Source organism: Theropithecus gelada, chromosome 3, assembly GCF_003255815.1.
Source record: "Theropithecus gelada isolate Dixy chromosome 3, Tgel_1.0, whole genome shotgun sequence".
NCBI classification, from domain to species: domain Eukaryota; kingdom Metazoa; phylum Chordata; class Mammalia; order Primates; family Cercopithecidae; genus Theropithecus; species Theropithecus gelada.
Window position 1 is genome coordinate 54,851,461 of NC_037670.1, and position 72,089 is coordinate 54,923,549.

Sequence of the window (72,089 nt, forward strand, 5' to 3'; positions counted from 1 at the left end):
AAGAGAAAAAGCATAAGTAACAAGAAAATTATAGGTGTAGCATGAGTATCAGGCAAGTATAAACAAAAACTTTGCATGGGGAGATTCTAAATCATAAGCCAGATTTTACAGAAATGAATTCAATGCAAAGCAGAGGATACAGATTTGCTTCCAGCATTTTTGAGGTTTTCAGTTGTCTAGTAAATTAGTCATCTTTTAAAAATTATTAGTTCGGGCCTGTAATCCCAGCACTTTGGGTGGCCGAGGCATGCGGATCACGAGACCAGGAGATTGAGACCATCCTGGCTAACGCGGTGAAACCCCGTCTCTACTAAAAATACAAAAAAATTAGCTGGGCGTGGTGCCAGGCGCCTGTAGTCCCAGCTACTAGGGAGGCTAAGGCAGGAGAATGGCCTGAACCTGGGAAGCGGAGCTTGCAGTGAGCCGAGATCACGCCACTACACTCCAGTCTGGGCAACAGAGCAAGACTCCAGCTCAAAAAAAAAAAAAAAAAAATTATTAGTTTTGTTCCAATATTGCTCTTTTCTTCTGAAAATAGGTACAAGCTAATACACAAACACACTCTTGCTCCATAATTTTCTCATACCTAAGGTTTTAGAGTAATATATGTGTATAGTTAAGTGTATGTAAATCAAAACTAAAATCCTGTATGTTTGCAGGCAGAGAGGTCACATGTTCAAAGAAAAATATATAACATTTTTAAATGTTTATTCAGAACTCAGAATTTCCTCATGATTTATTTATACTTGTATGTAATTTTATTACAACCATAAAATGACTCTGTAGTCAGTAACAATTGTACATTCTAAAGTATCTGAAAGTGTAGAATTGGTTTGTAATACAAAGGAGAAATACTGGAGTTGATCGTCTTTTGCCCTGAAGTGATTAATACATAAAATTATATGCCTGTATCAAAATATGCCATACATGGCATAAAGATATACATACACTATGTATCCACAAAAATTAAGAGAAATAAGTTTAAATTTTAAAAACAATAAAAATATAAACTATGGGAACAATATTCTTTATTAGCAATTTAAAGCCATTAGCAAAAATAATTACTAGAGATGTTAGCCCATTATGTTATCAAGTAGTATATTGTTACCCTCTTTTACCTAAACCCTTGAGTAATGCAGGACAGGTAAAGTCAGTGGCATGAAAACACTTCATTGAATGCACAATAGTTTTAACATGTTAAAAAAAAAAAAAGTTTAATTAAAAAACTAAGTTCATGCATAATCCAAAAATTTTTCACACACAATTTTATCACATAAAAGTGGTTAGTAAAATGATGTACTACTAATTAACTTTAACATTAAAAAATTTTTACCATAATGCAGAAGAATATTGCTCTGAACACCTACTTCATGGATCACTCAGTATTATAAGTTAAACACAAAAAGCTTCTTCACTCAGGTTTTCATCACGCATCTTACATTTTAATGTCCTTATTCTTTCATAGAAAGTGTCGTAAATAATACCCACCTAACAGAAATGATTTCTCATATCTTTGATGCATGAAAAATTAATCACATGCTTTCATGTGTGAATAGGAATGAAGAGCATGAAGTAATTTGAGAGTTGAATTACATCATTTGCTTTTCAAAAACTAATTTTTCAAGAAAAAATATAATTTGAATGTAATAATAAATCTACAAAAAAATTCTACTTTTAAAGTTATATACAAATTATTTACCAACTTTAGCTTTAAATTATTTTCTATACTCAGCATTCTGATTTAGTGCAATGTCTGAAGTGTCAATACCTTAGATATTTCTACTGTGAATTCTCTGATATTTACATAGACTTAATTTTGGATTATTTTTATATTTACTGCACTTGCAAAAATATATTTTAGTATGAGGCCTCTGGTATTTTCTAAGTTGCAGTTTTTTAAAAACGTTTTTCCAAATGCATTACATTTACAGTGTTTTTCTCCAACATAAATTTTCTGGTGAACAAAGTTTGAGCAACTGCTTCAGGGTTTTCCTCTAGTACAAAATGGGTACAACAGTATCTGTGATACAAGTAAAGGTACTAAAACCCTCTCGTATTTGTAACGCTTGTCTTCAAAATGAATACTAATGAATACTTTTGTTTTGTTTTTGAGACGAAGTTTTTGCTCGTGTTGCCTTGGCTGGAGTGTAGTGGTGTGACTTCAGCTCACTGCAACCTTTGCCTCCCAGGTTTGAGCAATTCTGCTTCAGCCTCCCAAGTAGCTGGGATTACAGGGGCGTGCCACCATATGCAGCTAATTTTTGTAAAATTTTTAATGGAGATGGGGTTTTGCTATGTTGGCCAGGCTGGTCTCAAACTCCTGCCCTCGTGATCCACCCACCTCAGCCTCCCAAAGTGCTGGCATTACAGATGTGAGCCAGCATACCTGGCTCCTCTTCTTCACTTTAAAGGCTTGTATTTTCTGAAAGATCTCTTGACAAAAATTGCATTTGTAATGTTTTTATTAAGTACTCTCTAATGTTGAGTAAAATGTGAGCAGATAATAATGGCTTTTCCACATTCCTTGTATTTGTACAATCTTTCAGAAGCATAAATGATGTCCTGTGCAATAAGGGGTGAGCATTTATTAAAAGTGTCACCACATTCTTCACACTTCTGGGAGTTTTCTTCAGTATGGATTATCTTACCTACAATCAAGTGTGACAACCATTTAAAGGCTTTGTGACATTTTTCACATTTCTAGGATTTTTCACCAGTATGATTTATGTTAGGAAGTTTGAGGTGTTGTCAAAATTATTGTCACATCATTCAGGTTTGTAAAGTTTTCAGTATTATGTTTAGTGAGGTTTGAGGATTGGTTTAAAGTGTTGCCACATTATTCACATTTGCAGGGTTTCTCTCAAAGTATAAATTGTCTTATGTGTAGCAAGGTGTGAGGACCAGTTAAGGCATTGCCACATTTTTTACATTTGTAGGATTTCTCTCCAGTATAAATACTCTTACATGTAGTTAAGAGTTGAGAATCAGTTAAAAGCTTTGCCACAGACTTCACATTTGTAGGGTTTCTTTCTAGTATGAATTTTCTTATCTGCAGTAAGGGTTAAGGAAGGTTAAAAGCTTTGCAACATTCTTCACAATTGTAGACTTTCTCTCCAGTATGAATTTCTGTACGGTAAGGTATGAGGATTGGTTAAAAGCTTTGCCACATTCTTCCCAATTATAGAGTGCCTCTCCAGTATAAATTTTCTTAAGTGTAGAAAGGTGTGAGGACTGATTAAAGGCATTGTCACATTCTTCTCATTTGTATGGCTTCTCTCCAGTATGAATTACCTTATGTTTAGTAAAAGTGAGGACCAGTTAAAGGCTTTGCCACATTTTACACATTTGCAGGATTCTCTCTAGTACAAATTTTCTCACGTTCAGTAAGGTTTGAAGATTAGTTAAAAGCTTTTCCACATTCTTTACATTTGTAGGATTTCTCACCAGTATAAAATATCTTCTGTGTGTAGAAAAGGTTGAAGACTTGTTAAAGGCTTTAACACATTCTTCACATTTGTGGAGATTCTCTCCAGTATGAATTTTCTTATGTGTAGTAAGTTTTTAGGATCAATTAAGTTTTGCCACATTCTTCACATTTGTAGGGCTTCTCTCCAGTATGAATTTTCTTATGTGTAGTAAGATTTGAGGATAGGTTGAAAGCTTTGCCATAATCTCCACATTTGTAGGGTTTCTCTCCAGTATGAATTATCTTATGTATATTAAGAGATGAGAACTGGTTAAAGGATTTGCCACATTCTTCACATTTGTAGGGTTTCTCTGAAGTATGAATTTTCTTATGTGTAGTAAGGTTTGAGGATTGGTTAAAAGCTTTGCCACATTCTTCACATTTATAGGGTTTCTCTCCAGTATGAATTTTCTTATGTGCAGTAAGGGTTGAGGATAGGTTAAAAGCTTTGCCACATTCTTTACATTTGTAAGGTTTCTCTCCAGTATGAATTATCTTATGTCTATTAAGGGTTGAGGAGCAGTTAAAGGCTTTGCCACATTCTGCACATTGGTAAGGTTTCTCTCCCGTATGAATTCTCTTATGTATAGTTAGGTTTGAGAATCGGTTATAAGCTTTTCCACATTCTTCACATTTGTGGGGTTTCTCTCCAGTATAAATTATCTTATGGTTAGTAATGTTTGAGAATAGGTTAAAAGCTTTTCCATGTTCTTCAAATTTGTAGAGGTTCTCTCCAGTATGAATTATCTTTTGTGTAGTAAGGTGTGAGGACTGGTTAAAAACTTTGCCATGTTCTTCACATCTGTAGGGTTTCTCTCCAGTATGAATAATTTTATGGATAGTAAGGTGTGAGGACTGTTTAAAGGGCTTGCCAAATTCTTCACATTTGTTGAGTTTCTCTTTAGTATGAATTACCTTATGTCTAGTAAGTTGATAGGACTGATTAAAGGCTTTTCCACATTCTTCACATTTATAGGGTTTTTCTCCAGTATGAATCCTCTTATGTTTAGTAAGGGTTGAGAATCGGTTAAAAGCTTTGCCACATTCTTCACATTTGTAGGGTTTCTCTCCTGTATGAATTTTCTTATGTTCAGTAAGGTTTGAAGACTGGCTAAAAGCTCTGCCACATTCTTCACATTTGTAGGGTTTCTCTCCAGTATGAATTTTCTTATGTCTAGTAAGGGTTGAGGATCGATTAAAAGCTTTTCCACATTCTTCACATTTGTATGGTTTCTCTCCAGTATAAATTTTCCTATGGTTAATTAGGTTTGAGTGTTGGTTAAAAGCTTTGCCACATTCTTCACATTTATAGGATTTCTCTGCAGTATGAATTTTCTTATGTTCAGTAAGGTTTGAAGATTGGTTAAAAGCTTTGCCACATTCTTTACATTTGTAGGGTTTCTCTCCAGTATGAATTATCTTATGTCTAGTAAGAGTTGAGAACTGGTTAAAGACTTTCCCACATTCTTCACATTTGTAGGGTTTCCCTTCCATTAGAATTTTCTTATGTGCAGTAAGTTTTAAGGACTGGTTAAAAGCTTTGTCACATTCTTCACATTTGTCGGGTTTCTCTCCAGTATGAATTTTCTCCTGTTTATTAAGGTTTGAGGATATGTTAAACCCTCTGCCACATTCTTTACATTTGAAGGGTTTCTCCCCAGCATGAATTCTCTTATGGTTAGTAAGATTTGAGAATAGGTTAAAAGCTTTTCCACATTCTTCACATTTATAGAGGTTCTCGCCAGTGTGAAGTATCTTTTGTGTGGTAAGGTGTGAGGACTGGCTAAAGACTTTGTCACATTCTTCACATTTGTAAGGTTTTTCTCCAGTATTAATTATTTTATGTATAGTAAGGTGTGAGGCCTGTTTAAAGGCCTTGCCACATTCTTCATATTTGCTGGGTTTCTCTTCAGTATGAATTATCTTATGCCTAGTAAGTTGTGAGGACTGGTTAAAGGCTTTGCCACATTCTTCATATATGTAGGGTTTTTCTCCAGTATGAATTCTCTTATGTTTAGTAAGAGTTGAGAACCAGTTAAAGGCTTTTCCACATTCTTCACATTTGTAGGAATTCACTCTAGTATGAATTCTTCTATGCTGAGTTAGTTGTGAAAGAATGCAAAATAATTTGCCACATTCTTTACATTTGAAGTGCTTGTTTCCTGTATGTCTTCTCTTATATCTATTTGAATTTGAAAATTTATCAAAGACTTTCATATATTTATTACATTGGAATATTTTGCTTGGGGTAGCTGTCAAACATTGTTTAACTGTATTATGACCTCCTTTGTGCCCCATACACTCATCCACATGTTTATAGCCTTTTCTGAACTGTAAATTCTCATATTCACATCTTCCATATCTTCTCAGTGTCACTTTTTGGAAAGAATCTTTTATGTTCTGCTCTGGCCAAAGGTCTTGGGCAAAATGAAAAGACATTACTGAAAGAAATCAAAATAAGAAATTACTCCACTTGCTAGACTCAGATAAATATACTTTACAAATCTAATCTATAAAATTGTACAAACTACATAAGCAAGATTGCATAGTAAAATACCACAGGCTCTAATTTCTTCATAGACACATAAATGTAACAAAAACATAATGACCAAAATACATTTGTGGAAAATGTATACATGAGTTCGGTGTGCAGTGCCCCAGGTGAGCACAATGCAAAGAGCCACAGAGAAGACACAAGTCTGTTTTATTTACCAACAAAGTTCTTTCTGTTCCCCAATATAACACAGTGCCTTTAGAAGTAAATTGCCTACTCCTAGTTTTTCTTTTTTAAAGAAAAGAAAAATAATAACAAACATATACATCTTCATTTCTGGCTTCTACATGCCTTCGCAGACATTGGTTTCTGTCTCCCATGACATAGAAGGCTGAAAGAAATGGTGGTATACTTTGAAATGACATTTTGAGTCTGCTAAGATCAAAGGTAAATGTTACAGCAGTGAAGAGACTGCAGTACTACAGACAGGTAACAGTTGTAGCAAGTGATTACTGACTATCAAGAAGAAACACGAACAAACTCTTTTAACTGAAAAAAAAAAAAAGCTAGAAAATTTCAGACAAGACACATCCTAAGAACATGTCTGAAAGACTCTCAGAATCACTATTCGAGACAAATGGTTTCTAACTATGCCAGGACAAAGCTACATTATAAAAGATTGTGACAAACAACTTGTTTTTAATTTACAAATTTCAATTAAAGATTACAATGTACAAAAAATATTAGGGCAATACAGCCCCGCAAAAATTATACAATTTTCAGAAAGCAACCATTAAAAACTAAAAATATACAAATTAATTTTTAAAATTTAAAATAAATTGAATAATACTCCGTGAGTGAATAGGAATACAAACTATGGAAAATCAGAAAAATGAGAATACCAACAAAACTACTAAAAATAGCAAAAAACAAATTGTGGAGGTAAAAATACAAAAAACCCAAAAATATCAAAAAAAAATTAATGTAAAAATAAAGACAACAAACAAGCTAGAATACACACAAAGACGTATATAAAACATATATAAGCAAAATTTCAAAAGTAACAGACAAGAGAATCTTGGGAACTGCAAAATGAAAGTGATATGTCATTTATAATAATAGTCTTATAAGATAGCCAGTGAATCAGGCCAGAAGGGAAGTGTGATACAGTCAAAGTGCTGAAAACAATAGCTGTCAAGTGACAATACCAACAACTGTCCTGCCAAATAAAAGAAAAACGCCTTCCAAAATAACAAAATTCGGCTAGGTGTGATGACTCATGTCTGTAATCCCAGCACATTGGGAGACCAAGGTGAGTGGATCACTTGCGGTCAGGAGTTCGAGATCAGCCTGATCAACATGGTAAAACCTCATCTGTATTAAAAATATAAAAAATAATTAGTGAGGCATGGTGGTACACTCCTGTAATCCCAGTTACTTGGGAAGAGACAGAAGAATCGCTTGAACCCAGGAGGTGGAGGTTGCAGTGAGCCGAGGTCACACCACTACACTCTAGCCTGGGCAACAAGAGTGAAACTCCATCTCAAAATAAATAAATAAATAACAAAATTCTGAAAATGTATTTTGGTGCTGCCTATGCCCTACATATCGAAGATGCTGAAAGGAGTTCCTTCCACTGAAAATAACATGATACAAGAAAACGGCACATAATCATGAAAATACATGACTTTTGGCCAGGTACAGTGGCTCATGCCTGTAATCCCAGCACTTTGGGAGGCTGAGGAGAGCAGATCACAAGGCCAAGAGATAGAGACCATCCTGGCAAACATGGTGAAACACTGTCTCTACTAAAAATACAAAAATTAGCTGGGTGTGATGGTGCATGCCTGTAATCCCAGCTACTCAGGAGGCTGAAGCTGGAGAATCACTTGAACCCGGGAAACAGAGGTTGCAGTGGGCCAAGATCACACTACTGCACTCTAGCCTGGCGACAGAGTAAGACTCCATCTAAAAAAAATAAATAAATAACTTTCTGGGAAAGATATGCACATACACAAAAACAGAATTTCACAGCATTATCATAATGGTGCATAAAGCATTTTTAATTATTCTCTAAAATGTGAAAGATAAAAAGCACAGAAATTATTATAAACACCTGCTAATGAATATACAACATATAAAGATATAATTAACAACATCAATGACAAAGTTGAGGGCAGATGTAACGAATAAGAATTTTCATATGCAAATAAAGTTGATTTTTTACTAGATTATAATATACTGTTTTATCTTGTAGAGGTTTTATGTAATCCCCAAGGAACCACAAAGAATATATCTGTGTAGATACACAAAACCAAGTAAGAAAGAAATAAAAGCATATAAATACAAAAATCAAAAGACACAGAGGAAGAAGGAAAGAGAGAAAACAAGGGACAAGGATACAAGAATCAAATTAAACAATAAGGTTACCAAGTCTTTCTGTTTCAGAAGATTATTTAAATATACATATAATTAACCTTATTTAAATATCTATATATTAAATCAAGAGACAAACATTTGGCCAGGCATGGTGGCTCACACCTTTAATCCCAGCACTTTGGGAGCTGAGGCAGGTGGATCAACTGAAGTCAGGAGTTCAAGACCAGCCTGGCCAACATGGTAAAACCCGATTCAACTGAAAATACAAAAATTAGCTGGGCGTGGTGGCGGGTGCCTGTAATCCCAGCTACTCAGAAGGCTAAGACAGGAGAATTGCTTGAACCTCAGAGGCAGAGGTTGCAGTGAGCCAAGATCATACCACAGCACTTTAGCCTGGGCAACAAGAGCAAAACTCCATTTCCCAAAAAAATAAATAAATAAATAAAGACATACATTCAATAATGGGATTAAAAATTTTTGAAAACCAAGATCCAACTTGATTTTCTACAAGAGTCAGCTGAGACCTAATTATAAAACAAGACTGAAAGTGGTATGATGGATGTATATATTCTACACAAATATTAACAAAATGAGAAAAGATGTCCAAAAAATTACACAAGCTACATCTTAAGTCAAAAACTGTCATATTTTATAAAATGTACTTTAAGTCAAAACTCCAAAGAGAAACATTAAACAATAATAGATTCATTTACCAGGAACCTATGACAAATTTGTATATACAAGTGTATGTTGTGTGTGTGTGTATCTCACATTATGGTTTCAAACACATAAAGCAAATATTAACAGAATAAAAGAAACACATAGAGAGCAACATAATTATAGTAGGATATTTCAATACCCCACTTTCTGTAATAAAAATAAAGACAGAATATAAGGGAAAAGAGGACTCAAAGGTAGTAAAAAACAGATATATTTAACAGAAATATAGAGAACACTTCTCAAGAACATTAGGATGTACACACTTTTCAATAGCTTATAGAACATTCTCCTTGACACACCACCTGGTAGGCCAAATAAGAAGTCTTAACAAATTTTATAAAACTGAATTTTTATGGATTGCTTTCTATGACAAAAATGAAATGAGAATATAAAACAATAATAGAAAAAAACTGAAAAACTGGCTGGGCGCAGTAGCTCACGACTACAAGGGAGGCCAAGGCGGGAGGATCACGAGGTCAGAAGATTGAGACCATCCTGGCTAACACGGTGAAACCCCGTCTCTACTAAAAATACAAAAAAAAAAAAAAAAAAAAAATAGCTGGGCATGGTGGTGGGCGCCTGTAGTCCCAGCTACTCGGGAGGCTGAGGCAGGAGAATCACTTGAACCTGGGAGGTGGAGGATGCAGTGAGCCAATATCGCACCACTGCACTCCAGCCTGGGTGACAGAGTGAGACTGTGTCTAAAAAAAAGAAACTGAAAACTTTTACAAATACATAGACATTAAACAACACACTCTTGAGTATGCTCTTGTTCAAGGGTTGAAATAATTAATATTGTGAAGATATCCATACTGCTCAAAGTAATCTACTAATTTAATGCAATGTTTTTTAAAATTTCTCATCGCATTTTTGAAGAAATAGAAACAGGAACCACAAAAGTATATAAAATCTCAAGAGACAATAAAGTACCCAAGAATCTTCCCCCTCCCAAAAAAAAAAGAAAAAAAAAAAGCAATGTTAAAGGCATTACAGTTCTTGAATTCAAAACACATTACAAAGCTACAGAATTAAAACAATTTGGTAGGAGCATAAAGGTAAAAAAAGGTTGACTAATAAAGTAGAATGCAGTACATATATAAACTTACCCATATATGATCATTTGCATACCAATAATTATTGTAGAATTGTCACTGAAAGCACATAAGTAAAAACAATGCAAATTTCTGTCACCAAACCACTCAGTAGATATAATTTGAAATACAGAAATATTGGAATATCACCCAGGATTGAAAAAGCAGGAAATATTTTAACAACTATAAAGACAAAGCTAGAAGACATTATGCAAAATGAAATGGGCCAGCCACAAAAAGATGGAGATTGTATGATATATATAAAGCAGTTACACTCTTAGAATCAGAAAACAGAGTGGTGTTTGTGAAGTGTGACAAAAATGGGAAAAACTGGTAGTTGTTTAATATGTATTGAGCTTTAGTTGTGCAAGATAAAAACATTCTAGGGATATGTTGCATAACACTGTCAATATAATTAAGATGACTAAATTGAATATTTAAAAATACTTGATTATAAATTTTGTTATGTGTTTTTGACAAGTAAAAATAAACAATCATACCTAAAAAAGATAGAGTTATGACAGTTTTCAAATTATCTTTCAATCCAAACGTTTCCTCCCACACAAAAATATGGATTTAAATATAACTAAATGTTGAAATTAGGAGAATTTTTATGACTGCTCACCTAGACAAAATTAAACAACCATTCACAACAAACCTGTACCAGAAAAATACAAGTCATTAAAAAAACAGGGATAATATTTATAAAGACAGATAATTATATTGGCAGTAGACAATGAATATGGCTAATTTATAGTTGATTTTGCTCCACACTGTCTTACACTGCAGAGTTAAATATTGTCATATACAATTAAAATATAAACTAAAACATCAAAATACAATTAACTGGTATGAGATGGCACATCCTAAAATATATAACACAAAAATATTAAATTGCAAAACAAAATTACATGGAATGTAAAACTTATCAAACGCCATCAAGTATGTCAATATATTCAAGAAAGAAATATTGGAAGAAGAATATAGGAAAAAAGTAATAAAAAGGTTACCTGAAGACATAAAAGGCAGAGAACTTCCCAAATTTTGATGTAATAAAAAATTTTAACCAGTAAGATTTGATTCAAAATTATTTTACTTCAAAGAAAAAATATAAATAAAGACTTTCCAAAATAAGAGGTTGGCTGGGTGCGGTGGCTCACACCTATAATCCTAGCAGTTTGGGAGGCTGAGGCAGGCGAATAACCTGAGGTCAGGAGAGTTCGAGACCAGCCTGACCAACATGGAGAAACTCCATCTCTACTAAAAATATAAAATTAGCTGGATGTGGTGGCACATGCCTGTAATCCCAGCTACTCAGGAGGTTGAGGCAGGAGAATCGCTTGAACCCGGGAGGCGGAGGTTGTGGTGAGCCGAGATCGCGCCATTGCACTTCAGCCTGAACAAGAGTGAAACTTTATCTCAACAACAAAAAAAAAGCACATGAAAAATGAAATATTAATCTGTTAATAAATATACAATATAAAATAATTTGTAATATCAACAACTGAAAAATACAGAGGTATAGTTTTTGTATTTAATTGAAGTTGTTATGAGATTAAAAATATTGGCTGGGTACAGTGGCTCATGTTTGTAATCCCAGCACTTCGGGAGGCTGAGGTAGGTGGATCATGAGGTCAGGAGTTAAGACTAACTTGGCCAAGACGGTGAAACCCTGTCTCTACTAAAAGTACAAAAATTACAGCGAGCCTGTAATCCCAGCTACTTGGGAGGCTGAGGCAGGAGAATCACTTGAACCTGGGAAGCAGAGGTTGCAGTGAGCCAAGATCACGCCACTGCACTCCAGCCTGTGTGACAGAGTGAGACTCCGTCTCAAAAAAACAAAAAAAATTGTTTTAACTTTAAGATGTTTTATGTAATCTCCATTTTTCATGACCATTATGAAAATCATATATATAGAATGTATGAAAAAAATTTTAAAAATAAAGCATGTCACTACACAATTAAAATTTAAATTGAAGAAAACAGAAGAAAAAACATATCTAAAGGAAACACATAAAACAATAACAATAAAACTGATAACAGTAACTTCATTTATTTAAACAATCATTTTAAATATAAATTAACTAAACAACTTAATAAAAAGAAATGTAATCCCAGTATTTTAGGAGTCCAAGGTGGGCTGAACACTTGATTTTACGATTGCAAGACCAGCGTAGGCAACATAACAAAACCCTGTCTCTACAAAAAATACAAAAATCTAGCTGAGTGTGATGGTAGTCACTTGTAGTGGAGCTACTTGAGAGGCTGAAATAAGAGGATTATCTGAAATAAGAGGATTATCTGAAATAAGAGGTTGAGGCTGCAGTGAGTTGTGATTACAACATTATGAGCCAGCCTGATTGACAGAGTGAAACCCCATCTTAAATATAAGTGAATAAGTAAATACATTTTAAAAAAGAAAAAAAGAAAATGCCTGAATGACTTAAGAAAAAAGCATACAATATGCTGCCTATACGAGACTAATTTTAGGCCTGGCACAGTGGCTAACACTTGTAATCCCAGCACTTTGGGAGGCAAAGACCAGCCTGGCTAACATGGTAAAACCCTGTCTCTACTAGAAAAAAAAAAAAATACAAAAATTAGCCAAGCATGGTGACACACCCCTGTAATCCCAGCTACTCAGGAGACTGAGGCAGGAGATCCCCCGAACCTGGGAGGCAGAGGTTGCAGTGAGCCAGCCTGGGTGACAGGGCAAGACTGCATCTCAAAAAGAAATAAAAATGAAACTCATATTAGCATTGAGTCAAATAGGTTGAAAATATCAGAATGGGGAAAATATCTTTATTCTATACAAATAGTAACCACAATTGGGTGAGGTAGTCACAATTATATTAGACATAATATGCTTTAAGTGAAGACTAGCATGAGACAAAGATTGATATATAATAGTATAATGAGTTAATCCAACAGGAACATGTAACTATTATATTTATCTATATGTATATGTATATATAACAGTAAGGCTTCAAAATATATAAAGAAAATATTTACAAAAGTGAAGCAAGAAATACATAGCCACATAATAATTGTAGACATCAAGACCCCATTTTCAATAATAAATAGTTCAGATAAAAGATCAATAAGAAAACAGCAAACTTAGAAAACATTATAGACTGTATTAATTTTTTTACATATAGAAGAATACCTGAGAGCCGATAATTTATAAAGAAAAAAATGGCCAGGCGTGGTGGCTCACACCTGTAATCCCAACACTTTGGGAGGCAAAGGCAGGTGGATCACCTGAGGTCAGGAGTTCGAGACCAGCCTGGCCAAGATGACAAAACCCTGTCTCTAATAAAAATACAAAAATTAGCCAGGCGTGGTAGCAGGCACCTATAATCCCAGCTACTCCAGAGGCTGAGGCAGGAGAATCACTTGAACCCATGAGGTGGAGGTTGCAGTGAGCTGGGATCACACCATTTCACTCCAGCCTAGGCAACAGAGGAAGACTCAGTCTCCAAAAAAAAAAAAAAAAGGTTTACTTGGCTTAGTTTGACAGACTGCACCTGTACAAGAAATGCATGACAGCATCTGCTTCCAGTGAGGATCTCAGGAAGCTTACGATCATGGTGAAAGGCAAAAAGTAACTGAACATATCACATGGTCATAGACAGAGGAAGTATGAGGTGAAGGAGCCAGTTTCTTTTAATGAACCAGCTCTCATTTGAATTAACAGAGTATAAACTTTTTGATTACCAAGAGGATGATGCTAAGCCATTCATGAGGAATTTGGCCCCACAGCCAAAACACTTACCACCAGGTTTTACACCCAACATTGAAGAGTACATTGCAGCATGAGGTTTGCAGAACATGGACATGCAAACCATATTACAGACTAAGCTTAACAGACATGTACAAAACTTTTCAGTCAAAAGCAAGAGAATGTACACTTTTTTTTTTTTTTTGAGACAGTCTCACTCTGTCGCCCAAGCTGGAGTGCGGTGGCGCGATCTTGGCTCACTGCAAGCTCCGCCTCCTGGGTTCACTCCATTCTCCTGCCTCAGCCTCCCAAGTAGCTGGGACTACAGGCGCCCACCACGATGCCCGGCTAATTTTGGTATTTTTAGTAGAGACGGGGTTTCACCATGTTAGCCAGGATGGTCTCGATCTCCTGACCTCATGATCCGCCTGCCTCGGTCTCCCAAAGTGCTGGGATTACAGGCGTGAGCCACCACACCTGGCCCAAAATGTACAATATTCTTATTTGCATCTGGTGTATTCTGTTAGGAATCATACCAAGTCTTATGAAATTTAAAAATACCAGTGAACTGCAGGGGCTCATGAGACCAAGGTGGGAGGATTACTGGGCCAGAAGTTTGAGACCAGCATGGACAACTTAATGAGGCCCTGTTCCAACAAATAATCAAAATATTATCCAGACATGGTGGTCCCATAGTATGTCTGTAGTCCCAGCTACTCAGGAAACTGAGGAGGAAGAATCACTTGAGCCCAGGAAGCTGAGGCTGCAGTAAGCCAGCCATGCCACTGCACTCTAGCATGGGTGACAGAGTAAGATCCTGTCTCAAAACAATGACACTTCAATAGATTTAAAACTGTATATTTTATATAATGGGTTTTTTACAACAATATTTTAAAGAAAAACTGAAAAAATATAGAATTATAAATCTTTTCAAAAATTGCCTCATCACAAAAGTGTTTCTCTCACACAAAGGAAATATAAATTCATCATTAAACACACAGTGAAAAAAGATGCTTTCCATGACTACTTAGACAAAACAACCATTTAAAATCAGCTAAGAAAGAATATAAACAAGATAAGCCATAACCAAAATTTGGGTCATATTTATAGATAAAACACACATATATAATCTGATTGTAATAGACATATGGCTAATTTATTTTTTAAACCCCATATTGACTTAAAAGTGTACAAACAGAATTGCAAATTGTCTAAAATTATGTAAGTAAAACAAAACACCAATAATCTGATGTTAAGAAACCTACACTGAAAAACCACACTAATATGGAACTACAAAACAATAAGAGAAATGTTTATTCATGAAATATTTTTTGCAACATTGATGTACCATTAAGAAAGAATTTGTCTAGATAACTGCAATATTTAACTGTGTACTCATGGAAGACAGGTATTTTGAATCAATGGCATGTGTCGTGTGGCAGTAAAAGTTCAGAGAAAATGCAGTATAATCATAAATAGAAAATGCTAATGAGAAAATTTTAATAAATGAGCATTTAAAAGGAAGTAGAGATAATTCTGATATTTAAAATATATGCTATTCTTACACAAAATAAAACTTCTGTAATCTGATTTTAGAAGCAAAGAATACCCTTACACTGCTAAATAAAGAGAAAATAAGAATGTGTATGTATATATTTGTGTATGTAATATATATTTATATGTGTAAGTATGTGTGTGTGTGTGCACGCACAGAATATGGTTAGAGTCTCTAATATATAAAAGAAGTATTTGAGAATAAATTATGCTATTACTTAGATATAGGCTGAAGAAAGTGGGTGAAAATCCTATGATTTGTTTATACCGACAGCTCAAATTTGTAAGTAACTATTTTAGTAAATATGGAATGCCTACTAATTATCTAATTCACTTTAGGCATAACCTGTAAATTCTAGTATATTGCCCTAAATGTCTGAATCTAAAGTTCCAGACAAATTTAAAGTAGGAAATAAAAAACAAAAATGTATACAGAGAGTAACATCAGTAAGATGGAAAAATAAAAGGTGCCCTATTTTCTTTTACCCCAACAGCAAAAACATTTATCAGCTATCTCTGACCAAAAAAAAATGTGTTTATGAGAGAGCTAGGCATCATGTATCACACCTGTGATGACAGCTACATGGTATATTCAGGTTGAAGAATTGCTTCAGACCAGAATTTAAAGACCAGCCTCGGTTATAAAGCAAGAACCCATCTAAAAAATAAGTGCTTTAAAAAATAAACAAACAAAAAAAAAAACCAAAAAAATAGAAAATAAAATAAGTGCCTTTAAGAGAGCTCCGAGATGCAGGGAGGGAGTTATGAAACTGCTAGAGCCAAAGATTGAGAAGTGTTCCTTTTCAGAAGGTGGGCCCTCATTCAGGAGGCAAACTACAAGACCCCTGTACTTGGCTACAGACCAGGAAATGGCCCTCCCAACTTAATCCGACTAAGAATTCTGAACTTACCCTGTCATCACCTCAAATTTCTCCTAGTCACATTCTGCGAGAGGTCTTGTCTTTCCAGAGGCCTGGAGGAGAACACCCCTTTGTAGCCATGCAGGCAGGCCTGCCGACCTTGGCCTTTACTGTGGTCCCTGAAACAGTTCAATGACTCAGTTCCAGCTCCCTGATCCACAGTTCATGGTCAGTTCTGCCTGTAGACATAGAAACCCACACAGTGGCTGGGCGTGGTGGCTCACGCCTATAATCCCAGCACTTTGGGAGGCAGAGACAGGTGGATCACCTAAGGTCAGGAGTTCGAGACCAGCCAGACCAACATGGTAAAACTCTGTCTCTACTAAAAATGCAAAATTAGCCAGGCATGGTGGCAGGGGCCTGTAATCCCAGCTACTTGGGAGACTGAAGCACAAGAATCGCTTGAACCTGGGAGGCGGAGGTTGCAGTAAGCTGAGATCACGCCACTGCAGCCTGGGCAACAAAAGCGAAACTCCATCTCAAAAAAACAAACAAAAAACCCACACAGTGACCTGGAAAAATCCTCGCTGGTATTCAGTGAAAGCCATACTCATCCACATCCTGATATGAGGCCCACCATATGCAGACCCAACTGCAAAAACATGCCCTAATATCTGCCCTACAGAGCAACGTCCTGAAGGACATTCAGCCTATCCAAAACTAAAATGGGAATTAAAACTACCCAAGCTTCTAGTAACAAGCTAATAACGGTGGACCCTAGTGCAGACCCAGCATCCTTGTGACTAAGCTACAACCCTCTCCACTACAAACCCAGAGGGCATCCCGTCACCTGGGGGCTCAACAAAAGAAGATCTTTACCTCCTAAAATTAGTTTATAAAAACTTAAAGAGGTTTTTGCTCTTTCAAATTCACAGACACCAGTGCAAAACTATATTGTACCCATTGTCAATGCTTTTATCATAGCACTGAAAGTATGTGGCAAAAGAATTAGTTAAAAAAAAAAAAAAAAAGCAGCCACGCACGGTGGCTCACACCTGTAATCCCAGCACTTTGGGAGGCCAAGACGGGTGGATCATGAGGTCAGGAGATCGAGACCATCCTGGCCAACATGGTGAAACCCCATCTCTACTAAAAATACAAAAAAAAAAAAAATTAGCTGGGCATGGTAGTGGGCACCTGTAGTCCCAGCTACTCGGGAGGCTGAGGCAGGAGAATGGTGTGAATCCAGGAGGCGGAGTTTGCAGTGAGCCGAGATAGCGCCACTGCACTCCAGCCTGGGCGACAGAGCAAGACTCTGTCTCAAAAATAAATAAATTAAAATAAAATAAAATAAAACAACATTGAAATTGAAGACAAGTAAAAAGTTGCTGTTTGCAGATCATATAATCTTACATATACAAAATCATAAACAGTATACATTAAAACCCATCAAAACTGATAAATATACTTAGTAAATTACCAAAATATAAAATTAACATACAAGTATAAATTATGGTTCCATCCACTCAAAACAAACTATCTGATAAAACAGAGGAAGAAAACAATGCTATTTGTAATAGCATTAAAATAATATATTCTTGAGAACAAATTAAACCAAGGAGGTAAATAAAATTTACAATGAAAGAAATTAAAGACACAAATAAATTTTAAAATATTTTATGAATATGGATTGAAGCAGTAAATATTGGTAAAGTACCATGTTTTCCAAAGTGATCTATAGATTCAATAAACTCCCTATTGAAAGTCCAGTGGCATTATTTTTACAGTAATGAAAAATATAATTCTAAAATTTACATGAAACTACAATAAGCTTTGAAGAGCCAAAGCAATTTTGTGAAAAAAAGAAAAAAGCAGAAGAACATCATAGTTTACAATTTCAAACTATATTTCAAGACTATAGTAATAAAAACAGAATGGAATGTGCAGAAAAATGAACAAATAAATTTTTAAAAACCCAATGGAACAGAAACCACTACTCACACATTTCAGATATGATGCAAAAAATAACTTAAAAAACAGTTTAACATAGAGGTTTTCAAAATTATGCAGATATATGTGTCCCCCAAAACAAAAGAGTCAGATTGTGCAGTCTCTTCTTTGCCATGAAAAGAACTTTGGCTCTCACTGTGAACTTGAAGGAAGATCACTGAAGGGAAAGCAGAATCCTTAGAGAATTTAAAAGCATAAGACAGAAGACGCCCCTATGTAAGAGCAAAAGAAAAAAAAAAACACTCAGGGTTTCCAGAAAGTATTTCCTTTGGAATACAGCTACCCAAATCACATGTTAAGGACTGGCTTTTTCTTTGACCTTTGACCTTTAATCTTTGTCATCTGTTGTATTCACTTTCACTCTCACCTACCTGGGGGCCTGGCTACCATCTCATGTCTTTTTATATTCCAGGGCTCTTTTTTTTGCTCCAGACAGGTGATCAGATATGGCTTAGAGACAGCAATACCTGTTTTATTAAAAATAAATAACATGAATCTTAATCATATTCTCCAATTACCAATCCAGTAAGGTGCTCAGTAAAGAGGATGTAATAGAATAAATACTAATTTATAACATAAATTTCTAAATATTTAGAAAATATTTTAAATGTGTAGGTTTTAAATTTTACTATCTGGTACTATTGAATCAAAAATTGGTGTTGGAAATTAGATTTAAAGGCATGGACAACAATATTGCATGCCACTAAATTTCTGGAATTATCACTAATCTAGAGTGAAAAATACAGATTAGCTCACTAATGTGAAAAGCTCAGGTCAAAATGAAACATCTTGAAGGAATTATTTTCTACACAAATCTCAAAGATTTTCTTGAAAACAGAGATCTGAAACTCATTTATGCAAAGCATAAATTACCAGAAAACAGTCTACAAAAATAGAGAAATAAAACTTTAAGGGTATTTTAGGAATTGTGTATTGAAGTTATCCTCACCCAAAAAGACCAGGTTTCTGTAGTTCTCTAACAACACATTCCTATATAAATCCCGCTGTGCAGTATCCAGGCATTGCCACTCCTCCAGAGAGAATTCTATGGCCACATCTTTAAATGTCAATGGTTCCTGAAAAACACAAACACACACACACACTTACCAAGTGGCCATGAGCTGTCACTGAATTTTTTTTAAATGTATAGGATAGCCGGGTATGGTGGTTCATGCCTGTAATCCCAGCACTTTGGGAGGGCAAGGTGGGCAAATCACGAGGTCAAGAAATCGAGACCATCGTGGCCAACATGGTGAAACTCCGTCTCTACTGAAAATATAAAAATTAGGCCGAGCATGGTGGCTCACGCCTGTAATCCCAGCACTTTAGGAGGCAGAGGCAGATCACCAGAAATTGGGAGTTCAAGACCAGCCTGATCAACATGGAGAAACCCCGTTTCTACTAAAAATACAAAATTAGCAGGGTGCGGTGGCGCATGCCTGTAATCCCAGCTACTCGGGAGGCTGAGGCAGGAGAATTGCTTGAACCCGGGAGGCAGAGGTTGCAGTGAGCTGAGATCACTCCACCGCACTCCAGTCTGGCAACAGAGTGAGACTCTGTCTCAAAAAATAAAAAAATGTATAGAATAAAAAAAGTATGCTAAATACAGACAGATGAGAGGGCTACAGATAAGAACAGTTTAACATGGTTTAGAGAAATTTTCATTGTGTTTATATTTACTGTTTTGTGACTTGTGGGAAACTACTGGATCCGCAGGAATAGAAAACATGTTGCTAAATGGAATGTCTCTGCAAGCACTGGTTTTAATAAAAAATTTTAAAAATTAGGACTCTAAAATGCATACTTTTTTTTCCCATTTATCTCCTTGTGGAATTCGGAAATTGTTAGCACCCACTCTAGAAAGGCACCAGCCAAAACTCTGTTCTCTTCTTATCAGTTCTGTGAGGCAAGACTCCAGGGTGGGGCCAGACCTAAATAAGGCCTCCAAAAAGGGTGAATCTGAACAGAACTGGAGCTGGGAGTAAACCCTATATATTACTCTGCTCACCCCATCAACTGTATAAATATACTAATTAGCCATTTAAACAAATCTCCTAGGGTTTTCTAGGGTAATTTTAAGATAAATACGCATTCTTAGCAAAGTAAAAGAAATAAAAATATTTAAAACTCTTGGGTCCATAAACATTCATTCAAATGATGACCTCAGAAGTCACAACAATATAAAGAAAGTGGCCCAAATAAAGCCCACACGTTTTTCCACACATCTATTCACTTTGCCAACCATATGATGCTTAATTCAACCATGTATTCACTTGCTAGTCTAGACTAACTGTTCCTAGATGGTAGGGACCATGACTGCTTTATCTATTTTTCTAATGGCCATATGAAATGGTAGCAATTAGTTTATCTGCTTGAGTCTCCAGACCTCCTCCTTGTTTTTTACCCAACTACCAGGAAACTGGAAAACTCTCAACTAGATAACAACCAAAGACATCTCTTGTATGAGGAGAGGAGCAAACACAGGATGACTCATTTCTCTTACACTGAGACAGAGGCACAATTAACCACTCTTGTCAACCTGACACAATTCTGCTCTGGACATCCTCAAATATCTCAAAGATGCCTAGGTGATTGTAAGAGAGTTCCCAGTGACCCTGGGCTGATGGCCCAAGGATAAGGCAGGCAGGAGAGACTCGGGCTGATTCTAAATAGAAAATCGAACTGCCGCAGTGGAGCTCCAGATTACGGGTCCTGATTAGCTAGCTCTTGGGCAAAAGGAAAGACAAAAATACTCTACTCCAGTATTACATTTTATGGGTAGGTATAATTGTGATCATGACTCTCAATACTTTGTGGCCTTCATCTCTCACCCCTAAGATGCTTGTTTACTCTTACAGAATCTGTCATCAGATTCTATTTACACCTGGACCCTCTCACATAACTGTAGCAAGTCACTGAACACGATCTGAAAAGTTTTAAGAGCAACACTCTCAAAGGGAAGCTTTAAGACGTCTATGTTGACATCTCACAATGCAGAAAATGCCTCCTGTTGGTTTCCTATACATTCTCAATCCAGAGTCTGGCCCTGTCTTGTAAATTCCAGGTAGAGGCCAGACCTTACAGATTCTAGGTGGGATCAGCCTGCTTCTGCATTCTTGGGTGTTACAGCAAGTAGAGTACAACCAAAGAAGAGATTGCCTCATAGGGACTGCTCTAGCACATTCTAAATAATACGTCTACTTGAAAGGAAAAAGCTGAAGCTACATGAATATAAGTAGAGAATTTATTTGGGCCAAGACTGGGAATTGTAACCAGGAATCAAAGATTCAAGTTGCCAGGAATCTACACTTTGATTAGTGCAGTTACAAGTGGATTTGTAAAGGCAAAAAGAGAGGGACAGAGAGTGGGCTGATACAAAGTTGCCTGTCAGAAACTCTCATTTGTTTACAAAAAAAAAACATTGATTATCGATTGGATATACATTGTTAAGCTATAGGGTGTGGGTTACAGGATCCAGTGTGTCATTATTAATTTAAATTTATAGCTACTTGTGGCAATAGCAAGCAGTTTCAAGAGATAAATTCATAGCTCAAAGAACAGAGAAATACATAATTGTGGTATTATTTTAATGTATCTGAACCTTGTAACTAAAAGAATTTGCATTTCTCAAATAAAAGGTTTTCTTTTTTCCCAAATCTTAAGTCCCTGATTCAGAATTTGGAGCTGCAAATTTAGTTCCTAGGTGGGTGCAGTAGCAGTAGGTGTCATCCACACATTTGTGGGTATTTTAAGAAGAGGAAGAAGGGGTTGGGTGTGGTGGCTCATACCTGTAACCCCAGCACTTTGGGAGGCCGAGGCAGGCCGATCACCTGAGGTCACGAGTTTGAGACCAGCCTGGCCAACATGGTGAAACCCCCCCCCTTCCACTAAACCTTCAAAAATTAGCTGGACGTCTTGGTGCACGCTTGTAATCCCAGATACTCAGGAGGCTGAGGCAGGAGAATCATTTGAACCCAGAAAGTGGAGGTTGCAGTGAGCCGAGATCATGCCATTGCACTCCAGCCTGGGCAACAGAGTGAGACTCCATCTCAAAAAAAAAAAAAAAAAAGAAAAGAAAAAAAAGAAGAGGAGGAAGGGAAAAAAATGGAGATTATCATGTCTACTTAATGCACACACGTTACTCTGGGTTTCTGGGCCCCATGGTCTCTGAAATCAGCTTCTGGTCTAAAGATACAAGAGTCATTTAAAGAGGTAAAATGGTTAATCGCTGCCCTGTGAAGTATGTAGAAATCTGGCCTAGCCTCTCTAGAGGTGACTGTAGAGGACTATAACACCAAATAGGCAGAGACACAATTCTGCCTGCATATTTTGGGGACAGCATGCATTTTGCAGCACAATCATGAGTTGACTGAAAGCCTGAAAGGAAAAGCCTCCTCTAGGTTAAAGCTTGGTTGGCACCTTATATGTTTATATGATGTGTGGCAATTCTAGACAGTGTTTGGAAAATATAACTAAAAGAAAAATTTTGTCCAGCTCCAGAGTAACTCCACAATGACAGAACAGAAAGAAAACCATTTTATTACACAATTAAACCAGAATGTGACATGTATCACAGTCAATCTGCTTAAGAGATTGCAAAGACAGAAAGACAGTCACAATAATTAGTCCACAAGTAGAAAAATTTACAGCACATGTCATACATAGTTCACCCTAAATTCACCTGGTAATTGGGAAGGCCATCCATATATGCTAATTGGTTATAATCAATGACAAAATAAACTTTTCACATCTTCATGACAAGAGGTAATTCTGCAACTTAAAGCCAGGTGCCTCCTGCCTGCCATCTCCTGGTGGCTTGTGTCCTCTCTTGACTCCTACCATCTGCCACTGAGGCAGAGTCCATAGCACAGAGCTCACACCTGGCACCCTATATATAACCCCAACTGCCACACCAGCACTTCAATGCCACATCAGAGAGTGAAGCCTGAGTTGCAGGAGGAAAGCCTGCAGGACTCCTGGGTAGAACTGCACCTTCACAATAATGGGAATAGGTGCAGTGTTTAAACCTCAGTTTTTTATTTATAATGGTGACATGGAAATCACTCTGCTAGATTTCCAGCAAGAGTCCATACAGAGATAGCTCCAAGAGTTCTCACTGTGACAGCCCACCTCATTCACAGACACCATGGGATAGTAATAGGGCTTCCAAAACAGACACCCAATGCATTCAAGAGAAAAACAGCTGAAAATGATTATATTGAGAGAAAAAAAAAAGATAAAAGCATCTTTAGAAAAAAACTCAGATTAGATGATTGAACAAGTCAGTCAGAAAATATTCCCCTGAAACACATTTCTCTGTAAAAACCCAAAGTGTACAGCTACCCTCAGTATGAGAAACATGAGCATAAAGAATAAAGGCGGGCATATTCTCAGCAGAATTTTGTAAGTGTGTGTTACAGCGTGGTCTGGATTGAAGACCCAAGCAGATTTTGTGTGAGCAACAAGGCTGTTTATTCACTTGGGTGCTAGTGGGCTGAGTCTGAAAAGGGAGTCAGCCCGGAGGCGTGAGGGAGAGCAGTCTTTATAGGGCAAAGTGGCGGATGGAAAATTACAACACAGTTTTGGGACTTGTTGACTCAAGAAGTTGATCGACCAGTTGGGACAGAAACCCGCTGTTCTTCTTTTGTGGTTTTTGGTTGTTGCAGGTTTTCTAGTTCCAGGAAGTCTGGAGGCATATGTGCCATTCACAGAGTTCTTAATGGCCCACTGTAATAATGGCCTGCTGGCAATAGTGCAGCCGTATTTTTGGGATATGACATTCCTGTCTTTTTGTTTTAATAAGAAAAGAAGTGGACGCAGAGATGTTTCTCAGGGATTCTTCAAGCGGGACTTGGGGTGGCATGGACTCCTAATCGGGAGAGAGATCTTGGGGTTGGGGTGACATTCAGGGGCAGTTAGGAGTAGCATTTGCCGCATAGATTGACTGGTAACAGCTTGAATGAGATTTTGTAGGAACTGAGAGGCTAGTCAGAAGAGACAGGGTCTGAACAGGAGAAGGAGAATGATGGAAATGAGGGGCCAAGCTTTAGGGAAAAGCCACAATGTCCAGCTCCAAAGATTGGTGTTAAGAGTCTGAAAGACGTTGCCTGATTTTAGAAGACTTTTCATTTAACCGCTGGGCAGCATCTCGTACTAGTCCAGACTGGTTGGTGTAAAAACAACAATCTTCCCCTAAAAAGGTGCACAGACCACCTTTTTCGGCGGTTAGGAGGTCTAAGCCACAGTGGTTCTGGAAAGTTACTGCTGCTAAGGAGTCTATTGGGGATTGGAGAGTAAGGGTGGATTTTACTATGTCTTGGAGGCTGAGAGATCCTTTGAGAGTGTACAATAGTAGGACAGGGAAGGGGACAAACCTGCTATTCCTGTTCCTGTGGCATTGGTAATTCCTAGTCCTATAAGCAAGGGTATTATCTGCACGGCCCTACACTGATGGACATGGGCTCTGACAGGGACTGGTAAGGTTTGGTTTCCAAGGGCAATGTCAATTTTGGGGCTTAAGAAGACTAGGGTACAGGTGCCTGTCCAGTTAGTGGGGAGGCAGACATAGGTTGAAGTTCCACACAAGAAGAATATGCCTTGGCTGGGTAGGCAGAACTGGCTGTGTATGTTAAAAAGGTGTGTGAATTTGTTGTTTTCATTTTCTCACACCCCTAGGATACTTGCCAAGGTGGCCCCCGTGAGTGGCTGAAAAGGGATGTTTGGGATAAGCTGAGTGGCTCCCTGTTTTATTTTCCCATTGGAGGAAAAATCATTTTGTATCTACTAGAAGCCACTCAGAAGGGTAGCTGAAAGCGGGGAAAGGAGGCATTTGTCAGTGGTGGGAGTGCTGCTGCAGGGGGTCCAGGGGTGAATGGTCGGTCATGCAGTGTGTATGCCTGCCATTACAAAACCCGGATTGTTTGTTAAGCAGGGAGGTGCTGATGACTTCTGGGGGCTTTGAGAAGTGGACAGGCTGTTTGAATGTAGCTGTTTGGGAGACCTGGAAGTTAATGTAGTCAGATGGGGCTTGAAGCTGCGAGGTGTAGTTGCACTGATGGAACAGGAGGTGACCTAGGGGTAGGCCTGATGACAGGTTGTGTTGGATGCATAAAGGGGCTTGGAAAGTTAAGACAGTGTTTGTAGTCATAGGGCCGTGTATGGGTTTTTCATTTCTTGTGTAATGGGTGAGGCTGGACATGTAGGAGCCTAAAAGTTGAACTGCATGTCCTGTCGGGGTATTTTTGGTCATTTCATTGATGGAGAAGTCGGCCAATGACTGCATATTTAGGAGTTGGAAAGGGCTTTTTCCTTCATAACGAGGGTGGTAGGTTAAGTTAGTAACTACCCAGTTTTTTGTGGGAATGGGAGTGGCAACGTAAGTGGTAGCTGATAGAGAAATGTAAAGCCAGCAGTCCTTTGCCAAAGAAGGATTGGACTGGTTTAACAGAAAATGGGTTGAGAGTTTTGTAGAGGTAATTAGGCATTACTGGAAGTGGGCGTGCGGCCATGCGGGGCAGCCAAAGGAGCAGGAGGGATAGACAAAGTGAGTAGGAAGGTAAATAGAGGCATCTCATCTGGGGAGAAGTCATACAGGGTGCCCTAAAAGATGAGATCATCTATCTGGTTTAAGAGAGAATCTAAGGTGGGAGTTTGGGGATGAAACCAGGACATGTCTTAGCAAATAGAGTGGAGGAAGAGGGTGAAGCAGCAGGGTGGACAGGAGCAGGACATTTAAGTTTCTTCAGGGATTCGGGTGAGTTTTAACGAGGTCGAGGAGAGTACTTGCAACTTCCAAGAGGAGGAAGAAGGGTCAGGCTGAGTGTCAGATGGACACAGCTTTACTCTGGAAGGATGAATCCACTGAGGAGGATCTTGTAAGCAGACAGCTGTTGGGGTGCTATAAATGACCAGGAAGGGTCCTGTCCACCGAGGTTGTAGAGATCGGGGGATTCAGCTCTTTATCAGGATGGGCTGTCCAGCCAGAGTGTCCTCATATGGTATCTAGGGTGGGTTAGCACCTGACGGATTTCATTCCTAGTCTGTTGGAGGACTGGGTAAATAGTCCCCAAGAGGACTGGTGTCTGGGATGAGGTTGGGCCCGAGTAGAAAAGTACTACCATATAAGAGTTCGAATGGGCTATGCCCGGTAGGTTCATGGGCGGTGGCTCAGATCCAGAGGAGCACAAGTGGTAGGAGAACAGTCCAGTCCTTTCGGAGCTGGAGGGTGAGTTTTTAAGAGGCTGCTGACTCTTTCAATCTTTCCTAAGGAATGAGGATGGTATGGGGTGTGGAGATTCCACTGGATGCCAAGGGCCTGGGAAACTGCCTGGGTGATTTGGCTAATGAAAGCTGGACCATTGTCAGACTGGATGGAAGTAGGGAGGCCGAAACAGAGAATAATATCTGTTAGCAGAGAAGTAATAACTGCTGCAGCCTTTTCAGATCCAGTAGGGAAAGCCATGACCCATCTGGCGAAGGTATCAACCCAAACTAGGAGGTACTTATATTTTTTGACATGAGGCATATGAGTGAAGTCAATTTGCCAATCTTGTGTAGTAGTAAACCCTCGGGCCCACTGTGTTGTGAAAGGAGGGGGCCTAAGAAAACCTTGGGGATTGGTGGAGTGGCAGATGGAACATTGAGAGGTGATTGCTTTAAGGATGGACTTCCACGATGAGAAATAAATAAGGGGCTCTAGGAGGTGAGCCAAAGGCTTGTACCCTACACGCAAGCAGTCATGGAGGGATGAGAGAATAGACTGCGCTTCTGAGGCAGGAAGAAGGAACTTTCTGTGATCTAAGAACCACTTGCCTTGTGAGTTGGAAAGGACAAGTAGAGCAGGCTTTCAGAACAAGAGTAGGTAGGGATGATAGATGAGAAAGAAACGTACTGGCCTTTTGGAGCAGAGACTGGAACGTCTGCAGACACTGAGGCGTTTGCCACCTCTTTTGCTGTTTTATTGGCGTGGGCATTTGCTTTAGCGACAGGGTCTGTCGGTTTTTGGTGTCCTCTGCAGTGGACACAACTCCAGCCTTGGCAGGCAGGAGAGCAGCCTTAAGGAGGAACTTTATGATAAAGGCATTGATAATGGAAGACCCTTGTGTGGTTAGAAAACCTCTTTCCGCCCAGATGGCAGCATTGTGATGAAGGATGTGGAAAGCATACTTGGAATCAGTATAAATATTGATGAGGGGACATTCGGTACCCTTTAGAGTCTAAATGCTGAAGGAGTAGGAGGATAGTCTGTTGGGAGGATTCCTAGGAGGGACTGCAGAGAAGATCATCAACATATCAGATGAGGTAGGAAAAGAAAGGCTGAAAAGAGAGTAGGTTGCAGGCAAGGGCTTGGCTAAAATAATGAGGGTTATCCCGGAAGCCCTGGGAAGAATGGTCCAGCTTAGTTGTTGGGACTAATGGGTGTCAGGGTCAGTCCAGGTGAAGGCAAAAAGAGGTTGAGAGGAGGGGTGTAGGGGAATGGTGTAGAAGGCATCTTTTAGGTTGAGAACGGAATAATAGGTAGTGGAGGGAGGTACTTTGGACAAGAGAGCATATGAGTTTGACACTATAGGATGGATGGAAAGTACAATCTGACTGATGAGACAAAGGTCTCGAACTAATCTGTAGGACTTGTCTGGTTTTTGAAAGGGAAGGATGGCAGAGTTAACAGGTACTAAGATGCCACGTTGTAAAAAGCAGGTAAAAAGGCTTTAGGCCTTTTAGGGGTGGCATAGGGATAGGGTACTGGCATTGGGCAGGGTGAGAATGGTTTGGCTTCAAAGGGATGACGAGGCGGGAGTGATCTGTAGCAAGGGAGGGAGAGGTGATATCCCAGACCTTGGGGCTAAGGAAGGGAGACATTAGAGGAGCTTGTGGGGTTGGTGAGGGGTTGGGGAGAAGGCTGGCAAGGAGATGTGGCTGTAGCCCAGCAATAGTGAGGGAGGCAGACAGTTTTGTTAGGATGTCTCGGCTGAGCAGAGGGAATGGACAAGTGGGGATGACTAGGAAGGAGTGCAAAAAGGAGGGCTGACCTAGCTGACACCACACCAGTGGAATCTGGAGAGGTCTGGAGGCTTTGCCGTCAATTCCCACAACAGCAGTCATGGAGGCTAAGGAGACAGGTCCTTGAAAGGAGGGAAGGGTGGAGTGGGTGGCCCCCATATCAATCAAAAAGGGGATGGACTTACTCTCCACCTTAAGAGTTACCTGAGGTCCATGATGGTCCGGGGGCCTTTGAGGTGTTCGGGCAGTGTCATTCCTCAGCCACCAAGCCGATGACATCAGGGAAGGAGTCAGCCCTGAGCTCCAGGAGCTCTAGGGATGGCAGCTTGAGTTGGACAGTCTGACTTCCAGTGAGGGCCAGCACAAACAGGGCATGACTTAGGAGGTATCCCAGGCTGCAGGCATTCCTTGTCCCAGTGGCCATTTTTATGGCACTTGAAACATGGCCCTGGAGGGGCTGCTGGGCGCTGCGATCTGGACGCCTTGAAATCCCTACGGGCCATTGGTGTGGCTGGGGTTCATCTAACAGCGGAGGCAAGCATCTGTAATTCAGAAATATGCTGCCACCGGATAGCCTCTTCCCTGTTACTGAACACCTTAAAGGCAAGGTTAATTAAATCCTGTTGTGGGATTTGAGGGCCAGATTCTAATTTTTGAAGTTTTTTTTTAACATCAGGAGCTGACTGGGTAATAAAATGCACATTAAGAATAAGTTGGCCTTCTGGCCCTTCAGGGTCTAAAGCTGTATACCGTCTGAGAGTGGCAGTCAGACAGGCCATAAACTGGGCTGGATTTTAGTCCTTGCCCTGAGTGGTTTAACTTATCATAATGACTGCCTTATATGCAGCTTTTTGGAGTCCCTCTACTAAGCAAGTGATCATATAATCTCGCCTGGCCGTACCAGGAGATCCTGTTTGATAGTTCCACTGGGGCTCTTCACGGGGGACCTCCCTGGCATCTTCCTGGAGACCTAGGTCAAGGCGCCAGTGGTCATCTGCATAGGACTGAGCTAGGGCCCAAACTCGCTCCCTTTGGGAGTGAGTGTAGAAGTGAGGATGACATTTAAGTCACTCCAGGTGAGGTTATAAGACTGAGTTAAATATTGAAATTCCTAGATATATTTAGTGGAGTCTGATGGAAAAGAACCTAAACACTGGCTGACCTGAGACAGGTCAGACAGGGAGAAAGAAACATGAACTCAGACTATTCCTTCAGCTCCAGCCACCTCTCAAAAGGGAAAGAGAGGGGTGGGAGGAGGGGGATTAGAAGTGGGACCAAATTGTAAGCCAGATCGGGTATGGGGCGGAGTGGGGACAGAAGGGATATAGGGAGGCACAGTATGGGTAGAAGGGGGACTGGGGTCTGGAGAAGGGTTGGGACCGGAGTTGGACGGGCAGGAAGGAGAAATATCGGAAGGGTTTGTGGACAGGGAGGACTCGCTGTCGCCAGAGGGTGGTAGGGGAGCAGACAGGAAGGACAGAAGGAGAATTTGAGATGAATCACATTGGGAACAAGGGCTGGGGAGGGACAGAAGTGTTAAACATGCCTGGATGTATGGAACCTCAAACCATTTGCCCATTTTGTGACAAAAGTTGTCTAAGTCCTGCAAAACAGAGAAATTGAAAGTGCCGTTTTCCAGCCACTGAGAGCCACTATCTAATTTATATTGGGGCCACGTCATATTACAGAAGAAAATGAGATGTTTAGGTTCCAGATCAGGTGAAAGACACAGGGGTTTTAGATTCTTAAGGACACAGGCCAAAGGAGGAGGAGGAGGAATGGAGGGCAGAAGGTTGCCCATGATGGACAGTGGAGGACTAAAGAAACAGAGAGACAGAGAGAGAGAAATTAGGAGGAGAGCAACCACAAGGACCTTCAGCAGGTGTCCCCAACTGGAGTCCTGAGTTGTGCTGTGGATGAGTGACCAAGACGCACGTCCCTGTGGTTGACCACTCACCTAGGGAAGACTATCTTCCCAGAGATAATCCATGACCAATGTTAGATTTAGGAAACACAGACAGCGAGTGTCCTCTGCTCTCTCTTTAAGAAAAGGAAAGTCTAAGAAAGGACGGAGGTCTCTTACCGATTCGAAGGCAGAGGTGGGGCTTTTACAGAGCCAGTCCAAGGTACCGAGGTCGCGACTGGGTCTCTTCAAGAAGTCGGGGGATGGGGTTAGGGGACACGACTCCCAAAGGAGTTCCCCTATCCCAGGTTTTGGCATCAAATGTGTGTTACAGCGCAGTCTGGATTGAAGAGACGACCCAAGCAGGCTTTATGTGAGCTCGCGCCCAAGTGAATAAACAGCCTCACTGCTCACACAAAGCCTGCCTGGGTCATCTCTTCAATCCAGACTACACCTTAACACAAAGTAAGGTTCCTCTTTCATTTCTGCTGCTCTCTTATCTTCTAGCCATTGAATGGGAGATCTATACTGGAATATGCCTGACAATTTCCACCAAAACATTTTGATGAACAATTGGAATAGGACTTTGTTAATATAGTGGAATATATTTGAGCTTGCATCATGGCTAACTGAAGAGCTATTACGGTTTTTGAGTGGCCACATCACCCTTGTTTATTTGTCTTGTAATAGCATTCCAATTTAGTGAAACAAAAGATACTAAAATCATGCTTCCCTAATATTATCTCTACTGAATAAATTAGTAAGCATATCATACTAATATCCACTGTAATAATTTGGTAGTAAATTTTCTTTCATATTGGATAAAATATCTAAGCATAAATAATTTTAATGTACTAGTCATACTATACATAGGATTTTAAAATATTGTATGTAACCATAATTAAAACACTTTATATTTCAAAAGTATGAATAACAATATTAAAATGACTAAGGGATTCACTCAAAATAAATAAATTCATTCAAAATAAATAAATATTGAATATTTATTTTGAAATATTCATTCAAAATAAATATTCAATATTAAAATGACTAAGGGATTCATTCAAAATAAATACTAGTGTAGAAAATATTGTTTAATTGATATGAATGCAGTTTGTCTACAAATGCTACACCTAACTAGGCTAATTGTTCTGAAGTAATAAATAGAAACCAAACAACAACTACATACTCCACTGTTCAGTTCATACACTGAACCTCGCTTTTGCAATGGAAGTATTTCAGTCTGCAAATAATAGATAATTACCTTGGATAATCTGTTTTCTGTCAAAGGAATTTACTCAGCATTTTTTAGTCTTCATCATTCTGTATTGCTAAATTTAATACTATCTTTGTGCTCAACTTTTGTGTGCTCTTAAAATGAGCTTTGATTTAAACAAATCTGTGTCTACTTTAAAAGATTAAAAATTTTACAAAAAATTGGCCAAAGCAAAAACAAAGCAATAAATCTGAGGTCTTAGAGACAATCCCAAATCAAGAACAATGACCAAAAATTTATTTAGCTATTAACATAATTTACGTATCTTTCAAAACAACAAAGACAAAAATCTACATATAATTTAAATCCTTTAAGAAAAAAGAGATTAGCAAAATATCCTCCGTTATTTTCACATAGGAGAATAAAGCCTCTTATTTTTAATTTTCTCCTACAACAGACAGGTCTCTGGACATGTTTTTGAATTCTTGGACAATTTTTTTTGTTTTTTTGGAGACGGAGTCTCGCTCTGCCGCCCAGGCTGGAGTGCAGTGGTGCGATCTCGGCTCACTGCAAGCTCCTCCTCCCGGGTTCACACCATTCTCCTGCCTCAGCCTCCCAAGCAGCTGGGACTACAGGTGCCCGCCACCACACCCGGCTAATTTTTTGTATTTTTAGTAGAGATGGGGTTTCACCGTGTTAGCCAGGATGGTCTCGATCTCCTGACCTCATGATCCACCTGCCTCAGCCTCCCAAAGTGCTTGGGATTACAGGCAGGAGCCACCGTGCCCAGCTAAACTCTTGGACATCTTAATTTTGCACACTGTATGCAACTGAAAGAATGTTAACAGGAAAAAAAAAAAAAAAAAAACCGGAGAGAGAAAGGTGTTATAAAAAAATCCAGCGAGGTGCGGTTGCTCATGCCTGTAAAACCAGCACTTTGGGAGGCCAACGTGGGTGGATCACCTAAGGTCACAAGTTCGAGACCAGACTGACCAATATGGCAAAACCCCGTCTCTACTAAAAATACAAAAATTTGCCAGGCATGGTGATGCATGCCTGTAATCCCAGCTACTTGGGAGGCTGAGGCAGGTGAATGGCTTGAACCTGGGAGGCAGAGGTTGCAGTGAGCCAAAATCATGCCACTGCACTCCAGCCAGGGCAACAAAAGTGAAACTCCATCTCAAAAAAAACAAACAAAAAAAATCTATGGGTTTGTTAATCAAGAAAAATGACAAGAGAAATCTCAATCATTTTAGGAGGTTTTTTTTGCCAAAGTTAAGGATATGTGCCCTGGAGACAAGTCTATGTCTTTCTTCCAAGATGATTTTGAGGACTTCAAGTTTAAAGGGAAAAGGGTGGGATACTGGTAAGTACACAATTTTCATGTAAGAAGAGGATAGAAAAATACAGTCATTCATGCCTTTGTCTGGCTCAGTGAATCTGCATTTTTTTTTTTAAACATCAGATGACATAGACAAATAGGGCAGAAGAAAAATGCAGGGAACCTGAATTTTTACATAAGATAACACAGACAAAATGGGGCAGAGGAACAGATAGGCATTTGAGTCTGATGGAAAGGGAAGTGACTGAACCTATAAACTATCAATTTACATTTCTACGATAAAATTTTAACAGAAACACTTTGGGGTAAAGATCCGCAGCTCACTAGGAATTTTATTGTGGACACATATCGGGGGAGGTATGCAGCTTTTCATCTTGTAGCCATCTTATTTAGGAACCAGAAGGGAAAGGCAGGTTTGTGTGACCCAGTTCTCAGATTAACTTTTCTGTTTGGCTTACTGAGTTTGGAGTCCCAAGATTTAATTTGCTTTCACATGTGCACATGAATAAAGCAATTTCTTAAAGATGTATAGAGAGACTTAGATTCTGACACAATAATAGTGGGAGACTGCAACACCCCACAGACACTAATAAATCATTGAGGCAGAAAATTAACAAAGATATCAGGACCTAAATGCAACACTTGACCAAATAGTCCTAATAGACATCTACAGAATTCTTCATCTACAAATAACATAATATACATTTTTCTCATCACCACATGGCACATACTCTAAAACTGACCAATTTTTAATCAGAATAAAACAATTCTCAGCAAATCCAAACATCCCATAATTATACCAACCACACACTCAGATCACAGCCTGATGAAAATACAATGGAATACAAAGAAAACCACTTGAAACCATACAATTACATACAAATTAAAAAACCTGGGCCGGGCATGGTGGCTCACACCTGTAATCCAGCACTTTGGGAGGCAGAGGCAGGCAGATCACTTGAGGTCAGGAGTTTGAGACCAGCCTGACCAACATGGTGAAACCCCACCTCTATTAAAAACAAAAAAATTAGCCAGGCATGGTGGTGGGAGGCTGAGGCAGAGAATCATTTGAGCCTGGGAGGCAGAGGTTGCAGTGAGTCGAGATCATGCCACTGCACTCCAGCCTGGGTGACAGAGTGAGACTCTGTCTCAAAAAACAAACAAACACCTGCACCTGAATGACTTTTGGGTAAATAATAAAATTATGGGAGAAATCAAGAAGTTCTTAGGAACAAATGAGAACAAAGTACTGCAACACAGCTGACCTAGTGTTAAGAGGGAAATTTACAGCACCAAATGTTCACATTAAAAAGTTAAAAAGATCTCAATTAACAAACTGACATTATAAATAAAAGAATGAGAGCAGCAAGAGGAAACCAACTTCTAAACTAGCAGAGGGCAAGAAATAACCAAAATCACATCTGTACCAAAGGAAATTTAGACATGAAAAACTATACAAAAGATCAAGAAACCTAGGAGTTAAATCTTTGAAAAAAATAATGAGTTAAATAAACCACTAGTTAGATTCATGAAGACAAGATCTAAATAAACACAATTAGAAATGACAAAAGAGGCATTACCACTGACCCCACAAAAATACAAATAACTGTTGAAGTCTGCTATGAACACCTCTATGTAGACAAACTAGAAAATCTAAAAGAAATGGATCAATTCCTGAACAAATACATCCTCCCAAGACTGAGCAAACATAGAAATTGAATCCCTGAATAGACCAATAACAAGCTCCAAAACTGAATTACTAATAAGTAGCCAAGCAACCGAAAAAAGACCGGGACCAGAGAGATTTACAGCTGAATTTTACCAGATGTACAAAGAAGAGCTGGTACCATTTCTCCTAAAACTATTCCAAAAAATTGAGAAGGCACTCTTCCCATCCCACTATATAAGAATAGTATCATATGATACCAAAACCTGACAGAGACATAACCAAAAAAGAAAATTTCAGGTCAATATCCTTGATGACCATTTATGCAAAAATCATCAGCAAAATACCGGGAAATTGAATCCAGCTAATCATAAAAGCTAATCCACTATGATCAAGTAGACTTTATCCCTGGCATATGAGGTTAGTTCAACATACACAAATCAATAAATGTGATTCATCACATAAACAGAAATACAGACAAAAACCACAAGATTATCTCAATAGATGCAGAAGAAGCTTTCAATAAAATTTAACATCCTTCGCATTAAAATAATTAAAGGCCCTCAACAAAGTAGGCATTGAAGGTACATACTTCAAAATAATGAGTTATCTGTGAGGAACCCACAACCAACATACGGGATGGACAACGCTAGAAGCATTTCTCCATGAAAACTGGCACAAGACAAGGATGCTTTCTCTCACCACTCCTATTCAACATAGAACTGGTAGTCCTCACTAGAGCAATGAGGCAAAAGACAAAAATAAAAGGCATCCAAATAGGAACCAAACAAGTCAAACTATCCCTGTTTGCAGACAACACATCAAGAAAAGCCTATAGTCCCCACAGAAAAGCTCCATAAACTGAAAAGTAACTGACGCAAAATTTCAGAATACAAAATAAATGCACAAAAATAAGTAGCATCCCTCTACATCAACAACATCCAAGCCGAAAACCAAATCAAAAACACAATCTCATTCACAATTGCTACAAAAGAATAAAATATTTAGGAATACAGCTAACCAGGGAGGTGAAAGATCTCTACAATAACAATCAAAAACACTGCTTAAAGAAGTTAGATATGACACAAATAAATGGAAAGTCATTTTATGCTCATGGATAGAAAAGATCAAAATTATTAAAATGGCCGTACTGCCCAAAGAAATGTACAGATCTAATATTACTCCCATCAAACTACCAAAAACATTCTTAGAACTTTAAAAAAAAAAAAAAAAAGATTTTAAAATTTATATGGAACAACAAAGAGCTCGAATAGCCAAGGCAATTTTAAGCAAAAAGAACAAAGCTAGAGGCATTGCATTACCTGAATTCAAACTATACTTCAGGGCTACAGTAACCAAAGAAGCATGGTACTGGTTAAAAAAAAAAAAAAAAAAAGACAAACAACAACAACAACAACCACCACCAGACCAATAAACCAGGGCAACAGAATAGAGCCCAGAAATAATGTCACACACCTACAGCCATTTGGTCTTTTGACAAAGCTGACAAGAGGAATGCGGGAAGAATTCCGTATTTAATAAATGATGCTAGAATAACTAGCTAACACTATACAGAACATTGAAAGTGGATACCCTTCCTACACCATATATAAAAATCAACTCAAGATGAGTTACAGATTTAAATGTAAAACTTAAAATTATAAAATACCCTGAAAGATAACCTAGGAAATACCATTCTAACATACAAACTGACAGAGATTTCATGATGAAGATGCCAAAAGCAATTGCAACAAAAGCTAAAATTGACAAATAGGACCTAATTAAACTAGCTATTTCACAGCAGTGGAAACTATCAACAGACAACCTACAGAATAAAATAAAATATTTGCAAACTATGCTTCTGACAAAGGTCTAATATCCAGTATCTATAAGAAATTTAAAGAAATTTATAAGAAAAACACAACCTTATTAAAAAGTAGGCAAAAAAATATGAACAGACACTTTTCAAAAGAAGACATACATGTGGCTAAAAAGCAAATTTTAAAAATGCTCGGTCAGGCGTGGTGGCTCATGCCTGTAATCCCAGCACTTTGGGAGGCCAAGGCGGGTAGATCACGAGGTCAGGAGTTCGAGACCAGCCTGACTAAGATGGTGAAACCCTGTCTCTCCTAAAAATACAAAAATTAGCCAGGCACGGTGGCAGGCACCTGTAATCCCAGCTACTCGGGAGGCTGAGGCAGGAGAATCGCTTGAACTCAGGCAGGAGAGGTTGCAGTGAGCCGAGATCATGCCACTGCACTCCAGCCTGGGTGACAAAGTGAGACTCCGTCTCAAATAAATAAATACTCATCACTGGGCCGGGCGCGGTGGTTCAAGCCTGTAATCCCAGCACTTTGGGAGGCCGAGACGGGTGGATCACGAGGTCAGGAGATCGAGACCATCCTGGCTAACACGGTGAAACCCCGTCTCTACTAAAAAATACAAAAAACTAGCCGGGCGAGGTGGCGGGCGCCTGTAGTCCCAGCTACTTGGGAGGCTGAGGCAGGAGAATGGCGTAAACCCGGGAGGCGGAGCTTGCAGTGAGCTGAGATCCGGCCACTGCACTCCAGCCTGGGCGACAGAGCAAGACTCCGTCTCAAAAAAAATAAATAAATAAATAAATACTCATCACTAATCATTAGAGAAATGCAGAGAAAAACTGCAATGAGATACCATCTCACACCAGTCAGAATGGCTGTTGTTAATAAGAGATGCTGGCAAGGTTGAAGAGAAAAGGGAATGCTTATACACTGCCTGTGGGAGCGTAAATTAGTTCAACCATTGTGAAAAGCAGTGTGGTGATTCCTCACAGAACTAGAAACAGAATTATCATTTGACCCAGATACCTCATAATTGGGTTTATACCCAAAGAAATATAAATTATTCTGTCATAGAGACACGTGCACATGCATGTTCACTGCAGCACTATTCACATAGCAAAGACATGGAATCAACCTAAATACCTATTAATGGTAGACTGGATAAAGAAAATATGGTATGGTAGGGCATGGTGACTCACACATGTAACCACAGCACTTTCATAAGCTGAGGCGTGTGGATTTCCAGAACTCAAAAGTTCAAAACCAGACTGAGCAATGTGAAAGAACCATGTCTTTACAAAAAATACAAAAAGAAAAATTAGCCGGGCATAACGGTACACACCTGTCGGTACACACTTGCGGGCTGAGGTAGGACTGCTTGAGCCAGGGAGGCTGAGGCTGCAGAGAACCAAGATCACACCACTGCACTTCAGCCTGTGCGACAGGATGAGACCCTGTCTCCAAAAATAATTATAATAAAAATAAGAGACAACAAAATATTTAATACAAACAAAATATGATACATCAACATCATGGAATACCATGTGGTGATAAAAAAGAACAAGAGCATGTCCTTTGCAGCAACATGGATAGAGCTGGAGACCATTAGCCTTAGAAAACTAATGCAGAAACAGAAAACCAAATATATTTTCTCATGTATAAGAGCTAAATAATAAGAACATACGGACACAAAGAGGGGCACAACAGAGGCCTAGTTGAGGGTGGAAGGTGAAAGAACAAAAAGGGTCAAAAAAATACTTGTTTGGTGCTATGCTTAGTATTTCAGCGATAAAACAATCTGCACACCAAACCCCCGTGACACAATTTTACCTATATAACAAACCTGCATGTGTACCCCAAAACAGAAATAAAAGTTAAAAGGAAAAAAATCCATGGGTGTGAGAGAATGCAATGTAGGTGGGAGGACTGGTTTGTGCTACAGACAGTGGCCCAGATGGAGCTGTCCTCTGATTTATCTGTGTCCATGCAAGCAGATGAGATTATGAACAGGCGGTCCAGAACCCTTGGTTGGTAGAGAGAGCAGTTTGCTCTGCAGATTCAGTGTCTGGGAATAGCAATATGCCAGACTTGTAGACACTTTTGTGGGTTTTTGGCAAAAAACACTAGAATAAAAAAATGCTGTAGTGAAATACCTGAGGGCGGTGCCTAGTCCTGAGAGGGGGGTGGACACATCAATGTCTAGTGGGTATGTTTGTGAGTGGGTGGAAATTCTGGGATGGCAGCTGCAAGAAAAGTGGGTCTATAATCAGAGCGCCTTTCCTCTAAGTTTTCAGTCCTCTCTCACCATGGCAGGAGACCTGGAATCACAGGACAATGGGCAGTGTGACAGTCTGTGTACAGGAAAGTAGAGCATCCCATTCCCAGACACCCAGAGTTCCACTCCAGGCCAGGCCTGTTTGATATCTTTCTTCTGGCACCAAATCTGTAAAGTTTGCTTAATATCAAGCAATTCTCCAAAACTAACACATTGTTTAACATTTGAATTCCGACCCCAGAGTCAGCAGACCCTGATTCAGGGCTTAGTCCCACAACACTGTCCTCACTGCAGATGCCAAACACCATATGGGCCAATCTGTGCTTCTAAAACTACTGTTTGAATTTAGAACACCCATAAACTCCCTCCAGTTCAATAATTTGATAGAGCTACTCACAGAACTCAGCAAACACTGTAGTTATGTTGACCAGTTTATTATACAAGATACAACCCAGGAAAATTTAAATGGAAAAAATGTACAGGACAAAGAAAAGAGGTGGAGAAAGATGAAGCACACAGATAATCCTGGTAAATAGCTGTGATTAATAAAATTCCCCATCCTTTGTGTTCTCCAGGAACAGTTTATGAAAAGAAACACCCTTCCCATTATGACTTCGATGGTGCTCTTTTTCTTAACTATTTAATAACCAAACACTCACTCTGCATATTTTGTACTTTTTCATATTAAATAATTAGCTGAATTTTTCTTCAGTGGTCAAAATAAAATTCTTCTTAATCAAACTTCACTTAAGTTTATCTCCTTTCCACAGGCTCCTGAACTTTGAGCTACCCTCAGTCTGAGCCAACATACAACCCCATTTTTTGTCCCTCCTAAAAACTTGATGACTTCAGGATAAAACATTTTCTAATCTAGTATATGATTTTTTCACCTTTCATTTGCCATTCCCCTGTGATCTTCTTTCTAAACTTCTTTGCTCCTCCCTAAGAAAAAAAGGCTTCGTCTGCATAAACTTTGCAATTCTTAAAGATCTTATAGTTGGTACTTCCTTCTGTTGCAATACTCCTTTAAAATTCAAATTTTTTTTAGAGAAACCTCATTCTGTTTTTACAAAGTAAAAAAAAAAGTAAAATACTGCCTCAAAACGATAACAACTTCATCTTTAGTAAGACTCTCCCATTCCTCTTCCATCTTAATGTTAACTGCATCTGCCTGTGGGTCCCCCGATGTCCAGGGCTCTGTAGCTTCTCTCAGAATAAAGGCTTCTTCCATGGCTGGGGTGAGCAGGGGAGGCTTCCAAGAAAGAACTAACTGGGCTTTTAATAACCTCTCTTCCCTTTGCAGGCTCAATATTAGCCTTAGCTTGGAATCACTGGGCACAAGCTTTAATTTCCATGTCAAGGTTATTCACTTGGGTTTTGAAACAGCTTTAAAAATTCAGCAAAATTATGCACAGTATTTATATATGGGAAGGAATTTATTATTATTATTATTATTTTGAGACAGAGTCTTGCTCTGTTGCCCAGCCTGGAGTGCAGTGGTACACTCTTGGCTCACTGCAACCTCTGCCTCCCAGGTTCAAACGATTCTCCTGCCTCAGGCTAACGAGTAGCTAAGACTACAGGTGCCCTTCACCCATGACTGACTAATTTTTCAGTAGAGACGGGGCTTCACCATGTTGGCCAGTCTGGTCTTGAACTCCTGACCTCAGGTGATCTGCCCACCTCAGTTTCTCAAAGTGCTGGGATTACAGGCATGAGCCACTGCACCCAGCCAAGGGAAGGAAATTTTTTTTTTTTTTTTTTGAGATGGAGTCTCGCTGTGTCGCCCAGGCTGGAGTGCAGTGGCCGGATCTCAGCTCACTGCAAGCTCTGCCTCCCGGGTTCAGGCCATTCTCCTGCCTCAGCCTCCTGTGTAGCTGGGACCATAGGCGCCTGCCACCACGCCCGGCTAATTTTTTTTTGTATTTTTAGTAGAGATGGGGTTTCACCATGTTAGCCAGGATGGTCTCGATCTCCTGACCTCGTGATCCACCCGTCTCGGCCTCCCAAAGTGCTGGGATTACAGGCGTGAGCCACCGCGCCCGGCCAAGGGAAGGAAATTTTAAGGTGCTTACATTTCATACCTCAATAAGAAATGCAAAAGTATTTATTCCTTTCAGATGATAAATGTATTATTTTATGATTTTCATTAAAAATCATGTAGTAATCAATTGGTCATATGGGAACACTTCTAGGAGGTACCAACTTTCATCTTATAAAATTTAGCATTAACCGGCTGGGTGCAGTGGCTCATGCCTGTAATCCCAACACTTTGGGAGACCAACACGGGCAGATCACTTGACGTCAGGAGTTCAAGGCCAGCCTGCCCAATATGGTGAAACCCTGTGTCTAATAAAACTACAAAAATTACCCGGGCATGGTGGCACATGCCGGTAATCCCAGCTACTTGGGAGGCTGAGGTAGGAGAATTGCTTGAGCCGGGAAGGCAGAAGTTGCAGTGAGCCGAGATCGCACCACTGCCCTTCAGCCTGGGCGACAGAGCAAGACTCTGTCTCAAAAATAAAATAAAATAAAAATGTAGCATTATCCTTACAAACCAAGATGACAGGATATAGCACAGAGGTATTCACTGTAACAAACATACCCTGCAAAAAGAGGAACTGCTGTTTTCATAAATCTATGTAATTCATCAATTATCTACCACATTTTCTTGTAAAAATGTATTCATTTTCTACAGCCAAAACAGAAGAGAGGTTTTTTCCTTTTTGTTTCCCTGGTAGCACTCTAAAAACTAAGCCTTGGAATACTGTTGGACATCACACAGGCATAAAAAACATACCTGAGAAAATTCCTAAACTAAGTCTGGGAAAGAAAAAGGTAAATTAGAATTCTTAATAAATGGAATATATGATTAGATATTATTTTTTTCTGAAACTCACCTCTTTTATGCTCTTTGTAAATATTTTCTTACCTTTTAAATCCTACTAATAAAATGCAAGTTACAGTTATAAACTGAAATCAAAATAAGTGAACAAATCTTTTCAAGGTGACAAACCCAGGGAGTGGCGGTGCTGATTATAAAACAGATGTGTCTGACTCATGTGTCAAGTCAGGCCACCCAATCACTAGAGAGATTCTCCCACCCCATCCTGCTCACTTAAGTGCTCAGTGACCACCATGCATTTCACTTTGCAAGTTCTTGTACCATCTCACTGGAGTCAAGTTTGAATTTTTTTTTTTTTTTGTCTTCTGGGATACCATTTTTTCTTTCACAAATCTTAGAGAATCCAGGGGGCAGAAATTATTTCTGTGTTTTCCTCTCAATACCAGCATCTGATTGGCTGACCAGCAATATGCCTCAGAAATGGAAGCTGGGTTGAGCCAACACAATCTTAATGCCTCAAAGAGTTAGCTTTCCAAAGGAAGGAGATTCCTCTCAGCCCCGGGGCATCCACCTGCTCCCTTGAGAGGCTACACTCCAACCTCAGATTGTCCTATGTCTCCCATTCCCAGATACCCAGAGTTCCATTCCAGGCCAGAAGATGAAATTTACCAGAGATTCTAGCATACACAGCCACAGTAGATATCTTGATTTATCCACAGTACTGAAATCCAGGACCAGGAGAAAACTGAAAGGTGGCTGAGGACACATCACCCCATAAAGTTTCCAAAGGGAACCCCTGACCCAAAAACATTCTGATAAGATCTCTGTGCCTGGGGAAGACAAAAGGAAAATAGGCACAGACTTTTTTTTACAATACAGTGTCAGGGGATTATTTTTTGTTTTCTTCTCATTGGAAATATTTTCAAACAGCAAACAATTTTTTTAAAGTGTCACCCAATAATTTGTCAACAATGATTTATTAAAATACAGTATCTAAAATGTACACTAAAGGACAAATAGTTGATAATGTGAATTAGGGAGTGGAAGTTGGCATTTGGGAATGTCAGAAGAAACTGGAAATTTAGCATTTCACTGCAAGTCAGTTAGACTAAAAGAACGGGGAATAGGGAGTAGTCTTGAGACCCTGCTTGAGACACATGTGAAAGTTGCCGGGGAAAATCTGTCCCCTGTGGAGTGTGAAAATAATTAAATGGCAGACAATTAGACTGAGGTGGCTCTAGTCCCAGGGTTTTTACTTTTAAAAAAGTCTAACTCAAATGCATTTTTTTGTAAATTACTACATTGGGGAAAACAAAATTTAGGCTTAATCAACCATAAACTGCCAATTAAGCTCTGATTACGTGACCAGAAAATTTCCACCTTGATCTAAAACTAAGAAACTACATAACTCTCCCTAACCAATTATTGAATTTGCTTTCCTTTATCATGCACCTTATAGTAGTATTTTCTTAAGTCCCTCCCATGGAAAACAAACTACAAACCACAGCTGGGTGTTCTACAATTCTTGAATTACTCTTTGATTAAATTCTTCAATATTTTTGCGGTGACTTCCACAGATTTTTAAAAGAAAAAAGATGGACTAGGAACCCCACAGACTAAAGCTTTTAAACATTCATGAAGCCCGCATCCCGAGTCAGGATTCTCTCCTGATGACCCTCCCGGCATCCCTGCACAATCGGGTAGAGATGCGGCGCTGCGGGTGCTGAGCTGCCCAGAGAGGGCTCCAGGCCAGGGCACAGTCACTGCGCAGGGAGAAAACAGAACGCCCAAGGCCCCGGCTGTCAGCCCAGCCGCCATCTTACGGCTGAAGGGGACTAAGGACCGAGCTGCGCCAAAGAGAACTCCGGGCCGCGGGAGACTGAGGGCCAAGCTGCGCCAAGAACTCGGGGCCGCAGATTTTGGAGGCCCGAGTCCAGCCACAGCCACTTCCGACCGGTTCCAACCAGCCCCTCCCCCTCTCTCGGGATGTCGGATCCAGCACTCTCACCATCTCTGGGTTTCCAGGGGGTCCCGGCGTCTTAGCTGTGGATCTCCCAATACCTGCAGGTCACAGGGACACTGAAGCTGGGCCTCTAGGAGCAGAGGGCACTGAGCAGTGAAGAGAAGACCAGGACCTCCGGCTGCAGCCAGAGACAAAGGCCCCGCCAAATCCCGGAAGCCGTCCTGTCCACTCCAGTTGCGTGCCTGATTGGACGGTTCCCAGCACAGCGATGCTGATTGGATAACGTTTACTGCTCCGCTCCCTCAGGAGTGACAGAAGATACGCTCAGATGCTGGGCTGGAAGAAGATAAAGCGAAACCTAAGCTGCAGCCTTTTCAGGCAGGGCTTCCTCCCTGAGTTGAGCCAGGTCCACCCCAGAAGGTATTTGCATTTAATCTGCATATAAAGTCATATGCATTTATGAATAATATATTATGTGGCTATTCACACATGAAAATAATGTAACAATTATTTTAAAATTCCAGATTTTATGTCCTTTCTGAATTCTGGTCCTTTGAGCAGGCCAATTGAGAGTTTAAAAAGGAGGCAATCCTCTGAAATAAAACGTGAGCCACATGTGTATTCTGAATTTTCTAGCAGTCAAACTTTAAGAAGGAAGAAGAAACAGGTGGAATTCATTCTAACCATTTAATTAACCCACTATATCAAAAATATTATATTAATATCTGAGCAATATGTAATTATTAATGAAGTGTATATATTTTTGGAACTAAATCTTTACTCTAACTCTGTATTTTACCTTTCTAGCACATCGCAGTTCAGACCAGCCACATTCTGGACGCCCAGTAGCCATACATGGCCAATAGCTGTCACATTAAAGTGCCGCTTCGACAACAGGGGGTTGAAGGGCCTGAACATTCCTTTTCTGCCAGAGGTGAGGGAAGATATTGGCCTCTCCCGACCAGTATCTCTCTTCAGTTCTGAGGTGGAACAGACCGTGGCCATAAAAAGAGCAGAGGGCAGCAGGAATAACCCAAGGTTGTTAAGAGTTAACGTAATTAATATGGATATAATTAAAACTACTAGATGTATGAAAAACAATTCTGCAAAATATATAAACAAAGGCAAAATATGCTTTTAATGAAGAAAGTTAGAAACATTTTATCTAGTTTGAAATTACTTAATGATTGTTTCAAATTAAAAGAAAAAACCAAAAATATAATATAAAAAGTTGAAAAATTTATTATAACAGACTATAAAACATTTATGAAAATCTACAGTAGCCAAAAATGACACATTTGATGGATTTATTTATAAGGTTTTATTAAAATTAGCTTTAGTATTAACAATACACTAATACAAAAGTAAAAGTTGATTTTCTTTCAAACAAAAATTTTACATATCAATATGACATAGTAAAATATTTTTGTTCACCTTTTGAATAAAGTTTAAAATAAAGAAAGTAGAAAAGAGATAGAATTTTTCTCATGCTATCGTTCTCAGATTTTTTGACTGGAAAACTGAATTTCCTGTATCAAACAGTAAATGATTTTCTTTTTAAAATCTTTTAATTATCACTTTGGATAAATAAATGGCTATTATTTTATAGTGATCTGTGATCCTATATTTTAGTGAAGTGTTTTAACCCTATAACATATTTGACAGGCTTCCCAACATGAAATTTTGCTTAAAAAGTGTCTTTTTTTTAGACCCCGAACTTTTGGATGCTATAGAGTGTCAATGCAGCATGCAAAAGAGTGATAAACAGGCAGGGTGAGGTGGCTCATGCCTGTAATCCCAGCACTTTGGGAGGCCGAGGTGGGCAGATCACAAGGTCAAGAGATGGAGACCATCCTGGACAACATGATGAAACCCTGTCTCTACTAAAAATACAAAAATTAGCTGGGCATGGTGGCGAGTGCCTGTAATCTGAGCTACTCAGGAGCAAAACTTCGACTGAAAAAAAAAAAAAAAAAGTTAACTTACCTGGAAGCAGTATCAAAATAAAAATAATGTTTGCCAGGCTTGGTAGCTTATGCCTGCAATCCCAGCATTTTGGGAGGCAGAGGCGGATGAATCACCTGAGGTCAGGAATTCAAGACCAGCCTTGCTGACAGGGCAAAACGCTGTCTCTACTAAAAATACAAAAATTAAGCCAGACGTGGTGGTTGGTGCCTGTAATCCCAGCAACTCAGGAGGCTGAGGCAGAAGAATCGCTTGATCCCGGGAGGCAGACGTTCCAGTGAGCCGAGATTGTGACATTACTCTCCAGTCTGGGTAACAGAGGGAGATTCCGTCTTTTAAAAAAAAAAAAGTGTGTGTGTATATATATATGTATGTGTGTGTGTATATATATGTGTGTGTGTATATATATATTTGACCTCCTTAACTTATATTTTAATAAATATGTTATTAATATTTATGTCAAAATTGTATGAAATTTCTAAAAATCTAATATATCTGAGTATATACTCATTCATAATTATGGTTATTATGATAAATTATTGTAGGCAACAGATATAATTAATTTCTTTTAATTTGTTTCTTTGCAAACATGTAAAGTCCTTTCCACAGCTAATGGCTTAATTCTGATGTAGTTTCTAAAAACTTTAAAAGCATGAAAAATCCTAGAATACTGTGTTTTCAAGGAGGTTCATGAAAAGATGGAAAAGGCCCAGATGAGTTGAGTACAGATTTCTGATAACGTTAGAATTATATTGTTTGAATTAGGTAAAGATTGTGAGAATTCGGCAGGGCACGGTGGCTCACACCTGTAGTCCCAGCACCTTGGGAGGCCGAGGCAGGCAAATCACGAGGCCAGGAGTTCTAAACCAGCCTGGTCAACATGGTAAAACCCGTCTCTACTGAAAATACAAAAAATTAGCTGGGCCTAGTGGTGGGCTCCTGTAATCCCAGCTACTCAGATGGCTGAGGCAGGAGAATTGCTTGAACCCAGGAGGCGGAGGTTGCAGTGAGCCGAGATGGCACCTCTGCACTCCAGCCCAGGCAACAGAGTGAGACTCTATCTCAAAAAAAAAAAAAAAACCTGTGAGAATTCTAATGAAGAGACTAACACACAAAACTGCTAATTTAGGGAAAACACAAATTAATTGAACATCAGGTAAATACTCTGCCACATTTTTATGCTAAATCAGCTAGCACTAAAATTTTTGTTTTTACATTAGATTTTTTTTTAATTGTACTTTAAGTTCTGGGGTACATGTGCAGAATGTGCAGCTTTGTTACATAGTTATGCACATGCCATAGTGGTTTGCTGCACCCATCAGCACATCACCTACCATCCGTCCCCCAGCCGTCCACCCCAAAACAGGCCCCAGTGTGTGATTTTCCCCACCTTGCGTCCATATGTTCTCATTGTTCAGCTCCCACTTATGAGTGAGAACATGCGATGTTTGGTTTTCTGTTATTTTGTTGTTTGCTGAGAATGATGGTTTCCAGCTTCATCCATGTCCCTGCAAAGGACATGAACTCATCCTTTTTTATGGCTGCATAGTATCGCATGGTGTGTAAGTGCCACATTTTCTTTATCCAGTCTATCATTGGCGGACATTTGGGTTGGTTCCAAGTCTTTGCTATTGTGAATAGCGCTGCAATAAACATACATGTGCATGTGTCTTTATAGTAGCATGATTTATAATCCTTTGTGTATATACCCAGTAATGGGATTGCTGGGTCAAATGTTATTTCTAGTTCTAGATCCTTGAGGAATCGCCACACTGTCTTCCACAATGGTTGAACTAATTTACACTCCCACCAGCAGTATAAAAGTGTTCCTATTTCTCCACATCCTCTTCAGCACCTGTTGTTTCCGACTTTTTAATGGTCGCCATTCTAACTGGCATGAGATGGTATCTCATTGTGGTTTTGATTTGCATTTCTCTAATGACCAGTGATGATAAGCATTTTTTATATGTTTACTGGCCACATAAATGTCTTCTTTTGAGGATTGTCTGTTCATATCCTTCACCCACTTTTTGATGGGGTTGTTTTTTTCTTGTAAATTTGTTTCAGTTCTTTGTAGATTCTGGATATTTGCCCTTTGTCAGATGGATAGATTGCAAAAATTTTGTCCCATTCTGTAGGTTGCCTGTTCACTCTGATGATAGTTTATTTTGCTGTTTAGAAGCTCTTTAGTTTAATTAGATCCCATTAGTCTATTTTGACTTTTGTTACCATTGCTTTTGGTGTTTTAGACATGAAGTCCTTGCCTGTGCCTATGTCCTGAATGGTATTGCATAGGTTTTCTTCCAGGATTTTTATGGTTTTAGGTCTTACATTTAAGTCTTTAATCCATCTTGAGTTAATTTTTCTATAATGTATAAGGAGGGAGTCCAGTTTCAGTTTTCTGCATATGGCTAGTCAGTTTTCCCAGCACCATTTATTAAATAGGGAATCCTTTCCCCATTGCTTGTTTTTGTCAGGTTTGTCAAAGATCAGATGGTTGTAGATGTGTGGTGTTCTTTGTGAGGCTTCTGTTCTGTTACATTGGTCTATATATCTGTTTTGGTACCAGTACCATGCTGTTTTGGTTACTGTAGCCTTGTAGCATAGTTTGAAATCAAGTAATGTGGTGCCTCCAGCTTTGCTCTTTTTGCTTAGGATTGTCTTGGCTATGCGGGCTCTTTTCTGGTTCCATATGAAGTTTAAAGTAGTTTTTTCCAATTCTGTGAAGAAATTCAATGATAGCTTGATGAGGATGGCATTGAATCAATAAATTACTTCTTCACGATATTGCTTCTTCCTATCCATGAGCATGGAATGTTTTTCCATTTCTTTGTGTCCTCTCTTACTTCCTTGAGCAGTCGTTTGTTGTTCTTCTTGAAAGGGCCTTCACATCTTTTGTAAGTTGTATTCCCAGGTATTTTATTCTCTTACTAGCAATTGTGAATGGGAGTTCACTCATGATTTGGCTCTCTGTCTGTTATTGTTGTATAGGAATGCTTGTGATTTTTGCACATTGATTTTGTATCCTGAGACTTTGCTGAAGTTGCTTATCAGCTTAAGGAGATTTGGGGCTGAGACAATGGGGTTTTCTAAATATACAATCATGTCATCTGCAAACAGAGACAATTTGACTTCCTCTTTTCCTAATTGAGTACCCTTTATTTCTTTCTTTTGCCTGATTGCCCTGGCCAGAACTTCCAATCCTATGTTGAATAGGAGTGGTGAGAGAGGGCATCTTTGTCTTGTGCCAGTTTTCAAAGGGAATGCTTCCAGTTTTTGCCCATTCAGTATGAGATTGGCTATGGATTTATCATAAATAGCTCTTATTATTTTAAGATACGTTTCATCAATACCTAGTTTATTGAGAGTTTTTAGCACGAAGGGGTGTTGAATTTTGTCGAAGGCCTTTTCTGCATCTATTGAGATAATCATGTAGTTTTTGTCATTGGTTCTGTTCACGTGATGGATTACATTTATTGATTTGCGTATGTTGAACCAGCCTTGCATCCCAGAGATGAAGCTGACTTGATCATGGTCAATAAGCTTTTTGATATACTGCTGGATTCGGTTTGCAAGTATTTTATTGAGGATTTTTGCATCAATGTTCATCAGGGATATTGGCCTGAAATTTTCTTATATGGTTGTGTCTCTACCAGGCTATTATTGAATTATTGCCTCAATTTCAGATCTTGTTATTGGTCTACTCAGAGATTCAACCTCTTCCTGGTTTAAACTTGGGAGAGTGTATGTGTCCAGTAATTTATCTATTTCTTCTAGATTTTCTAGTTTATTTGTGTAAAGGTGTTTCTAGTATTCTCTGATGGTAGTTTGCATTTCTGTGGGATCAGTTGTGATATCGCCTTTATCATTTTTTATTTCATCTATTTGATTCTTCTCTCTTTTCTTCTTTATTAGTCTAGCTAGCAGTCTGTCTATTTTGTTGATCTTTCCAAAAAACCAGCTCCTGGATTCATTGATTTTTTTGAAGGGTTTTTTGTGTCTCTATCTCCTTCAGTTCTGCTCTGATCTTAGTTATTTCTTGTCTTCTGCTAGCTTTAGAATTTGTTTGCCCTTGCTTCTCTAGTTCTTTTAATTGTGATGTTAGGGTGTCAATTTTAGATCTTTCCTGCTTTCTCTTGTGGGCATTTAGTGCTATAAATTTCCCACTACACACTGCTATAAATGTGTCCCAGAGATTCTGGTACATTGTGTCTTTATTCTCATTGGTTTCAAAGAACATCTTTATTTCTGCCTTTATTTTGTTATTTACCCAGTAGTCATTCAGGAGCAGGTTGTTCAGTTTCCATGTAGTTGTGCGGTTTTGAGTCAGTTTCTTAATCTTGAGTTCTAATTTGAGTGCACTGTGGTCTGAGAGACTGTTATGATTTCCATTCTTTTGTATTTGCTGAGGAGTGTTTTACTTCCAATAATGTGGTCGATTTTAGAATAAGTGTGATGAGGTGCTGAGAAGAATATATATTCTGTTGATTTAGGGTGGAGAGTTCTGTAGATGTCTTTTAGGTCCACTTGGTCCAGAGCTGAGTTCAAGGCCTGAATATCCTTGTTAATTTTCTGTCTCATTGATCTGTCTAATATTGACAGCGGAGTGTTAAAGTCTCCTACTATTATTGTGTGGGAGTCTAAATCTTTTTGTAGGTCTTTAAGAACTTGCTTTATGAATCTAGGTGCTCCTCTATTGGGTGCATATATATTTAGGATAGTTAGCTCTTCTTGATGCATCGATCCCTTACCATTATGTAATGCCCTTCTTTGTCTCTTTTGATCTTTGTTGGTTTCCAGTCTGTTTTATCAGAGATTAGGATTGCAACTCCTGCTTTTCTTTGCTTTCCATTTGCTTGGTAAATATTCCTCCATCTCTTTATTTTGAGTCTATGTGTGTCTTTGCATGTGAGATGGGTCTCCTGAATACAGCACACTGATGGGTCTTGACTCTTTATCCAATTTGCCAGTCTGTGTCTTTTAATTGGGGCATTTAGCCCATTTACATTTAAGGTTAATATTGTTATATGTGAATTTGATCCTGTCATCATGATGCTAGCTGATTATTTTGCCCATTAGTTGATGCAATTTCTTCATAGTGTTGATGGTCTTTACAATTTGGTATGTTTTTGCAGAGGCTGGTGCCAGTTGTTTCTTTCCATGTTTAGTGCTTCCTTCAGGAGCTCTCATAAGGGAGGCCTGGTGGTGACAAAATCTCTCAGCATTTGCTTGTCTGTACATGATTGTATTTCTCCTTCACTTATGAAGCTTAGTTTGGCTGGATATGAAATTCTGGGTTGAAAACTCTTTTCTTTAAGAATGTTGAATATTGACCCCCTTTCTCTTTTGGCTTATAGGGTTTCTGGCGAGAGATCTGCTGTTAGTCTGATGGGCTTCCCTTTGTGGGTAACCCGACGTTTCTCTCTGGCTGCCCTTAACATTTTTTCCTTCATTTCAACATTGGTGTATCTGACAATTATGTGTCTTCAGGTTGCTCTTCTCGAAGAGTGTCTTTGTGGTGTTTTCCATATTTCCTGAATTTAAATGTTCGCCTGTCTTGCTAGGTTGAGGAAGTTCTGGGTAATCTCCTGAAAAGTGTTTTCCAACTTGGTTCCATTCTCCCCATTGCTTTCAGGTACACCCATCAAATGTAGATTTGGTGTTTTCACATGGTCCCATATTTGTTGGAGGCATTGTTCATTCCTTTTTATTCTTTTTTCTCTAATCTTGTCTGCTTGTTTTATTTCAGTAAGTTGATCTTCAATCTCTGGTACCCTCTCTTCTGACTTATTGATTCAGCGATTGATACTTGTGTATGCTTCATGAAGTTCTTGTGCTGTGTTTTTCAGCTCCATCAGGTCATTTATGTTCTTCTCTAAACTGGTTATTCTAGTTAGCAAATTGTCTAACCTTTTTTCAAGGTTCTTAACTTCCTTGAATTGGGTTAGAACATGCTCCTTTAGCTCAAAGGAATTTGTTATTACCCACCTTCTGAAGCCTGCTTCTGTCAATTCATCAAACTCATTCTCTGTCCAGTTTTGTTCCCTTGCTGGCAAGCAGTTGTGATCCTTTGGAGGAGAAGAGGCATTGTGGTTTTTGGAATTTTCAGTCTTATTGCGCTGGTTTCTCCCCATCTTTGTGGATTTATCTACCTTTGGTCTTTGATGTTGGTGACCTTCGGATGGGGTCTCTGAGTGGGCGTGCTAATCCTTTCTGTTTGATAGTTTTCCTTCTAACAGTCAGGGCCCTCTGCTGCAAGTCTGCTGGAGTTTGCTGGAGGTCCACTCCAGACCCTGTTTGCCTGGGTATCACCAGAGGAGGCTACAGAACAGCAAAGATTACTGCTTGTTTTTTCCTCTGGAAGCGCCAGAGGGGCACCTGCCAGATGCCAGCCAGAGCTCTCCTGTTTGAGGTGTCTGTCGGCCCTCACTGGGAGGTGTCTCCCAGTCAGGATACATGGTGGTCAGGGACCCACTTGAAGAGGCAGTCTGACCCTTAGCGGAGCTGAAACGCTGAGCTGGGAGGTCTGCTGCACTCTTCAAAGCTGTCAGGCAGGAAAGTTTAAGTCCGCTGAAGCTGCACTAAAATTTTTTAGATACGCCATTTGAATAAACTCTGTAGTCCAAGTCAAATTACCTATAAGAACCCCTCATTTATCTGTCTATGCTCCTAATTTGGAGACACAAACTTGGTACTTAAGAGGACATAAATTTAATGTTAAGTGTGGACCCATGAAGAACCTAGACAGCCAATAGCCACTTGTTCATTCCTGAGTTCCTAAAGCTTCCATTATTAAAAAGCTGTGCATTCCATTATCACTATGGAAGAGATAAAATAATCTGCATAAAATAAAAATTAGGCCAGGTGCAGTGACTCCCGCCTGTATTCCCAGTACTTTGGGAGGCTGAGGCAGGTGGATCACTTGAGGTCAGGAGTCCGAGACCAGCCTGGCCAACATGGTGAAACCCCATCTCTACTAAAAATACAAAATTAGCCAGGTGTAGTGGCACATGCCTGTAATCCCAGTTATTCGGGAGGCTGAGGCAGAAGAATCGCTTGAACCCCGGAGGTGGATGTTACAGTGAGCCAAGATCACACCGTTGCATTCCAGCCTGGGCAACAAGAGTGAAACTCCATCTCAAAAAAAAAAAGGAAAAAAAAAAAAAGAAAATAGTCACATCATCTACATGTTGAGGCCACAGATATGTATATGTATTGATATGTATCAATAACCCTTGTTGGCAGAAACACATCACCTGTATGCTGGTCTCTGTGATAAGTCCCTCTTTATCTGTGGGTATGGCCCAAGTAGAAAAAACAAGCCAAATCACCTGGTGCAGGGCCCAGAGATATGTCACAATATCTTCTATAGGCAAAGGCCAGGTAACAGAGGAGAGTCACATCAAATAGTTGATGGACCCAGAGATATGTCACAATGCCCCTGTAATCAGGGTCCAGGTAAGAGACTCAAATCACCTTTTTTCTGGGCTCCACAATATGTCACAATGCTTTCTCCATAACTGTCATACAAAGAGGAGACCCCGGCTCTTACCTAACTCACTAAGCCTAGCTATGACAGTATCTCTTACATTGGCTGGTTTCTAGGAAGAGGGTCATCATCTCTCCTGTGAGCTGGACCAAGATATATATCATAATCCCGCCTATGGGTAGAGAGCAAGCAGGAGAGTCACATCACCTGGGTGCTGGGCAAGGGATATGTTATAATCTTCCCTGAGGACAGGAACCAGGCAGGAGAGTCACATTACGTGGGTGCTCAGGGAGGGATCTTATTTCACAATCCACTCCTGAAAACAAGGCACAGAATGCATAGTCGCATCACATGGGTTCTGGGCCCAGTAATATCTTACGATGCTCAGTATGAGCGATGACCTCTCAGGAGAGGCAGATTACCTTAATGGTGGACCAAGCGATATGTCACAATCTTCTTTGTGGGCAGGATGCAGGAAGAACAAAAGTCACATCTTCTAGGTGATGGATGCAGGGAGATGTAAATAGTCCCTCTGTGGGCAGGGCCAAGGTAGAAACCTCCAGTTCTATAAATGTAGAGCCCAGTGATTTGTCACAATACTAAACACATGCAAAGCCTAGGCAAATAGGAGAGTCATATCACTTAGCTGCTGGGTCAAGTAATATGTCCCATCCTCCCTTTTGGCATGGCCCAGGCAGCAGAAGAAAGTGACATCACCTATGTAATGAATAAAGAGATATGTCATAATACACCTGTGGACAGGGCCAAGGGAGGAGTCACATCACTTAGGTGTTGGTCCCAGCCATATGTCAAAATACACAAAGTATGCTGGACCCAGGTAGGAGAAGAGAGTCATGTCACCTAGGTTCTGTGCCCAGGCAGAGCCCAAGCAGTAGAAGAGAATTACATCACCTAGATACTGGGTCAAGAAATACGTCACGGTACTTTCTGAGGGAAACAGCGAGGCAGGAGATTCACATCACCGAGGTGAGGGGCCCAGAGATACACCACAATGACCTTTGTTAGTAGGACTCAGGAAAAAAAAAGTGATATAACATAGGTGCTGGGCCAAATGATATGTCACAGTTCTAATCATAGATAGACCCCAGTAAGAAGAGAGTCAAATCATCTATAAGATGGGCCCAAGGTAAGTCAAAATTACCTCTGTGGGCAGGGACCAAGCAGAAGAATCACATCACCTGCGTACTGGTGATAAGTCACCTTATTTTGTAGGCATGGCCCAGGTAAGAGAAGAGAGTCACATCACCTAGGTTCTCAGCCCAAAAATATGTCACAATCTCTTTTATGAGCAAACTCAAGGTAAGAGAGGGGAATGACATCAAATAGTTGTGGACATGCCACAATGCCACCTGTGGGCAAGGTTTACATGGAGACTCACATCACTTTGGTGCTAGGTTCAGCAATATGTCACAATACCTTTTGAGGGCAGGGCTGAGCAAAATTCAGCTCTTTTTTTTTTTTTTTTTTTTTGAGTTGGAGTCTTGCTCTGTTGCCCAGGCTAAAGTGCAGTGGCGTGATCTCGGCTCATGCAAGCTCCACCTCCCAGGTTCAAGCAATTCTCCTGCCTCAGCCTCCCAAGTAGCTGAGATTGCGGGCACCTGCCACCATGCCTGGCTAATTTTTGTATTTTTGTAATTTGTAATTTTGTATTTTTAGTAGAGACGGGTTTTCACCACCTTGGCCAGGCTGGTCTCGAACTCCTGACCTCATGATCCACCCCCTCCCCCCTTGGACTCCCAAAATGCTGGGATTACAGGCATGGGTCACCACGCCCAGCCAGTAATGTCAGCTTTTTGTTGGGCCTAGCAATATGACACAATCTCCTCTATTGGCAGGACCTAGGAAGACAAAAAGAGTCTCATCAACTAAGCACTGGGACCAGTGAAAGATCACAATCCCCTCTGCTAGCAGGAAGAAGGCACAGAGACACAACACCTGGGTAATGGGTACAGAGATACATCACAATGCCCTCTGTAGGAAGAGGCCAGCAGCAACATAACACTAGTTATGGACCAAGCAGTATGTTACAATGGCCACAGTGGGCAGGGCATGGCAGAAAAGTCACATAACTTGGGTAAAGGGCCAAGTATATGTCACAACATTCTTCTGTGACCAGCACCAAGGCAGGAGAGGAGACTCAAATCCCCTGTGTGCAAAGCCCAGCAATGTTTCAAAATGCCTCCTGTGAGCAGCATCAATGCAGGAGAATAGTGTCACATTAAGTAGATGGTGGGTCCAGCCATATGTCACTATTCCGTCTCCAGGCTGGGCCTAGGCAAAAGATTCAATCACTCAGGTGCTGAGCAGAGGTATATTTCACAATCACACCTGCAGGAAAGTCCAGGGATGAGACTAACAATTCCGCACATGTCCTGGTTGTAGGTGTGAGTATTAGCACCTTCTCCGCTTTTTGTCTAACTATATGAGATACAGTCTCATTGGTAAACTGTATCTGTGCATGAGAGCCTCAATCCTTTCTGCAGATTGTGTTGCTTTAGTGGAGTCACAGCCTCACAGGTGTGCTGAATTTGTTTCTGAGAGTACCAACTAACCTGGAGATCAGATCCAGGTATAAGAGGCAATTTTAAAACTTTTAACTGCTTAGGTGTCTGAAATTTAGAACCTCAATAGTGGGCTGTGTTCATGTGAAGGATGACAAGTTTTACTGTCAACTTAGTTTGCATACCAGTGTCACAATCTCACCTGTGTGCTGGGCCTTGTTAGGACACTCTCTGTACCACTCGAGGGCTTTATATAATATACGTGAGAGTCACAATAACAATATGCTCTGAAACATTCATGCTGGTACAGATCAATGATTGTACCTGTGGTCCTAAGCCCAGGTATGAGAGTCAACATCTTTTCAATTGGCTGGGTAAAAATAATAGTCATCACCTGCCCATAAGGTAAGTTTAGAAATGAGTCACCATTCAAACTGTGGCCAGATGTTAACAAATGACAATCACAATTCCAATTGTGAACTACATCTCCGTGTAAGATTCAGGACCTCACCAGTGGGATCTGTCCATGTTTGAGGGTGACAATCCTTATGGTTGGTGGTGTGTGCATACGAGAAACACAATCTCACCTGTGTGCTGGGCTCTGGCATGTCACGCTGTACCACCCAAGGACTTTATGTGATATGCAAAAGAGCAGTAGTCTTGAATAACCTTCATACAAAGAGAAGACCCAGGATCTTACCCATTTTTCTAAGCTAGCTATGAGTAACAGTATCTCTCCTATTGGCTGATTTGAGGTATGAGAGTCATCATTGTACTTGTGAACTGGCCCCAGAAATATGTCACAATCCCACCTGTAGGAAGTGAGCAAATAAGAGTGTCACATTATTTGGGTGCTAGGCTAGGGATATGTCACTATCTCCCCTGAGGACAAGGACCAAACCCAGAAAACATCATCCGGGTTTTTGGCCAGGGATATTTTGCAATCCCCTCCTGAAAGCAGGACACGGGCCAGCAGTGTCACATCACCTGGGTGCTGGGCCCAGTGATATTTCACAAAGCTCCCTGTGAGAAAGGCCAAGGCAGGAGAGACATACCACCTGGTTATTGGGTCTAGTGACACGTCACAATCTTTCTTGTGGACAAGGTATGGGCACAAGAGGGGAGTCAGATCCTCTGGGTGATAGATGGAGAGATGTTTCACAAGGTTCTAGATCAGCAGAACACAGGCAGAAGTCTTTTGTTCCCCACATATTGGGTCCAGTGATGTGTCATAATTCCCAGTATATGCATTGCCTGGGGAAAAAGGCAAGTTATGGCACCTAGGTGCTGAGTACAGTGATATGTCACAATTTCCTCTTTCGGCAAGGTCCAAGCAGAGGAGTGGGGGTCACATCACCTGGGTGATGAATGAAAAGTTTTGTCATAATACCCCGGTGGGCAGAACCAATGCAAGAGAGTAGCATTACCTAGCTTGCAATCGAGCCCCTTGTCAAAATACATAATGTATGCAGGGACCAGCATACATTGCTCAGTTCAGCAATCCATCACAATTCTCTCATGAGCAGAGCCCAAGCAGTAGAGAAGAGTCACATCACCTATTTGCTGGGCCCAGAGATATTTAATAGTCTCTTCTGTGAGCAAAGTCCATGTAAGAGAAGAGAGTTACATCAAATAGTTGATGGGCTCAGAGATATGTCACAATGCCCCATGTTGGTAGTCTAGTAAGAAGACATATCATTTTGACGCTGAGCTAAGAAATATGTCACAATGTCTTCAAGGGAAGGTCCAAGGCAAAAGTGTCACATCACCTTCATTTTGAGCACAGCAGTAAGTCAAAATATCCCTTGTGGGCAGAACCTAAGAACAAGAAAAAAGTCACAATAGCTAGGTGCAGGGTGCGGCAATAGGTAAAAAGCCTCTTGTGAGCAGAAACCAGGCAGGAAAAGGGATTCAGAACACCTGAGTAATGAGTGCTAAGATATGTCACAATGCTCCCTGTAAAAAGGTCCCAGGCAGGGAAGTAACATCACCTGGGTGTTGGATACTGCAATATGTAAAAATGGTCAATGTGAGCAGGGCACAGGCAGAAGAGTCACACAACCTGGGCTCGGAGGCCAAGCAATGTCACAAATGTCCTCTCTCTGGGCAACTCCAAGGCAGGAGTATAGATTATGTTGGGAGCAAGCCTCCCCAAAATCTGGCCATAAACTGGCCCTAAACAAAATCTCTGCAGCACTGTAACATGTTCATAATGACCCTGATGTCCACGCTGGAAGGTTGTGGGTTTACAGGAATGAGAGCAAGGAACACCCGGCCTGCCCAGGGCAGAAAACCACTTAAAGGCATTCTTAAGCCATAAATAATAGCATGACCGATCTATGCCTTAAGAACACGCTCCTGCTGCAGTTAACTAGCCCAACCTATTCCTTTAATTTGGCCCTTCTCTTCATTTCCCATAAGGGACACTTTTAGTTAATCAAATATCTGTAGAAACAGTGCTAATGACTGACTTGCTGTTAATAAATATGTGGGTAAATATCTGTTCGGGGTTCTCAACTCTGAAGGCTATGAGACCCCTGATTTCCCACTTCACACTTCTATATTTCTGTTTGTGTGTCTTTAATTCCTCTAGCACTGCTGGGTTAGGGTCTCCCTGATTGAGCCGATCTCGGCAAGTGGCGTCCATCCGGGGGCTCGAATCCAGGCGAAGGGTCGGTGGAGCGATGGTTGGAAAGGAAAACTAGCTGGAAGGCACCCCAGTACTCTTAAAGCAATCCCCATGGTGAGTAAGAAGGGGAGCTCAGAAGCATCAGGGTAACAATGGGACAGGTGTGGGGTCTAGTTCGTACCACCTTGGAACTTTTTCAGTGATGATGAGGAATGAGAGTATAATGAAGTAACAAAAGAGGTTACGGACCAGGTTTATTTGCCAGCTAAAGCTAAAGCGGCAAAGGAGGGAGAGGTTCATCCCTACCCTTCTGCACCCCCTCATTATTTTGAAGAAAAAGACCCTCCAGATCTTTCTTTTCCAGAGGACACTGGTGAAAAGTAGTTGCCCCAGTGACTGTTTGAGCAGTGCCTGGAGCGACCACTCTTAGTTCTATTCAGGCAGAAATTCAGCAAGCTAGACAAGAGGGTGATTTGGAGGCTTGAGCAGAGCCCAAGCGGTAGAGAAGAGTCACATCACCTATTTCAATAGGCGAATAGTGATGTATAGAATACACACACCCCAGATCAACAGGGAAATATTATAGCTACTTTTGAGCCTTTTCCTTTCAAATTACTCAAAGAATTTAAACAAGCTAAAAATCAGTATGGACCAGGTTATCCTTTTGTAATGGGACTGTTAAAGAATGTTGCTGTTTCCAGTCAGATGATTCCTACTGACTGGGACACTCTTATTCGAGCTTGTCTAACTCTGGCTCAGTTCTTACAATTTAAAGTTTGGTGGGCAGATGAAGCTTCCATTCAGGCTGCTCACAATGCCCAGGCCCAACCTCAAATTAATATAACTGCAGACCAACTTTTGAGGGTTGGTGGCTGGGTTGGTTTAGATGCACAACTGGTCATGCAGGATGATGCCATAGAACAGCTTAGAGGAGTGTGCATTAGAGCTTCGGAAAAAATCACTACAAGTGGAGAACAATACCCTTCCTTTAGTGCTATAAAACAGGGACCAAGAGAACCATATGTTGATTTTATAGCTTGGTTACAGGAGTCTCTTAAAAAGATAATTGCAGATTCAGCTGCTCAGGATATAGTGTTGCAGTTATTAGCTTTTGACAATGCTAATCCCGATTGCAGGCTGCTCTGTGACCTATTAGTGGGAAAGCACATTTAGTTGATTATATCAAGGCCTGTGATGGTATAGGAGGTGATCTGCATAAAGCTACCTTGTTGGAACAGGCAATGGCAGGACTGAGAGTGGATAAAGAAAATACTCCATTTCCTGGAGCTTGTTTTAACTGTGGGAAGCATGGTCATACTAAAAAAGAATGTAGAAAAAATCAGCGAGTCAGCCTGCCAGATCGGGGAAAAAAGAAAACTGCTGATCCTGAAATATGTCCAAAATATTAAAAAGGAAAACTTTGGGCTAATCAGTGTCACTCTAAGTTTGATAAAGAAGGGAACCCGATTTCGGGAAACGCCATTAGGGAACCATCCCAGGCCCCCTTCTAAACTGGGGCATTTCCAGCTCAGGCCATTCCCTCACCCCTGTACAATGTCTGTCCCCTGCCACAGCCGGTAGTGCTGCAGTAGATTTATGCTGCACAAAAGCGGTGAGACTTCTGCCTGGGGAATCCCCACAAAAGGTCCCAACAAGGGTCTGTGGACCCTTGCCAGCAGGGACAATAGGATTACTTTGAGGAAGGTCTAGTTTAAGTTTAAAAGGCATACAAACACATACAGTGATTCAGATTACAATGGGGAAATTCAAATTGTTATGTCTACTTCTGTTCCCTGGAAAGCAGAGACAGGAGAGCACATAGCACAGTTCCTGGTTGTGCCGTATGTGGGAATGGGAAAAAGTGAAATTAAATGAACAGGAGGATTTGGAAGCACAAATAAACAAGGCAAAACAGCTTATTGGGTAAATCAAATTACTGATAAACGTCCTACCTGTGAAATAACTATTCAAGGAAAGAAATTTAAAGGTTTGGTAGATACAGGAGTGGACATTTCAATCATTTCTCTACAGCACTGGCCGTCTGCATGGCCAATTCAACCCACACAATTTAACATAGTTGGAGTTGGTAAAGCTGCTGAAGTATATCAAAGTAGTTATATTTTGCATTGTGAAGGGCCCGATGGACAACCTGGGACTATTCAACCAATGATAACTTCTGTACCTATAAATTTATGGGGAAGAGATTTATTACAACAATGGGAAGCACAAGTTCTAATTCCAGAACAATTATATAGCCCTCAAAGTCAACATACAATGCATGAAATGGGGTATGTCCCTGGTGTGGGACTAGAAAAAAATTTGCAAGGTTTAAAAAGTTCCCACCAAAGATTAGGATATCATTTTTGATGGCAGCCATTGTTAAGCCTCCAGAATCTATACCTTTAAAATGGTTAACAGATAAGCCAATTTGGATAGAACAATGGCCACTAAGTAAAGAGAAACTGGAGGCTTTACAGAAATTAGTTACTGAACAATTAGAAACTGGGCACATAGCTCCAACATTTTCCACTTGGAATTCTCCAGTTTTCCTAACTAAGAAAAAATCAGGTAAATGGAGAATGTTAACTGACATAAGAGCTATAAATTCAGTTATACAACCTATGGGAGCATTACAGCCAGGATTGCCTTCTCCTGCTATAATTCCAAAAAATTGATTTAATAGACTTTAATAAGTCATAGATTTAAAAGACTGTTTCTTTACAATTCCCTTAGCTGAGCAAGACTGTGAACAGTTTGCATTTACAATTCCTGTGGTAAACAACCTGCAGCCTGCTAAGCATTTTCATTGTTTTACAGATGGGTCTAGTAATGGTAAGGCTTTTTATTCTGGCTCAAGAAGTAAAGTTTTCCAGTCACCCTATACTTCAGCTCAAAAGGTGGAACTTCTAGCTGTAATTGAGGTATTGACTGCTTTGGTATGCCTATTAATGTGATTTCTGATTCTTCATACGTGGTTCATTCCACACAGTTAATTGAAAATGCTCAGTTATGATTTCATACAGATAAACAACTGATGACTTTATTTATCCAATTGCAAACAGCAGTTAGAAGTAGAATGCACCCTTTTTGCATCACTCACATTAGGGCTCATACACCTCTTCCAGGACCTTTAACTGAAGGGAATCAAATGGCTGATCACCTAGTTGCTAACGCAACATCTAATGCTAGACACTTTCACAATTTAACCCATGTTAATGCCTCTGGTCTCAAACGCAGATAAGCATTACTTGGAAAGAAGCTAAAGCTATTATCCAGTGATGCCCAACTTGCCAAATGGTACATTTCTCATCTTTTACAGGAGAAGTTAATCCTTGATGATTGGAACCTAACTCTCTTCAGCATATGGATGTCACACATGTTCCCTCGTTTGGGAGACTAGCTTATGTACATGTATGTGTGGACACCTTTTCTCACTTTGTCTGGGCTACATGCCAAACAGGAGAGTCTTCTGCCTGTGTTAAACGTCACCTTTTGCAGTGTTTTGTGGTGATGGGCATTCCAGCTTCTATTAAAACAGATAATGTCCCAGGCTATACTAGCCAAGCTCTAGCTACATTTTTCTCTATATGGAATATTAAACACATTACTGGTATCCCATACAATTCTCAAGGACAAGCCATAATGGAAAGAATGAATCTCTCCCTAAAACAGCAGTTGCAAAAGCAGAAAGGGGGAGACAGAATATGGAACCCCATAGATGCAACTGAACTAGCATTATTAACTTTAAATTTTTTGAGCCTGCCCAAAGGCCAGACAGTATCAGCAGCTGAACAGCATCTACAGAAACCACCTGCAAAGACAGAAAAGAACAACTGATTTGGTGGAGAGATCCAATAACAAAAAATTGAGAAATACGTAAAATAATTATTTGGGGTAGAGGTTATGCTTGTATTTCTCCAGGCAAAAATCAACAGCCAATTTGGATACCATCAAGACACCTTGTTGGCATCTTGAGCCATGTTATCATGAGCCAGATGCCAAGGAAGAGACTCTGGGAGGATCCCAAGGACCCCCCAGTTGCAGCCATGTTGAGACTGACACTGAGGAGGACCCCAACTGTCATGAACAATACCCATCAAACACAGCCACCCACCTGGGAACATATGAGGAAGCTGTCGGCCAGGCACGGTGACTAACACCTGTAATCCCAGCACTTTGGGAGGCCGAGGCAGGAGGATCACGAGGTCAGGAGATAGAAACCATTCTGGCTAACACGGTGAAACCTCATCTCTACTGAAAATACAAAAAATTAGCCAGGTGTGGTGGTGGGCACCTGTAGTACCAGCTACTCAGGAGGCTGAGGCAGGAGAATGGTGTGAACCTGGGAGGCGGAGCTTGCAGGGAGCCAAGATTGCACCACTGCACTCCAGCCTGGGTGACAGAGCGAGACTCTGTTTTAAAAAAAAAAAAAAGAAGAAGAAGCTGTCACAGATGGCGGAAGAAAACCTGAGGAAAGCAGGACAACCAGTCACAATGAATAATTTAATGGTGGCTAAGATAGCAGTTATCACCACTGCCATGAGTATTCCTTCAATAAGGGCTGACACAGAGAACAGTTACACTTATTTGGCATATTTATCAATCTTGGCTGACAACGATGCCTGGATGCAATCTATGACACATGCTTTCTGATCTCAGTATTTACCATAATAAATCTGTTCCTATAACTGAGGCATATCGCCCTCAAAAAAATATTTGTAAACAGGATTATATCCAGTTAGAAAACATGAACGTACTTGTTTAGGAAGATTGCATTGCAGAACAGGCAGAGGTGCTGCACAACGATTCCTATGGAATCATTATTAATTGGTCACCTAAGGGGATGTTTAGATTGAATTGCATCTCTCAGTCTGTGTGCCATGACCACACTATGTTCAGATGATCTGAAAAAAAATGGTCAGACGGTAGAAATGATAAGAAGTATGGCAAACGTTCCTATTATCTGGAACCATAGCAGTATAGTGGCACCTCAACCTCAAATGATATGGCCCACTCTAGGAGCTTAACATAAGGATTTAAAATTAAAAGAACAAATATTTAAAGCATCCCAGGGACACCTGATCTTAATGCCAGGAACTGGAGTGCTTAAAGGAGCTGAAAATGGATAAAAACATTTGGAAGCTCTGTGTTTTCAATGATGATTGTGCTTTTAATCTATGTTGTTTGTCTTTGTATAGTCTGCAGATGCAGATCCTGACTCCTGCAAGAAGCAGCTCACCATGACAAAGCTGCCTTGGCTTTTATCAATTTGCAAATCAAAGAAGGGGGACATGTTGGGAGCAAGCCCCCCAAAATCTGGTCATAAACGGGCCCCAAAATTGGTCATAAACAAAATCTCTGCAGCACTGTAACACGTTCATAATGGTCCTATGCTCATGCTGGAAGGCTGTGGGTTTATGGGAATGAGGGCAAGGAACACCTGGCCTGCCCAGGGTGGAAAACTACTTAAAGGCATTCTTAAGCCATAAACAATAACATTAGCGATCTGTGCCTTAAGGACATGCTCCTGCTGCAGTTAGCTAGCCCAAACTATTCTTTTAATTTGGCCCATCCCTTCTTTTCCTATAAGGGATACTTTTAGTTAATCAAATATCTATAGAAACAATGCTAATGACTGGCTTGCTGTTAAAAAATACGTGGGTAAATCTCTGTTTGAGGCTCTCAGCTCTGAAGGCTGTGAGACCCCTGATTTCCCACTTCACACCTCTATATTTCTGTGTGTGTCTTTAATTCCTCTAGCACCACTGGGTTAGGGTCTCCCTGACTGAGCTGGTCTCAGCAGATCACATCACGTAAGTTTTGGGCCCAAAGAAATATTAAAATTCCATTCGTGGGCGTGCCCTAGGAAAGGAAGTAGGGTCACAGCCTCACACGTGTGCTGAATCTTGGTCTGTGGGTCACCAACTCACATGTGGACCAAATCCATGTATGAGAGTCAATTTTCATCTGGACATGGTGGCTCATGTCTATAATCTAAGCACTTTGAGAGGCCAAGGTGGGTGGATCATTTGAGGCCAGGAGTTTGAGACCAGCCTGCCCAACGTGGTAAACCTCCATCTCTACTAAAAATACAAAAGTTAGCCAGGTGTGGTGGTGTATGCTTGTAATCACAGCTACTTGGGTGGCTAAGGCACAAGAATCACTTGACCCTGGGAGGCAGAGTTTGCACTGAGCTGACACTGTGCCAATGCACTCCAGCCTGGATGAGAGAACAAGACTCTGTCTCAAAAAGAGAGAGAGAGGAGTCAATTCTCCAGATTTTGACAGTTTCTGAGTGGAAAATTCAGAACCTCAAAAATGGGCTGTGTTCATGTGGAAGGATGCCAGTTTTTACAGGCTAGCTGCACATGAGTGTCACAATCTCAACTCTGTGCTGAGCTCTGTGAGAACACTCCCTTTATCACCCAAGAGCTTTATACAGAATGCACGAGAGTTGCAATTTGGTCTGATATCTTTGTACTAGCCCCATGATCATACCTGTGGCTCTAAGCCCATGTGTAAGAGTAAATATTTCTAATCGGCTAGTTTCTCTCTTTCTTTCTTTCTTTCTTTCTTTCTTTCTTTCTTTCTTTCTTTCTTTCTTTCTTTCTTTCTTTCTTTCTTCTTTCCTTCCTCTCTCTTTCTTCTTTCTTTCTTTTTTTTTCGGGTGGGGGGGGTGGGGGATACAGTCTTACTCTATCACCCATGCTGGAGTGCATCTCAGCTCACTGCAACCTCTGTCTCCCGGATTCAAGCAATTCTCCTGCCTCAGCCTCCTGAGTAGCTGAGATTACAGGCACATGCCACTATGCCCAGCTAATTTTTGTGTTTTTAGTAGAGATGGGTTTTTGCCATGTTAGCCTGGCTGGTCTCAAACTCCTGACCTCTGGTGATCTGCCCACCTTGGTCTCTCAAAGTGCTGGGATTACAGGTGTGAGCCCCCACATCCAGCCTAATTAGCTAGTTTCTGATAAAAGAGTTCACACTTACCTATGTCCTGGGTTTAAAAATAAGTTGCCATTTCAACTGTGGCTGGATGTTCACATGTGAGAGTCAAAAAATCCAGCTGCGTACTGCATCTATGTGTGAGATTCAAGACTTACCCAATTTGTTATTTTCATCTGTGAGGGTGACAATCCTAACATTCAGCTGGGTATGCATACAGAAAAGACAATCTCACCTGTGTGCTTGGCCCTGTGATGACAATCTCTGTATCGCTGAAGGGCATTATGTGACATGTGAGAGTGGTAACCCCCTATAACTTTTTTTTGGGGGGGGGGTGGATGAAGTCTCGCTCTGTCGCCCAGGCTAGAGTGCAGTGGCGTGATCTCGGCTCACTGCAATCTCCATCTCCCAGGTCCAACTGATTCTCCTGCCTCAGCTTCCCAAGTAGCTGGGACTACAGGCATGTGCCACCATGCCCAGCTAATTTTTGTATTTTTAGTAAGGACAGGGTTTCACCATTTTGGCCAGGATGGTTTTGATCTCTTGACCTCAGGTGATTGCCCGCATCGGTCTCCCAAAGTGCTGGGATTACAGGCGTGAGCCACTGCTCCCAGCTCCCATAACTTTTTTTTTTTTTCTTGAGATGGAGTCTCGCTCTGTCACCTAGGCGGAAGTGCAGTGGTGCAATCTTGGCTCACTGCAACCTCTGCCTCCCGGGTTCAAGCAGTTCTCTGCCTCAACCTCCCAAATAGCTGGGATTACATGTGCCCTCCACCATGCCCAGCTAATTTTTGTATTTTTATTAGAGATGGGGCTTCATCATCTTGGCCAGGTTGGTCTTAAACTCCTGACCTCATGATCCACCCGCCTTGGCCCCCCAAAGTGCTGGGATTAGCGACCTGAGCCACCGCACTGGGCTGCCCATAACTTTTATATAAAGAGGAGACCCAGGGTCTTACCCGTTACACTAAGCCTCAGTACAAGAGACAGCATTGCTCATATTAGCCGGCTCAAGGAACAAAAGACATCGTCACACCTCTGAGCTTGGACAAGATATATATCAGAATCCCAGCTGTGGGTAGAGAGTAAGCAGGAGAGTAACTTTACCTGGGGACTGGGAAAAAGACGTGTTATAATATTCCCTGAGGACTGGCACCAGGAGAGTCACATCACCTGGGTACCAGGCCAGGGATATGTCACAATTCCTTCTGGAAATCAGGACAAAGAAAGCAGTGTCACAATACCTGCATGCTGGGCCCAATGATACGTCACATTGCTCCCTGTAGGCAATATCCAGGCAGGAAAGATACATTTTCCCAATCGTGGACCCAGCAATATGTCACAATCTTCCTTGCGTGCAGGATGCAGGCAGAACAGGAGAGTCACATCTCAGTGACAGATGTGAGGATACTTTACAATGCCCCCCTGTTGGCAGGGCCAAGGCAGGAGTCTTAAATCCCACTCCTGTAGGGCTCAGCCATAGGTCTCAATACCCAATATATGCAAGGTGCAGGCAAATAAGACAGTCACATCACCTAGGTGTTGGGTCAAGTGACACACTCCAATCCCCTTTTTTGTCAGGGCCTAGGCAGAAGGAAAGAGTCACATCACCTAGGTGATGAACAAAATAATATGTCATAATACCCTTGCAGGCAAAGTGCAGGCAAAAGAGTTGCATCACCTAGGCTTTGATCCCAGTCATATGTCACAATGTAAAATGTATGCCGAGCCTAGGCAGGAGAAGAGAGTCACATCACCTAGCCTCTTGGCCCAGTGATACATCACAATCCCTTGGACAGAGCCCAAGCTGTAGAAGAGAGTCACATCATCACCTAGGTGCTGGGTCCAGCAATATGTCACAATAAACCCTAAGGGGAGGGCCCAGGCAGGAGAGTCACAACACCTAGGTGAGAGGCCTAGAGGTATATCACACTGCATCCTGCATTAAGACTAAGGAAGAAGAAAAAGAAAGTCATAAAGCCTGTGGGATAGACCAAGTTATATTTCACAATCATCCTAGTGAATATGGTTGAGGCATGAGTGGACAGCCACATGATGTAGGTGCTGAGCCAAGTAATTTGTCACAATCCCCTCTGTGATTAGGGACCAGGCAAGAGAAAAAAGTCAAATCACCTGGGTGATGGGTGCAGAGATATGTCACAATATGCCCTGTAGGCAGGGCTCAGACAAGAGAGTAACATCACTTTGGTGTTGGATTCAGAAATATGTCACAATGCCCCATGTAAGCACAGCACAAGCAGGAGAGTCAGAAAAATTGAATGCGAGGCCTGCTAATATTTTATAATTTCCACTGTGGACAGGTTCAAAGAAGAAAAGGAGACTTACATAATCTAGGCTATAGGCCCAGTGATGTATCATCATTACCTCTATTGACAGGAACCAGGCAAGAGTATCACATCACCTTTGTGCTAGGTGATTTGCTAGGTCACATCACCTAGGAGATGAACAGCAATATATTACTCTTTCTTCTCTGGGCATGGCCCAGGCAAGAGAGAAACATCACATTACTTAGGTACTGGGCCCAGAGATATATCACCATATTTCTTTTTTTTTTTTTTTTTTTTTGAGATGGAGTCTCGCTCTGTCACCCAGACTGGAGTGCAGTGGCAAGATCTCGACTCACTGCAACCTCTGCCTTCCAGGTTCAAGCAAGTCTGCTGCCTCAGCCTCCTGAGTAGCTGGGACTACAGGCATATGACACCACACCTGGCTAATTTTTGTATTTTTAGTAGAGACGGGGTTTCGCCATGTTGGCCGGGGTGATCTCAATCTCCTGACCTTGTGATCCACCTGTCTCAGCCTCCCAAAGTGCTGGGATTACAGGTGTGAGCCACCACACCAGGCCAACACTATATTTCTTATAGGCAAAGACATGGTAAGCAGGGAGAGTAAAATCAAATAGTTGATGGTCCCAGAGATATGTCACAATGCCCCCATGTGGGCAGGGTTCAAACATGAGACACAGGTCACCTTGGTGCTGGTAACAGCAATATGTTACAATGCCTTCTGAGGGCAATGCTTAAGAAACAGAGTAACATTACCATCATGTTGGGCCCAGCATGATGTCACAATCTCCCCAATAAGCAAAACCTCAGAAGAGGAGAAGAGTCACATCAGCTAGGTACTGGACCAAGCCATATGTTACATTTTCCCCTGTGAGCCAGGACCAGGCAAAATAAGATAGTCATATCATTTGGGTGATAGGCCCATGATATGTCACAATTTTTGTATAGGCAGGGCTTAGGCAAGAAAGTTAAATCAAATGGGCATAGGACCAAGTGATACGTTACAGTGCCTCCCGTGGGCAGTATCAAGGCATGAGAGGAGACACATGACCCGGGTGCAAGTTTCAATGAAGTCAAAATGCCCTCTGTGGGCAGTGCCATGGAAGGAAAATAGAGTCACATGACCTAGGTTCTGTTATATGTCTCAATCTCATATGTGGGCTGGGTCAAAGCAGTAGAGTCAAATCACTCAGGTATTGGACTGGGGCCTATGTAGCAATAACACCTGCAGGAAGGTCCAGGGATGAGATTTACAATTTCACACATCACAGTTCTATGTATAAGAGTTAACATCTCCTGTATGATGGTTCTAAGTGTACGAGTTACAGTTTCAATGGCTGACAGAATCCATGCTTGAGAATCCCATTTTGTCCTGTGCACTGTGTCTTTTTAGTGGAGACACAGCCTCACAGGTGTGCTGAATCTTAACCTGAGTGTCATAAACCCACCTGTGGAACAGATCCACATATGAGGGTCAATTTTCCAACTTTCAACCACCTCAAGGTGTGAGATTTAGGACCTCAACAGTGGGCTGTGTTCATGTGGGAGAAAGACAATCTTTACAGTCACCTAGTTGTGCATATGAGTGTCAAAATCTCACTTGCGTGCTGGGCCCTATTAGAATACTTTCTGTACCACCTGAGGGCTATATACAACATGCATAAGAGTCAAATTTTGCTCTGATTCCTTCATGCTGAAAAGGACCCATGATTGTACCTGCGGCCCTAAGCCCAAGTATGAGAGTCAACATCTTTCCTATTGACTGTGTCCAGAAAGGAGAGTCCTCACCCGCTCATAAGCCTAAACCCAACTTATAGGCAGGTGAGGACTCTCCTATCTGGACACAGACAATAGGAAATGAGTACCCATTCCAATTGTGGCTTGTTTTCCAGATATGACAGTCACAATTCAAACTGTGGACTGTGTTCGTGTGTGAGTTTCAGGACCTCAGCAGTAGGCTGTGTTTATGTCTGAGGGTAAAAATTCCAATGGCTGGTGAAATGCACATATAACACAATCTCACTTGTGTTCTGGGATCTGCAATAACACTGTAGTACCCAAATGTTCTATATGATATAGGAGAGTGGTAACTTACTATGACCTTTCCACAAAGAGGAGACCCACGATCACACTCATTTCCCTAAGCCTAACTATAAGAGACGGTATTTCTCCTATTGGTTGGTTCAAGGTATAATAGTCATTATTGCACCTGTGGGCTGGAACAAGATATATGTCACAATCCCTCCTCTCCGTAAGAAGTGAGCAGGACAGCCGCATCACCTAGGTGCTAGGCCATGAATATTTCACAACTTTTCCTGAAAGCAGAGACCAGACAGGAGAGTCACATCATTTGTGTGTGTGGCAGAGAATATTTTAAAATCTCTTCTTGAAAGCAATGCAGAAGAAGCAGAATCATTTCATCTGGATGCTGGGCCCAGCAATATGTCACAGTGCTCCCTGTAGGAAAGGCCCAGGCAGAAGAGATACGTCTATCAGTTGCTGCATGCAGAAATATGTCACAATTTTTCTTGTTGGCAAAATGCAGGCAGAAATGAAGAGTCACAACTTTTAGGTGATGGATGCAATTTTTAGGGAATGGATGGATTTCACAAGGATCCCTGCAGGCAGGGTTCAGGCAGGAGACTCACATTCCCTAGGTTCTGGGTCTAGCAATATGTCATAGAACCAAAAATATGTGGGGCAAAGCAAAAAGAGGGGAGTTACATCATCTAGGATTTTGGTCCACCAATATGTCACTGATATTGTTTGGCTCTGTATCTCCATCCAAGTCTCATCTTGAATTGTAATCTTTATAATTCCCACATGTAAAGGGAGGGACCAGGTGAGGGTAATTAAATCGGGGGGTGGTTTATTCCATGCTGTTCTCATGATAGTGAGTTCTCACAAGATCTGATGGTTTTATAAGGGGCTCTTCCTTCTTTGCTTAGCATTTCTCCTTCGTACCACCTTGTAAAAAAGGTGCCTTGCTTTTCCTTTGCCTTCCACCATGATTGTAAGTTTCCTGAGGCCTCTCCAGTCATGCTGAACTGTAAGTCAATTAAACCTCTTTCCTTTATAAAGTACCTAGTTTTGGCAGTTATTTATAGCAGTATGAGAATGGACTAATAAAGTCAGTATCCCCTTTTGGCCAGGCCCAGGCAAAAGAGAAGAGTCACATCTTCTAGGTGATGAACAAAAATATACGACAGAATGCCCTTGTGTGTAGGCCCCATGCAGAAAATTCATAAAACCTAGGTGTTGGCCTCAGTCATATATCACAATATGCAATGTATGCAAGGTCCAGGCAGTAGAAGAGAGTCACATCACCTGGATCTGAGCCCAGCAATATGTCAAAATCTCTTATTGGACAAAGCTCAAACAATAGAAGAGAGTCACATTGCCTTGGTATGTCTAATGATACATTACAATTCTTTCTTGGTCAAAGCCCAATCAGTAGAAGAGAGTCAATTCACACAGTTCTGGGTTCAGCAACATGTCACAATATCCTTTGAGGAGAGGGCTCACGCAGGAGAGTCACATCACCTGAGTGACAGGCCCAGAGATATGTCACAATTTACCCTTTGGGAAGGGCTCAGAAACAACGGGAGAGTCACATAACCTAGAGGCTGGGCCCAGCTATATGTCACAATCACCCCAGTTGGCAGAGCCCAGGCATAAGAGAAATGTCACGTCATGTAGTTGCTTACCTAAGAGATGTGTCACAATTTTCACTGTGAATAGGTCCCAAGAAGAAGAGTCACATTATCCAGGTAATGGATCCAGAGATATGTTACAATGCTCCCTGTGGGTAGAACTCAGAAAAAAAGGAAAATTACATAACATAAAGGCTGAGTTTAGCTATGTCAATTATCTCAGTGGGCAGGCCCAAGGCATGAGAGAAAAATCACATCATTAGTAAGTGCAGGGCCAGGTGAAATGTCACAATACTTACCATGTACAGGACGCAGAAAGAAGAGGAGGGTCACATCATTTAGGTGATGGGCCCAGAATTAAGTCACAGTGAGTTTTGTGGGGAGGGACCAGGCAAAAGAATCACGTCACCTCACTGCTGGGCCCAGCAATAAGTCACTTTCTCTTCTGTGAGCACCATCCAGGCAGAAGAGGGAGTCATATCACCTAGGTGCTGGGCCCAGAGTTATGTCCCCACTTGGCCTCCCAAATCACTGGGATTTGCCTCTCCTACAGTCAGAGCCAAAGAAAGTGAAGAGAATAACCTCAAATAGTAAATGGGCCCAGAGATATGTCACAATAGCCCCTGTGGGCAGGGTCCAGGCAGGAGACTCACATCACCTTGGTGCTGGGCCCAGCAATATGTCACAATGAACTTCAGAGTTCAGGGCCAAGGCAAAAGTGTAGCTACAACTTGGTGTTAGGCCCAGTGATATGTCACAGTCTTCCCTGTTGGTAGAACCTAGGAAAAAGAGAAGAGTCACATCAGCTAGGTGCTGGGCCCAGCAGTAAGTCACAGTCTCCTCTGTAAGGACCAGGCAGGGGAAGAGAATCACATTGCCTGTGTGACAGATGCAGAGGTATGTAACATGATGCCTCCATTAAGCAGGGCTGAGGCAGGAAAGTTACATCATTTGTGTGTTGGATGTAGCAATATGTCCAATTTTTTTTTTTTTCTAAACAGAGCCTTGCTCTGTTGCCCAGGCTGGAGTGTGATGTCATGATCTCAACTCACTGCAACCTCCGCCTCATGGGTTCAAGCAATTCTCCTGCCTCAGCCTCTTGAGTAGCTGGGATTACAGGTGCATGCCAACATGCCCAGTTAATTTTTGTATTTTTAGTAGAGACGGAGTTTCACCATGTTGGCAAGGCTGGTCTCAAACTCCTGACCTTGTGATCCACCCACCTTGACCTCCCAAAGTGCTGGAATTACAGGCAT

At 40.6% G+C, this 72,089-nt stretch overlaps 1 protein-coding gene across 5 annotated transcripts; it reads right to left on the minus strand.

Moving 5' to 3' along the window:
- Positions 1 to 691: 691 nt before the first annotated feature.
- LOC112621084 (zinc finger protein 107-like) lies at positions 692 to 43,572 on the minus strand. 5 transcript variants are annotated; one of them, XM_025380274.1, is made up of 6 exons: positions 43,370 to 43,520; positions 30,378 to 30,537; positions 19,245 to 19,371; positions 18,667 to 18,762; positions 9,266 to 9,361; positions 1,259 to 5,907 (listed from the first exon to the last, which is right to left on the minus strand). In XM_025380274.1, the coding sequence occupies exons 2-6, from the start codon at positions 30,513 to 30,515 to the stop codon at positions 3,572 to 3,574; spliced, it is 2,793 nt and encodes a 930-aa protein (XP_025236059.1). In that variant the 5' UTR covers positions 30,516 to 30,537; positions 43,370 to 43,520; the 3' UTR covers positions 1,259 to 3,571. The 5 variants fall into 5 exon arrangements, with proteins under 5 accessions (XP_025236060.1, XP_025236062.1, XP_025236063.1 ...); XM_025380275.1 differs by lacking the exon at positions 9,266 to 9,361 and having other exon boundaries at positions 692 to 5,907; positions 43,370 to 43,572; XM_025380279.1 differs by lacking the exons at positions 9,266 to 9,361; positions 30,378 to 30,537 and having other exon boundaries at positions 1,259 to 4,953; positions 5,107 to 5,907.
- Positions 43,573 to 72,089: the final 28,517 nt, after the last annotated feature.

Coding starts and splice junctions, on each gene's coding strand:
- LOC112621084 (XM_025380274.1), bottom strand. CDS start 30,515: ATGCCAAAACCTGGGATAGGGGAACTCCTTTGGGAGTCGTGTCCCCTA. Junction 19,372..30,377: donor CCACCTCTGCCTTCGAATCG/GTAAGAGACCTC, acceptor TGTGTTTTTCAG/GAACCATTGACATTTAAAGA. Junction 9,362..18,666: donor GATGGTAGCCAGGCCCCCAG/GTAGGTGAGAGT, acceptor TTGGCCTACCAG/GTGGTGTGTCAAGGAGAATG.